The following is a 57,139-nucleotide window of genomic DNA, read 5'->3' as shown; positions in this document are numbered from 1 at the left end:
TCATAGTAGAAGTTTGAAGTGGACTACGGTCCGTGGTTTTTCCCTTTGGTTTTCCACGTTAAAAATTCTGGTGTTATTTACTATTTATCTTTACTGCTTTCATTTAATATTTTATCCTATTTAATTTTCACGGAAACAGTAGAGGGAAAAATTATCTGGACCTTCTCCACAAATATTCTTTTCTTTTTTCCCAACATAAAGAACCCTATCTTTCCTTGTTAGCTTCTATCTTCCTTTCAAATTCCAGCTTTTCATGGCTACTCTCTCTAAAGCCTACACAGAGACGCCTCTCCATCTTCAGCACATCATCCCCATAGACTTTGATTCTGTTAAAGAAGTGCCGCAATCGCATTCATGGCCTCAATCGGACGATGAGTCTACAAGGAGGATGTTCAATTTAGATGGCGATCACTTCTCAATTCCAGCCATCGATCTTGATAGCCCGGATGCGATCGAAATGGCCGGTCATGCATGCAAAATTATGGGCATATTCCAGGTCACTAACCACGGAATCCCTTCAAGTCTTCTGAGGGAGGTTGAGTCGCAAGCCTGGCGGTTTTTCACGCTCCCCGCGAGAGCCAAGGTAAAGGCCCTCAGGTCCCCCAGTGGAGCTACAGGCTATGGCGTCGCTCGGATCGCACCGTTCTTCAACAAGTTCATGTGGCATGAAGGGTTTACCATGATGGGATCGCCATTGGAGCATGCTAGGGAGGTTTGGCCTCATGGGTATCGCAAGTTTTGGTGAGTGGTAACTTCCATGCATGGTCAGTTCATGCACGTGGAGAAGGTGATGAGTGGGTAGATGGTTTATTTAGGCATGACTAGGAAGAACCAGGGTTTGGCTGGAGAAATCTTTCATTAAATTTTGGTGATAATTTAAAAAGTCTTTATAAACCAATAAGTAGATAATTACTCTTTGAGTGCGAGGAATATGGTGTTCTACTTCACTCCTGAACCTAGTTCAATACCATTCTAGCACCAAAGGCAAATTAAAAAGATTAGCTACCTATTTTTCCCTATATACTTACTTGCATGATTACTAAATTGAATAGTCTTCTTTCCTTCTTTCTAGAGATTCAGATACTCCTCCAGAAAGTAGTCGACTTTGTGATTCTAGTGAACCTGAAAATCAAAGAGCTAAAAGAGGGGAGGGAGCTGCATATGTATCAAAGATTAGAGAACTTGTTATTCAAGCTTACTACGGAGTGATGCTAAAAAATTCGTAGGTTTTTATCGCTTTTGCAGATCTAATAAGCCACTTCCAGCGAAAGCTTGTAATATGCTCAATACTACTTTCTTATTTTAGTGAAGGAGTGATTTCCACTATGAATAATGCTATAAATACAAAAATGTATTTACAAAACTTGGTTTTATGCAGATTTAATAGACTTGTCTTGGTATCGTTAGCATTATCGATCTTGCTTGTACTGGGCATCATTATGTTTTTGTCCTCTCTTGTTTTCTTGGGGTCACGTACAACAGTGAAGTAATGGAAGACTATCAGGACAAAATGAAGGCGCTCTCAGAGAGACTACTCGCCATGATCCTGAAGTACCTCGGCATATCTGAGCACGATGTCGACTGGCCGCGGCTCCGGAGCAACGCCTGCACTGCGCTGCAGCTGAACTCGTACCCGCGGTGTCCCGATCCGCGCCAGGCCATGGGGCTCGCACCGCACACCGATACCTTCCTCTTGACAATTCTTCACCAAAACCACAGCGCACATGGGCTCCAAGTCCACATGGAAGGCCGAGGCTGGGTTCCCGTGTTTCCCATGAACGGTGCACTTGTGGTGAACCTGGGCGACATGCTCCACATCATGTCCAATGCCATGTTCCCTAGTGTCGTTCACCGGGTGATCCCAAGTGAGAAGAGGCACCGGCTAACCGTCGGTTACTTTTACGGACCCCCGACGGATTTTCACGTCGGCCCTATACATGGACTCACACAGTCCTCAGGCCGAGAGGACGCTGCTCGGTTCCGGTCCGTCACGGTGAAGGATTACGTTCAGATGAAGGCCAAGAATCTTGACAAGGCACTCTCTATGATTAGGATTAGATGATAAAGAATTAACTATTGTCTTTGTTCTTTTTTGCCCCTTCCGTCGTCTTCTTTGTAAAGTATGATCTTTGTTATTAGTTCCTAGTCAGGCGCGTCTTCTTTGTAAAGTATGATCTTTGTTATTAGTTACTAGTCAGACGCGTGACGCATGATTATTCCATAAATAATGTAAACGCGCACGTGTCTCGATGGATAGCCGCTCGTGAAAAAGACAAAAGCTCTATGTTTATGCATATGGAAGTTAATTTGCAAAGCTTCAGCGGGTGGAAATTGAAGTCGTTGTAACCTAAATGAAGCATTTGAGGTGTGAATTATTGTCCTGAACCTGCTGGTTGGAATCCTAATTATATAAACGGTCCGCAAGAAAACTCTTTGTCAACTGCGTCCGCCTCATGTTTACAAATCAAAAGGAAAAGATCAGGACAAAGAAACAGTCAGACACGTTTTCACATCATGCTGGGGCTCGGATCTTTCTTAACCCATGTGACGATGAGACGAAGAGAGCCTCTTGTTCAGCGATTGGAATTTCTCCACCGCCACAGTAGTGGGCACATTTTTATTTTGTCAAGCATCAACGAATGATGACAAGATGCGATTGCCACGCTTTAAGAGATTTTCGGACGGATGTGTGCTCGTTCCAATCAGATTGAACCGCCTTTTAAGGTCTGGTACCGTCCCATTTTAATTAAAAAGGCAAATTCTTATGATATATCTATACACACACACACACACAAGTTGAAGCATTTTACTTCAGTAGCATTCAGTTTCAAGTGATTATCATCTTTGTTCTTGTTAAAAATCATGACTCAATTATTGATGCGTTCCATTTTTTTTTTCTAAATGAAACTTTAGGAACTGAACTAGTTGAATTGATTTCTAAGTAGAACTAGTGGTTCTCGCCTTGGAATCGGTGATTGAACCGGTCCTAGATGGTTCTAGGAAACCAAACTAGCTATTCCTATACTAGGCCTCAAACCAGTGGTTTCATGCCAGTTTGGTCTAGCTCCTGAGTTGAATTCGATTAAATTTTCACCCTTATCACAGCCATCTTTTCTTGATCTTATGCAAGAAAGACACCAAAGGTAACTAACATTAAGAATGGCAAATAACTAAAAGCCTTGGTTCATCAATTGAGCCTCCACAAATTGATTGGCTACACTTTATTTGAAAGCGGTAATGCCCTATTCAAATTGAAGCATTTCTCAGCCAAAGGAATTTTGGGTTCATACTCGCATTTTTTTATGAGTGAACCCCAATCAATGATTTGTGATTGAATGATTTGCCTATATTTTGTTAGAACTAGTCTAGGCTAATTAAGGTCCAAAATTCAAATGTCATGATAACAAATTATTTATTAACCTTCAAATTTAGTGGGCAAAGTGCTTTTTAATTATAAATAAATAAATAAATAAAAAGAGGGACGATATACGAGGGGCAAATAAAGAAGATAAATAAATTGTCACGACAAGTTGCATAGTCAAACTTGTCTTCGCCTTCCTTTGGCTACAAGTCCTTTCATAGGACTTTGTGGGGATCATGGGTCAACTTACGCGATCTATAACTTTTTTTTTGGTCAAATAAATTACGCATGCAATAAACAACCAAAATTTCAATTTGAAATCTACCTAACATTCTAATAAGTAGTTACTTAGGTAATCAAACAAAAGATTAAATATACACTTCAAGTTAATGTATATGATTTAACCTTTGATGGTTATAACAATTAATAACGTAAAAAGCTAATGAAAAAGATAAATCTCATATCCATGTTCGATTTACTTTCTATTACCAAAAAATTATAACAAAATAAATTAAATTAATTTGATTCAATATCATTCCAAAGGCTCTCTTCTAATGATTGAATTAGCGGATCAAAGTGAGTCTTTGGGATGTAATGATGATGATAATAGTTGTTTTTTTTTTTATGACTTTATCTTTCTTGACATGTCCTTGCAAGCTAAACACCATTAATTAGATTGAGGGTTCCGTGAGCACCTGGAAGGCTCGAATCATAAAGTAGAATACCTCCAACACAAGCCAAGTTTAGCATCAGTCCAAAAGAATCTTGATAAAAACGGAGTTTCTTGCTTTAATATGGAATCTATGGTATGGCAATCTTATCTCGTGGCCAAATTCCATGCAAATTCAAGAATTCATTGCAATAATCATGGTACAAAGTGAAGTGACAAGTTTCTGGTACGCTGAGTTAAGGGAAAAGCATGTGCGATGTGCGACTAGAATGATTGGTCTCTTATGTTCTGTCTGTTGATCGTATTTAAACCATGGAAGAGTTTGGAACATAGGCCAAAGCTTCTGAAACTGTGTTTTTAATGGAGTATGAGGGAGAAAATTAATTAATAATACCATTGCATTAATCTAATCCTTTTGGAGATGGACGCGGCATTCCTTTTGAGTGGAATAAGAAATGAAAGAAGATCCAAAGTCTTAACATTGTTCTCTTCACCTTGTGATTGCATGTCTTCTATTTTTATTTCTCTAACAAGCCTTTTGCTCTATCTCATGCGAGTAAATCTAAGATTTCCCCTAAATATGATTTCCCCTGAATTAAGAAATACCGAAATTGATAATACCTTGTGAAACCGTGGAATTGAGCTTATGATGTTAAGGGACAAGAATAACACTGAGCATACTAACATAAGTTCGTGAATCGGTATACTAAGTGATGTGATAAACTTTTGTTAATTAAAGACGACTGAGTCTTCTCATTTTCCCATTCTCAGTATTGTTCTTGCTTACTAACCCATCTTCCAAGACCAGAGAGGTTTTGCTCTTCTTTGTACTCTCCTCTTTCTTGTCCTTTTCTGGGGAGTTTGGAAGTGTCTGGCTTTGTGCCCCCCTTCTACATGTCTTTTATTCTATTATATTCTGCTTTATTTTATGGTGGTGGGGGAGAGGTGATGCTATGTTGTCCTTTTCTGAGGATTTCCAAAGTCTTTAAACTTATTGACAACTAAGGAGACCTTAAAAAATGACATGTCGTTAAAAGGACTCCAGTTGCCCATGTGTCTGCCCTGAGTCAGGGGAAAATGCTATAAATATTTCTTTTTGCCTAATTCCGTGGCCCACCCAAAATTTGTCCTTTGTAAAGGAGTTTCAAGAGCATCAAAAAGCAGCATCTTAAGAAGGCGCACTTATCATCCATGATTGGCATATTGCTCAGATATGGATGATTTCATTGTCTCTAATAACTACTCCATTATGTTGAGCACAGTTGATTATGAAGCTGTATGTCTTGATTGGTGCATGATGGACAAAACACTTTGCTCCTTAAATCAAGGACCATTTCAAAGGATGATGTGCAATACAGGAACGAAGCTTGGCATGGATTGCAGTTCTTCTGAGCTAACTTAAGTAAAGAATATGCAGCCAAAAAAAGAAAATTAAAAATGCAATGAAAAAGCTCTCTTTTAATTTGTCACGTAGGGTGGACAACATGGCACTTGCATGTCCCCTCACACAATTCAGTGTGTCTACAGAAGAAAACATATGCATATGATGGGACGTCAGGCTAAGTGTCGTTAGTGTTGCCCCTATTGTCCTGATGCCAAAAGGCAACAGATGTACCAGGCTTAATAATTTCTAGTACAAAGACAAGTGAACAACAATCTCTTTAACCCTTTTGCAATAAGATATTTCTTTCAGAATAGGACAAATCACCCCATCTTGACATGAGAAATTCATTCGCTAGCTAGCACCCTCTTCAATCATGTAATGTAATATCAGATCAATGCAAATCCACAAAGATTTTAAACCCATAAACTAAAAGATGTCACAAGTAAAGATATTCTTATCACTTAGCTCGGTTTGGAATAAAAGACATGACTATCAGAAAGACTTAGAAGATTCATGTTGACCAATGGTAGAAGAGATGACTAGGAAATTGACGATCCAAAGATAGTCATCTTAGACGGAGTATAGCATAAAGATTAGGGGAAGCAAAGAAAAATGTCCTAAAATAATCATGTTATAATTATCAAAGGTAAGAAAGGTTGTATCCAGATAATTTCACATCATTCAGAACCTGATAATTGGCTTTTGTGCTGGCTTTGAAAACCATACACGACAATTTAAGGCCTTGACCTAAAATCAAAAGTAACTAAACACTTATGTCGCTCCATATAATCTGCAATCATTTACCTGAACATGCTAACTGGGACCCTCAATCCATGATGCCCCCACATTGAGGAATCTCAGGATGACCAGATGCACGTAGCCTCAATCCTGCATTGCATAGACTACTAGTTTCGTACGCAGGCATGCGGTACACAGGTCACGTGAATCATCTTGACCAAAGGTGCACCCTCGTATTAGTTCCACGACTTCATAAACTTCCTATCACCTTGACTTCACATGGTGTAGCAGCATTTCTGGACTGAAGTTCACTCTTAAGTCTCTGGTTTCTCGCAATTTCCTCCTGGATATCAGGTGTCTTAATTTAGGCTTTGGGTGAATTAACTATCATAAGATCTTGAAGCAATGTACTAGACTAAGCTAATGTATAGCCAAGGATTATGAAACTTGAACAGAACACAACTAACATAAACAAGATACGCACAATGAATTGGTATTGATTGGTGACAATAATTTTAAAAAGAAAAACGTGTGTGAGAATAGTTTCTCTTTGCCGTAGGGTTATTTGTCATCACTCCCTCCCAAAAGATCTACTAATTTTTCAAACATATGCCATTTATTCCACGGTTTCTCTAAATAAGCAGTAAGAAAGAAGAGAGATCAGATTGTAATTAAATTACTCAGTGCCAATTACCCAGTCGATAGAAGATTATAAAACAAGTGGCGATATAACTTGATTGCACCCTGAACATTAGTTCCTCAAGAGACTCCTTAGAAAATGGATGATCTGCATCCCTCTTCCTATACAGATCAAATTATCCCTGAACGCCACTAGGCCAAGAACCATTTCCTCTTTTATTTGGAGCTACAATATTACTTGGATCCACTAAAAAGAGGTGAATTAACTACAAGGAAGGGACTAAGTGATTTTATAATGTCAACTTCACAGAGAGGTCCCAAGATAGGGCAAAACCATGGTAAAAAAGAATATGTCTGTAGAAAGATTGTTCATTTGTAGTGTCTGCCACTGTAGACAATGACCTCATAAAAACTAAAAGGCAGTAATAACCTTCCATAGCATCATCACAAGAACCCCTGACTATGGGATCCGACTCTATACACATGAAAACAGAACACATTTGGCTTCCTTATATTTAAGAACACATTTCAGTGTGGGCACGAAGATGAGGAAGAACAGTGTACTTCAGTTAGTTACTGTTCTGGCGCAAGTGGTTACCTGAAGAGCTCTTAACAGACTAGAACCGCGTCTCTGACTAGCTGCTGCTGCCGCATACTTCTCCCTGAGTGTATTGCAGACTCTCTGATCAGCCTGGATCCCCTCTTGCACTTTCTGTAGCTTCTGCATAACAACACAATCTGTCTGTGCTGCCTAATCCAAAAAAACTGCCAAAGGAAAAAAGAAATAAAACTGATTTATAGCTTTCTCCATTCTTTTGAGAAAGTTTGTCATGGGCCTCATTTTACAACACATAGTTTAAGCGTCTAAGACTGACATATCTCAGGCTCAGCCAACCCAAAAGTCTTCCAACACCCAAGATATCAAAAATTTTCTCAAAACTTCATCACGCCTGTAGAGCTCTCCCAATGAGCATCAGAAAATATATAAAAGTAGTAACTGGAGAAAGTGGTATTAGTAGATGTGTAAGTCAATTGATGAACAATCGCAATTAGGTGGGTGCTGTAAGAGAACCAAACACGAACATGAGGATAAAGATCAATTGATGAACAGAGTACCAAAACTAAAAAGAAACATATCAGCACCAATTATCTTTCTTCCCACAAAAGATTAAATGGAAAAAAGTTCTACCAAGAAACTGTCTATTTATGCAAGTTGACATCCCCAAATATATTCTTTTAAATAATAAGGCATCCAACCCTTTACAGGAAACAGAGAAGACGTAGACGTGTAGAGATGTTCAAAGAGAGGTGACAAGAATAAACCAGCAAGAAAATGCAACTGAAAGATGGCAACAGCAATCTCTTTTATTTTCTGAAAACACGACCATAGAACGTTCAGCACAAGACCGATTGTTCAATTGTCACTTAGCTGAAGATACAGCAATGATGTATAGTTCGTAAAAATTGCACATAGTATCGTATAATCCGTGTTGCAACTTCATGCAGTGAAATTAACTCTAAGCCAAGCCAGAGGAGGAGAAGGCACAAAGTTTGTGTATAATGTTACCTGCTTTATGCCCTTCAGAATTCCTCCCGTGGAGTCAATAAGTTTCAGGCGACCAGCAGTATCACTTATGGCATCTTGAAACTGAATGGAATTATAAACAAAATAGTTTCAGGGAAGATAAAACTGTGAAAAAGTTGATGACCAACCAAAAGCTTATGTTTGTGATATAAACCATTAGAAAGAGTACGTAAAACCATGTTTAAGAGGAACTTCACTGGAAGTTTCTAACACAGTATATGCAGTCATAACTTCCTTTAGAATTCTAATACTAATTAAGGGCTTCGCTAAAAGAGAAATCTATGGGGGCCCATGAGCCCTTTCAAAATGAATTTCACTGCAGCTAGATACTTCTCACTTGAGGCAACGTTCATGAGACTCAAAGAAAGAAGAGAAGATAGCTGGTAAAATAGAATGATTACAGGAGAGGACATGGGGAGCACTTCAGAAGATGAGGGGGAACTGACAAATATTAATCAAGATCTTCAAGTGATTATACCTGGGAATTTAGCGAATTCAATAATGATGTTTCCTTCAGCATTAGCTCTTTAAGCTCCAAAAGTGCATTATATGTTGCATAGTATTTACGGGTTTGTCTATGAATTTCCTGTAAATTAACAAACAAAAGGAATTGTAATTGCAGTGTCAGCACTAAGAATAGTTATACCAATATAATGTACAAGATACATAGAAGCAAAGCCTCAAAAAATGAATTCCTCACCTCAATATTTATATTCAACTCAGAAAAGCGGTGTTCATACCTGCAAAGAGCACTTTGTTACCAATCCTTAAAGAACATACTTTCATACTGAGGGAAGAAGTTTACCCTTAAACCATACCCAGATTGATCCACTCTGATAGTTAAAACTTAAACCACATTAACAATGCCCAGCACAGCAAATTTGTTTCAGGAGGGAATTAGGAAGCAAATCATCATGTGAACAGGATCAACTATCTAAAGTTAACAAGTAGTAGAAATACTTAAAAGGAGAAGAGAAGACCCAAAATCCTCCTGTAAGAACTTAAACATTAAAACCACGCCATTATCTAACAACTTAAACTTTTAAAACAGTTAGCAACGGTTCCATAAAATCTTTAATGGCAACAGAACAGCAAGTTCTGAGTTCAAATCTTCCAGGCCTTTATTTACTTCCCATACTATATATTTACATGCTTTAATGTTGTGTCAAAATCCAGCCTATGCACGAGTAGGGGTGTTGAAGTCTTTAAATATTTATACCACACCTTCATCCAACAATCTAATCATTTAGAACTATTGATAGTGGTCCCACAAAATCTTTTACAACCTATGATGTTTGGCATTGCTGGGGAGATAGTAAGGAGAGACAACATTAAGTTGGTAATTTTGAGCATAAAAGATGCAGTGCAATTTCAGCAGGTTGACAAGAACCAAGTCTCAAATTTAAAAAAAAAAAAAAATAACGAACTTGTACCTAGGGGACAAAAATGGCCCCAATTTGAATGTTTCAAAAAAAAAAAAATCACGTGCTCAAGGAACAAAAAGGGCCACTGTTGTATTTTCCACACAAGTGATCCTATGAGGCAGTTGACATAAGATGCCATTTTTAAACTAAAAAAATGATATTTATTTAAGATTAAAGGAAAAACAAAGGCAAATGGATGTAGAATGAGATAGGGGAAGGGGGTGGGCCAGCAGCGGTGGTCGATACAGCCCTTGAGGCTAGTGTCAACCGCAACATGTCACGCAAAAATGGCTTGGCTTAATTTTATACTGAATAACTAAATCTGGGAGGTTCAAAATGGCTATAAATTAGTGCAAAAAGGTTGCGAGAGCAGTCATTGATGGAGCAGAATGGTTGCCGAGGCTACAAGGGCAAGCAAAGAGGTGACTATTAGAGTGCTGGTGTTCCATTAAGAGTGGTCTTAGCTCGATGATCCAGGTGTTCCATTAACACACTTACAATTTGTTTGTAAATTTTATCATGCATAACTGTCAAATATTCAGCCTCTATCCACACCCAACCACAAACACCAATGGCACTTCTCTCTGCAGTCGCCTTTGACTACTCTGTCCTATGGCCAAATGACAATGGCATCAACTAATTATGTCAACAAAAGATGTCGTTGCAGCCAATGCCGCCCTCAAGGATGGCGTCGGCCACTACCCCTTCCCCTCACTCCTCTTCTATTTCAACTGGTTTTTTTCTTTTAATGTTAAGTGAAAATTATTTTTTAGCTGAAAAAACATTTATATTTAATTTTAAAAAAAATAGAAAGTGACGAGTCAGCATGACACGTAAGCATCATTAATCATGTTGCTGCCATGAATGATCGCTTGAACGGAAAAGACAACAATGGCCCGTTTATACCCTCAAGTACGGGTTCATGATATATGTTTTGGACATTAAAAAGGGGGGCCATTTTTGTCCCCCGATATAAGAACGTGATTTTTTATGTCTACATCCATAGTGCAGATGTAGACATAAAAAATCACGTTCTTATATTGGGGGACAAAAATGGCCCCCCTAAATGTTAAGAGTATGAAAAAGTGGTAATGTTAGAGTTATGATAATAAACCAATCATGTTTTCATCTAATAGTTTAAACTTTAAAAACAGTTGATAATCTCCCGAAATTTCAAAAATTTGAGCAACCTCTCCGCAAAATCTCTCACATCTTCTACTTTGTCAGCAGAATAGTTTTTTAGCTTGACAATAATTGGATATAAGGCAAGCCTGTTTGTCAATAAAAGTTTCAGAACCCTTTAACGTGAATAAACATGAAGTACTTCCTGTAACCCCCATCACTCCCTATAGTTTCATCCCTAGATGATGTCTAAATCACAATTTTAAGGTCCCTTACTGGTAGGATCAGTTAACTTGTTGGGATTAATGTTTTCTTTAGATAGTTGGTAATCCAATGCATGCCGACGATTCATTTTAAGTATTTCATCTCACCACTGCGAGTAGTTTGATCTACATATCTCATCAGTGCAGGATCCATAGCTTAATTCATATTTTCATGTTAGAACATTACTAACTGCACTCAAGGAGAAGAACAAGAAGAAAACTAGAGTTTGATCTTCAGTTAGACAGGAAAAGAACAACAAAGGAGAAAAGGCTAGATGTGTTGGAGCACCAGCACACACTATATCAATTTATAACCCATATTATGATTTTGACACAGACTACAAATGCTAAATAAAGAAAATACCTGTTACGGGCACCAGAGTAAGGACTAGGAAATGATAAAACTCGTCTATTGAATCAAGACAATGAAATCAGGAGCCAAAAGAAAATTGAAAAATCTGGGTGATAAAAGTAGACCAGCGCATCATAGATTCTAGAGAAATCTAAAAGACAAAAGTAAGGCAAGGGAGAGAGAGAACATACTGAATGAGTTCCGATTGGGAAGGCACATCTTCAAGTTGCCGCCTTACAGACAACAACATCCTCAGTCTAGCCGCTAGTTCCTACCATCAGGAATACATTATGCACCATAAATGAGAATTGCAGGACAAAATAAGCTCAAAAGGTATGACAGCTAAGCTATATCTTTGGACCAAATAAAATCAGGCATGCAACAGCAAGTCATTTGTACTGCATTCTGCAAAAGAAATCATAACAAAAACAATATCCTCTTGAAAAAATCCAGCACTAAAAGGTTGCCTGCCAAAATTGGGCCCAAGGCCGAAGGATATTAAATTGCTCTACTGCACACACAGAGAAATGCTACACCTTGGTCGATGGCAGCAGTTTACTGGATAGACATCAGAAAACATGAAAGATTTAAAATCCCAAGACAAATTTTACCCAATTGATACACCATTATTTTCTTTAATCATAATCATTGCGGTCTTGTAAGAAAATTTGCATGCACTGTTATAACAACATGAACATAAAATCAAAGAAGACATCTTGACCAAAATCTTATGACAGGACGAGATTTGATTAGAGCCATCCAATGTCAAATTCCAAAGGTAGACCAAATTAAGTTCACAACAAGCAGAGAGGATAAGCAGTGAACTGTACTAGCTAATTAGCAATTCATCTCAAACACTATTCGTCCCATCCATTGAACTAAAGAAAGGGCCCCCAAGAGAAAAGAACTTCCATTATGTTTCTGCTCACTATAATCCGTACAAGTTACAAAGGGATGGCAGAAGAAAGCATCAGCCAAAATTCTTTCGCAGAAAATATGAACATGAACACACAGTAATATAAAAACTCCTTGGCTAACAGAAAAAAAGAACATCAGAATCCCAGGTAGTCAAGAAGATCCATATATTGCTATCACTTGTGATTCGGACCCTGCAGTACATTCCAATTCATAGATGGACCACCATGATGGATTTCCATCAACTAGCCTCTATTGTGCTCAATCATTGACTAATCACCATGACTCAAACGTGTTGATCAGCAACCAAAATAAAAATACGTGCTGATCAGATATGTGCAAGAAATTATGGATTGGCGACATTCTGGCAGTGGACCAAAATATACGATCAGATGACATAAGTCCTCAAGGGTAGTAATAAGACCCAATACCTTCTTTGCAAGGTGCAACTTTTCCAGTGATATGCTAATACAATGATCTAAATCATCATGGAGACTCTTGCTATCACAGTTGTTGGTTATTTTCTCCTCCAAGTGAATAATCTTGGCTTCCAAATCTGATTTCTTTGCAATGTTATCAGATTGGCAATCCAATTCTTTCTTTTCCAATACCTGCAGCCATTCCCATTACGTAATGTAAAAATGGGAGCAAAAGACTATTGGTGGAAAAAAGGTAAAAAATACATGACGGATGATGAGAGAATAGGGAAGGACATCCACATGCTGGCCAAACCCCAGAAAATGAAAATTGACATTGATTCGAGGCTAAATTAGCAGTTGGTCCAGGAACAAATGCATTAGCATTAAAAAATGGTTTAGAGACATGTCCACATAGTAGAGGGAGAATATACACCTTCAGTGACTTCATGAGCAACATTAATCGGCGAACCACAGAATCGACTTTTGCTGCCCTGATTTTCTCGTGTAAGAGTTGCATCTCTTCTAAAATATGCATTCTCATCAGCTTCTGGCCAGGAGAAGAAGAAAACTAAAGTTACCACCAGATGAATCTGGCTACCATAGGAAACAGAGAAAAGAGCTTCTGCCTTTTGAAGAAAGTACTCCTAAATAAGTGTTAATCTCTTGCATGAATCCGAATTAATGAGCTCCAACCGTTATATCATCTCACTAACCTTTTCCTCTGGATCGCTGTATCTAGACTCAAAAGTAGTTCCTGCAGCACCTAATCCACCATCAAGCTGCCAAAGAGGATTCTCCTGATCTTTAGCAAAAAGTCCTGTGTGATAATTATGGGTGTCTCTAGAGCAAAGATGGCATGATCTTAGTAGCAAGAGTGATTTAATTTACAACAGAAAAGAAGCCACATTAGCATGTAAAGATGCAGAACTAGTTCAGAACCATGGCACAGCACCAATTAGCCAAACTCACCTCATCCCCCGTAACTCCAATGCGGATCCGAACATGATTGACAAGCCACCGTGCAACAGGATACACGCTTCCGACTTCAAGACTGTAAATGTCTGAAGCTTGCAGAGGGTGTGGGCAGTTTAACAATTTTAAAGCTTCTTCGACACCATGACTCGCTTCCCTGAATAACAATAACAGAAGCCATAAATGCAATTGGAAAAAGTTCAATTTGAATACCCATTTACCCTGTGACATAATTGTAAACGGAGGGCAACATAAACTACATCGAGGCGACTCCCTGAAAAGAAACTAATTTACTTGAGCAAGAAAGACAGGATTTTTGGCAAAATACCCCAAGCAGCCATTGGTCAAGACTCAAGCTTTCCTCAGAACTCATATCAAAGAAAGGAATGCATGCTCTCTAACAATCAAACAACCTCAGAACACAGGGCGCAAACTTCATTCTGAGCAGTGATATGACGTGAAACTCAAGAGGGTTCACCAACCCATGTAGTGTCACTGCCATCAATTATCATCCCACTAAACGAACCAACGGATCAAACAAAGAAACGTCCTTTCTTCCATCTCTCGCCATGAATGTCGACAGAGGGAGCTGTAAATCAAACTGGAAATGCAAGAAGCAATACGCCCACGAGAGAGAGAGAGAGAGAGAGAGAGAGAGATTGCCTGATGTTATCTTGAGTTAGAGTTTCAGGCGACGGTAGGCTGAGCTCGGGATCGACGGCGCGGATGCACCGGGACAGTCCGGCGACGAGCGCGGCGGCGTCCGGCGGGTGGCGACGCCGTGTCGGGCCGAGATCGATCGATTCGAGGAGACCGACGACGGCCGTCAGCTGACTCGGGGAATCGGACGGTGGCTCGGCCATCCCCAGGGTCGGACCCGCTTTTCTGCCGTCGGATCTTCTCTTTATTATTTAGAGCGGATTCCTGAAAAAACGGATAAATTGGGCGACAGTTTCCTACTGATTTTTCAATCTATATAACAATTCGGCGCAATTTTTTTTTTTTTTGAGTTAATGAAGCTTTTAGTCTTTAAAAAAAATGGATTCCTTTTTTTTTTCGGCATCTGTTTTCGGAGATTAATCGACCAAATTGAATCTCTACAAATTCCTTAAACAAATTTGGGCTAGAGATACCGCAAATAATCAAATCTTGTATTACATAATAATTCATGAAATTTAGTCTAATGTGTAATTATTTTTAGTTCATTTAAGATGGTCCTTGAATTATTTTTAAATATTTGATTGTAGATTTCATCAAACAAGGAGAAAGTCACCACAAGCCCTTGAACAATTGTGAAATATTCAATCCGATCCCTAATTAACAGCAAAATGCACAATCTAACTCTCCATTTATAGTCTTGTCGTCAACTTTCTATAACAAAGTCAAATCAATTCTTCTAAATATTTTCACATATATTCAAAATTATGCTATTACCGGATTTTATAATATCTTTTCAACAATAAGTATGGTAGTAAAAATAGAACCTCGTTTCAAATTGTATCAACTTATCTAAGTATTTTGATAACTATATCTAAGAATTATATCAAGTTATCTAAGTATTTTCATAACTAAATCTAAGAATTATATCAAGTTATCTATATACTCGTACATATGTGTTTGTAACATTTTAGATAGATAAAGTTCTCGGCTTTTGTCCATGTTCTCTCTGTTTAAAAGGAAAACCCTTTATTGCCCAACACAAACGCATGATCTCTGTCACAAATAATAGAGGAACACAGCAGATCAACTTGACATCATCGGACCAGAACTCTCCTATAATGTAGGAATTTGTAGTCAACCCACCGCATGCATAACCTGCTCGGTTGGCACAATTAGCAAAGATTCAAGAATCTCCAGGCGGCACAGTGGGTTCAGGAGACGGTCGATGGTATTATGCATTTCGCCGGGTGGGAGCAAGAATGGAACTTGCAAGACAAGGCCAGTAATGCAGCAAAGGATCGCTGCCGTAAATGATACAACAAAAGTCTGACCAAAAAAAAAATGATACAACAAAAGGCAATGTAATGGCAGGAAAGTCACAAAAATAAACAGTTTCGACCAAACTAGAGGCAGGCGGGCGTGCGCCCACAATGAGTGATGGAGAGAGAGAGAGATTCAAGCCCAGGTTGGCATGTTTATCTTCATGATGTTTCTATGCTCTGGCCCCATGAAGAGCATAGAACTGGGGGAGAATTTGATATCACCATGAGAACAACATTTCAGACGAACAATGCATGCTTGCAAATTGCCATTAGTTCCGCTGAAAACAAGTTACATCTACAGCAGCTTCTAGCTTTTTCACTCCATAGCAATACAATACATAGTACCACTATGTTGAGATAGCTAGTACAAGCACCTAAAGGGGGTGGATAGATGCACAAACAACTTTTTGCATAATATAGTATAAAACGTTACTTTTAACCTGAGTCTATTTAACAGTAGACTTTGAAGATGAAAATAGATTCTAACAATCAAGTAGAGTTATGAACAAAGTAAAAGAGTTCAGGGAAGAGAATAAGAACACAATATTTATAGTGGTTCGGCTTAATCCAAGCCTACATCCACTCTCTCGCACTGACAGCCCACCAGCTGGATTTCACTATGAATCAAAAGAGTCGTTACAATATCACGTCCTTGATTTCACAGTGTAGAGACTCTGCTACACTTCCTTAAGGTTTCACAAGAATCTAAACTCTCTTTTGAGTACAAAATTTACACTCAACAATTGAATCAGTAAAGAATAAGGAGCTTCAGACTTTGAAATTTATTTATCGCGCACTACTTTAAACAACTAGAGCATCCTCCTTATATACCCCTCCATGCCTTTATAACCGTTGGCACCTTCCAAAGGAGTTCTTTCAATCTACTCGTTGGACATAATCAATTAGGGAAATCTCGAGTTATTTAAGGAATGTGATGATAGCCCACCAATCCTGCTCGCCCATACAATTAGAATCTTGGTTTCCATAAGTAGAACCCTCCAAGTATACTTCGCCTAATCAACGGATCCAAGTTACTCGAATTAATTTCAAATCGAATAAAAGATCTTGAGATGTTATTTCCAGCCAAAAGATCTTCTTTAGCCGCTCGAATCAAATCCTTAAAGAAATACTCGATTCTGGATAAGTTTTCTTCGACGGTCTAGAAACTGTCAATAAGGGTAGACTTTAAATCTTGAGTCTGGCAGTCTGTTAATCTTTAGATTTTGATGAAAGATCTGTAAGTCTTCAGACTGAACTGATGGAAACGTTTTGTCAGCTTCAAAACAAATAAGGAAGTTTTCTCCAACAATTTCCCCCTTTTTGATGGTGACAAAACTTTCCTGCAGATTTGAATTCTTTTGACCTACAATACTCAAACAAACAAAGATATCTCATAAAAGATAAATGGATTAGAATAAAGATAGTATCGAATCTACATCCACAGGAAATGAGTTAGTCCTGTAAAAACAACTATCTTTGCCATGAGAATATCAACAATGCTTAAGATATTGCAAGCAATAAGCGATCAAAACACCTCAGATTAAACCATCAAAACATAGTCCAAGCCAGTCACAACCAAACAAAAGTAAAGTCAAATAAGAGTGAGTCAAATTTGCAGATCTCTCCCCCTTTTTGTCAGCATTAAAAAGAAGACGAAATAAAGATTTGAATAAAATCAAGATTGCTTTGGAACACGAACAAGCTGGAAATCTCCCATCGACTGGACAATCTCCTCCAGCTTTCTCAAGTCCTCCTTCAGTTGATCTACTTCCTGACCCTTGGCAGTTGCTTGAATTTGAAGAGAAATGGCCTGAACTTGATTGAGCAACGAAACTGAAGAGGCTTGATTGGCATTCCGCATATTCTGAACTTTGCATCCCAAAGCATAAATCTGGCCTTGCATCTCCAAAAGAACATCAAGCAATCTTCGAAAGTCTGCTGAGGTATCAGTTTAAGTGCTTGTTTCAGCATGGTAAGATTGTATAGTTTTAGCACATGATGGCATTTCAGTATGAGCACCCAAATATGGAGATGAAATCTCATGACCTTCTTCAAGGAATTGAGAGGCATATACTTCTTCTGGATCTGCAGGTGAACGACTAACATCATCACTAGTGAAGACAAGCGAAGAAGTACCTCTTTTTTCTGCAGCTCCCCCTATTTCATTGCCTTCCGGTGGAGAGAAGTATTCTTCATGCTCTGTCTCGGCCTCCGCGACATGTTGATCTTGTTCTCCTCTTTCCTCTTCTTCTGCTGATCTTACTTCCTCTGCTGCTTTTCTCAATGCTTCCCTCTGTTCACTTCTTTTATCCGTCTCTTCTTTGTCTTGATCCTCTCTCTCCTTTGACTCTGGAACAAAACGCTGAAGGTTTCTTAAGGCAAGAGCAGAAATGGTTACATCATCCTCATCTTTTTCATCTTCCAGGATGAGTGCTCTTCTTTTCTTGGATGGAGCTATCATCGGCTCCTTGCCTTTCCTTTTTGCCATCACAGAGTCTTGTCTAGTCTTGACCGGGGTTTTCTCCCTAAATTGCTCCAAAGCTTTGTTCAACTCATTCAGACGCATTTTGGAAACCATCTTCAGTCCCACCACCATTTGATAACACGTTCGAACACATAAGATTTTGGGAGGCTGAATATGAAAATGTCTGAATAACTGAGTGACAAGACTTGAATAAGGAAGTTGGCCTTTGTCCTCCACCATCGATCTATACATGTGAAACATGATAGTGTGTGGCAAAGAGAACTTTTTGCCAGCATTGATAGCATACATCAGCTTTGCTTCTGAATTTGAGACGTCAGTCTTTGAGGTCGATTTGGGTCTAAGGCAATTGATCACAATTTTGTGAAGCAAAACATTTGAGGCATTCATCCTCAAATACGAAATTCGTCATTCCGCCATTCCATCCCGAACAAGCTCTACAGTCGCACGACCAATAGACACACTAATTTATTGGAATACCCCTCTCTCTACTCCAATCACATTAGCCAATGTGTCTATATCAACTACATAGTCCTGGTCTCGAACACTGAAAGAAAATTTATTCGCATCCAAGAAACTTAGATTAGAATATAAATATGCAGTAAGTTCTGGATGAGCCATTGTTGCTTCAGAACAAAATCGTTCAAGTTGAAGTATGGTGAATTTCTCTCGCAACTTCACGTTCAAAGAATCAAGAAAATCAAAATTCACACTTCTTGGGTTCATCACCCCTCGGTTTAACAACTTAGAGTAAAGTCTCTTGTGTTCCTCAGAGTGAAACAAATCTGTCCTTTTGCTTCGAATATTCACCGCAACACCCATTCTAGGCTTAAAATGAGTGTACATCTTGTTATCATCATTTCCATCAAGTTGATTAGGCTCTCCAACACGTGGATCGCTTGGAATATTTGCAAAGGCTCTTTTTGCCGACCCTGCAGGAGCAACTCCCAATTGTTCCATCATTCACAAAAAGTGGGTTTCATTTCGATACCCTTTCTCTTTAAAAAATTCATCAATAAAGTTCAAGGGAGTACCTCCCTCCTTCAAGGCAAAGTAGAGTTTAAAGGTAAAGGTAGGCTTTTGAGTTCTTACAGGTTCTGCATCTTCAATAATTTCTTCTTTCGCTCAATGATGAACATCCTGAGGTCTAGCTTGAGGAGTATGACACGGTTGAGAATGTTGTGGACTCTGCTGCTGTCTTGGAGATTATTCTTCTTTCGTAAGGTCAAAGTGCGTAGGACCCTCACGCATATGCTATGGTCCCCTGCTCGCAAGCCTTGAAGACTTTTTTTGGAAAGACATTCTCACAGTCTTTGAGAGATTCCAAACTCGTTACGCGAGAAAAATGAAAACTTTGAGGATTAAACTAGAGAGTAAAAGAGAGAAGGTGATGTTCTATGCTTTCTAGGGTTTTGTGAGTAAAACAGAAGAAAACAAACAGTATATAAAGCAATTGAAACGAAGTATACGGAACGTTGTAAAAGGAAAAATAGAAAATGCATTTTTAAAAAATAACTGCATTTTTGAAAATAGATAACTGTAAAAAGATAACTCCTATTTCGAAAATGAATGATTACAAAATTAGGAAAGATAACATCAATCAATTGTAGATTAATAGGCATTCGTACCTTTTCGAGTTTTTATCCGAGAGATAAAAAGGAAATAACTTACAGTCGAAAATCTTGATCTTCTAAGTCTGAGAATCCTTAGACTTTTATCCCTAAGTCTGAGCTTTTTCAGATTTTAAGATATTAAGTTTGGAATGAATAGACTCAAATTGACTTTTTTCCAGAGGTTTTATAAATATGTCCACCAGCTGATTCTTTGAGTCAATGAATTGAATCAAGACTTCTCCATTTTGAACATGATCTCTAATAAAATGAAGTCGAATTTCTATATGCTTTAATCTTGAATGAAGAATTGGATTCTTTGTGAGATTAATCGCGTTGGTGTTGTCACATTTGATCTCAGTGTATGAATCTTCTATTTCAAAGTCTCTTAGCTATTATTTTATCGATAAGATTTGAGAACAACAACTTCCAAGAGCCACATACTCTGCTTCTGCTGTTGAGAGATCTACAGTACTTTGCTTCCTTGAAAATCAAGATATTGTCAAGCAATTGACAAGTGCTTGATGTGCTATTTCTATCAACTCTACATCCTGCTAGATCTGCGTCTGAATATCCAATGAGAGTAAAGTCTCATTCTTTAGGATACCATAGACCTAACTTTGAGGTTGTTGCTACATATTTGATGATGCGTTTTGCAGCACTTAGATGCGATTCTTTGGAATCTGATTGAAATTTGGCACAAATGCAAACACTAAACAAAATGTCGGGTCTAGAAGTAGTAAGATAGAGAAGTGAACCAATGATACTCTTGTATAGCTTATGATCAACTTTTTTTCCTCCTTCATCTTTGTCCAGCTTCAAGGAACTTGACATTGGTATATCAATCTTTTTGCAATTCTCCAAATCGAACTTTTTAACAAGTTCTTTAGCATATTTTTCTTGGTGAATGAAAGTCCATTCCTTCAATTGCTTTACTTGTAGTCTAAGAAAGAAAGATAGTTTACCCATCATGCTCATCTTGAATTCATCCTGCATGGACTTAGAGAATTTCTTGCATAGATTTCGTTAGGTGATCTAAAAATAATATCATTAACATAGATTTGAACAAGTAAAAAGTCTTTACTTTCTCTTTTAATAAACAAAGTAGTGTTTACTTTACCTTTAACAAACCCTTTTTGGATTAAGAACTTACTTAACCTGTTATACCAAGCTCGAGGTGCTTGCTTTAAACCATATATAGCTTTTTTCAGTTTGAATACAGAGTCTGGTTTCCTTGAGTCCTCAAAACCGGGATGTTGCTCCACATAGACTTCCTTTTGGATAAAACCATTCAGGAATGCACTTTTGACATCCGTTTGAAATAACCTGAAATTATTGAACAGTGATTTGCTACAGTGAAATTGTACGGACTCAACGGTCTCGTCCGTCACGAGCATTGTAGCTACACACTGAGTCATCCGAGTTGTCTTCTAGGAGATGTGCCTCGTACTTCTGTTCAAGGGCTTCAAGGTCTTCTGGTGAGAGGATTTGGTTCAATCTTTGCGATGAGGATGCTTGTTCATGAGCCAAATGTGATGCTTCTTCTTCAGCCCAGTTTGTATTTTCATCTTCTTCTCCAGCCTGGTAGGATCCTTCAAGAAATGCAGCTTGGGTAGGTTAGAAACGTCTCCATCCTGGCACTTCTGAGTGTTTCTAGGCTCTGAACTAAAGGGCTGAGTTGTTCAAGCTGCTGGATAACAGAGTCAGGTTCCTAGGTGCCTAAATCCTTTAGAAAAGATTCTAATGGATTTGATAGCATCATCGTTCGGCTTTTCTCTTATAATAATGGAACTTGATCTTGTAGGTGGTGCTTTTCGGGTGATGCCTTTTCTTTCCCCTTTTCCTTCTGCAGGGTTTTGATACGATTTCGTAAGTTTGCCATATCCGGTTCTCTTCTATAAGGATCTGGTGGAATAGTGGCAAAAATAGAGGTTTGAGGTGGTGGGGGTAAATACCCAGTTTTAACAGGAGGTGCTAATGGGTCAAATGGTCTCGAACCTTCCTTCTTCAAGAAAATTTGGATTTGGGTTTTGAGCTTTTCTATTTACGGGGTTGTGGATTTTCGAGATAATGGTACCCAAGATGTTGTCCTGATTCCAAGGCGTGAAGCCTTTTCTGGAATTCAGAAAGTATCTTCTTGGTACTTTCATCATACCTTCGGAGGTCTTGTTGCACACTTCCAATTTTGGAGTCAATTGCTTTAAAGGCATTGTTTTGTGCTAATATAGTCTCTGATTGCCAATTTAGAACAGCTTCGGCGGCAGAGGTTTTTTTCTGTTTCCCATGTTCATCTATATCAGTGGGAGTAGGAATTTTTGGAACATGGCGGTATCCGCCATGAGGATCAATAAACTCTTGCGGCGGGGAATGAGAGTTTAGAACTTTCCTTGACAAGAGGAGGAAAGTCGGTATCCCGAAACATAGCAATTGAAGAAGCATATGGTACTTCTTACGGAATTTCGAGGGGGTAAGAATGCTTCTTAGCCCATTTAAGGATTGGCTTATAGAATGGAGAGAGGACTTGTTTTTCGGGGAGGAGATGGTGGTGGTGTTTTTGGTAGATCCGGGAGTCTGGGATGTAGTTTTAGACTCTGGTGGTGGAGGTGGTGTATAAGAAACCATGAATTGGTATTTGTCACATTCACCAAGAGTATCAACGGAGGAATCTCCGTCTAAGTACCTTTGGAACATCTTATCCTTTGGCCTTTTCCGTCGAGGTAGGGTTCTTGCAAAAGGATCTACCTCATCGGGGGAATTTGTACAGTGAGAACATTGACAAAAAGGATCCCAAAAACAATGACCATAATTGTCTTTATAGTAATGAACAGGATGTCCATCACCATCAAAATGCCTAACATGCTTCTTTGGATCGCTCGAAATAGATTGAGGAACACATGGTTCAATCATGAAGAGGGTTTGGAAGATAGAAGGACTTTCTTCCTTTTCCTTGCCAAATTTAATGGAAACAGTTCCATCTTTTTTCCTTACGAACTCGAGTTCGTAGGCGGAAAGGCTTGTTGTCTTGATGTAGCTTTTCATAGTTGGTAATCCAGGTTTACGGAAGAAGTGTGGCCAACGTATCCTTTGGAATTTGTCTAGGAACATGGATACAAGATGCCTGGTCATTTTGCATGGATATGAACAAGGCATCTTCATTACCATTGTTGAAGTTGAGATCAAGCGCATGATTCTGCACTCGATAAACCATCTGGTAATGTAGTGTTGCCGCTACAGAGTCAACAGTTTGAGGTGCTCCAGTAAGTTGAACTTGAACTTTCATAAAAGAAAGTAACTGGGGGTTTGAAAGAGCGATGTTGAAGTTGGGATATAGAGTGACAAAGACTATTCCTGCATTCAAAGTAGTTTGAATAGTACCGATGCAAGCATGCTGGTATTGTAAAAACCTGGTGTTTAGCAATGCTACTCTTGCCACAACTGGCAAGCCTTTTCGACCGTGGAAAGTCAGAGCAAGACGAACAGCTCCATAATGGACATGAGTGTATCCTGTTGAGCCCATTGTCCGGGAAAGTGCGGAGGGATGCGGAGAGTGACAAAATATTCCTTTTCGAGTGCGGGAATAGGATTTGGTCGAATTTGGAGGATTGGACATACTCTTTTACTTGCTTTGGGGTTTGGTGAATAAGTTGGCGGATGGAGCGAATGGGTGAAAATGAAGAGGTTGGTTTCGCGAAAGCAGAATAAGGGTTCATGAGGGGAGTTGGGTTTGAAATCTTGGTTTCATCACTAAGAGAGACTTCATAAAGATAGTCTATCTTAGAAGCATTAGAGACACGAAACTCAGGAGGGGTTGATAATGAAGACGAATGTGCAAGGGACACTGGTGCGTAACCTTGCTATTGGTGCGTAAGTCTCATCATAGTCTATCCATTCTTCTTGCGTATATCCTTTGGCCACGAGTCTTGCTTTGTTCCTTATGACTTTTCCTTTCTCATTCATTTATTCCTGAAAACCCATTTAGCTCCAACAACAGATTTACCTTTTGGTTTATGAGTCAATTCCCAGACATTCTTGATACTGAATTGCCTGAGTTCTTCTTGTATAGCTTCAATCCAACTTTCATTAGTTAAAGCTTCTTCTATGCTTTTGGGTTCTATTTTAGAAATAAGAGCCACAGCGTTAGACTCTTCACGCTTTTTGGATCTTGTACGAATCCCTTCATCAATTTTATCAATAATGATGACTAGACTTGTGCTTCCAGTTGTTGGTTGGTTTGACAGACTATTGATCTTTTTCTTCATTTGATTCTACAACGATCGTTCGTTGTTGATCTTCTGAAGTCTGAGCTGTATCTGGGGATTTAGACTTTGTAGAGTCTGGAGCAGATTCAGATTCTTCAGGTTGAGTTTGGATCGATTGATTTTGTATAAAGTCTTGAAATTTGACATTCATCGATTCCTCTACAGATTGAGTCTTTTTGTTGCATACTCTGTAAGCTTTGCTGGTGGTTGAATATCCAAGGAAGATGCATTCGTCCGATTTTTCTTCGAACTTACCAATTCGATCATTTGCATTTTTCAATATAAAACATTTGCAACTAAACACATGAAAATAGGAAACAATTAGCTTCTTTCCTTTAAACAACTCATAGGGAATTTTCTCCAGAATAGGTCTTAAGAAGACTCTATTAATAATATAACATGTTATAGAAACCGCTTCAGCCTAAAAACAAGAAGAAATGTTACTTTCAATTAAAAGTGTTCTTGTCATTTTTTGCAACGATCTATTATTTCTTTCCACAACTACATTTTGTTCTTGATTGTATGGAGAGGAGAACACATGCTGAAAACCAGATTCATCACAAAATTTAGCAAAGTCTTGATTTTCAAACTCACCTCCATGGTCTGTTCGTATACTTGAAATAACATACCCTTTCTCATTCTATACTTTCTTAGCAAACTTTATGAAATAAGAAAATGTTTCAGACTTACTTGCTAGGAAATACACCCAAGTAAATTGTGAATAATCATCCACTATTACTAGGCAATATTTCTTTCCACCAATGCTCTTAGTCCTAGTTGGTCCGAAAAGATCTATATGTAGGAGCTGTAGTACACGATTAGTGGAAACTTGATTTATTGGTTTGAAAGAACTTCTAACCTATTTTTTCAACACACATGGTGTGCATAATTCAGATTTTTGGTATGTCAGGTTGGGTAGTCCACGAACAAGTTTCTTTGTAGAGATCTTGGCTATTTGCTTCATGTTGATGTGGCCAAGTTTTCTATGCCAGAGATTAGCTTCCTCTTGAATTGAAATTAGATATTGAGGGCGCGTTTTGTAACGTTTCTGTTTAAAAATTGTTCTAGGGAACAGAAATAGAAAAAACTATTTCTGTTCCAGGGAACAATTTTTACCAAAAAGACGCGTTTGGTAAACTTGTCACAAGAATAAAAAATGAATAGAAACATGTTTGGTAAATTTATATATATATATATATTTTGTTTCTTTTAATTTTTTAATATTTTTATTTTCTTTTTTTTCTTCTTTTGGCTAGTCGCCGGCCATGTCGAGGCCGACGGGGGTCGACAGCCTCACCCAGCCACGCCTTGGCTGGGCAACGCTCGGCCTCGCCGAATCTGGGCAAGGTTGCCAGCCCTTGACGGCTCGTCGCCGGCCGTGGCCGAGGCCGGCGGCCAAAGAAAAAAAGAAGAAGAAAAAAGAGAAGAAAAAGAGAGAGAGAAAATTTGTTCTTCGAAGAGAGAAACAAAAAATAATAATTTTTTTTTTGTTTCTCATTTTGCTTTAATTTTGTTCCGGGAACAAAAAAACAGATTTTGAACAAAAACGCAAACAAACGCGCTTTTGTTCTTTTTTTTGTTCCTAGGAACAAAAAAACAGAAAATCTGTTCATGAACAGATAAAAAGAACACAAACATGCAGGGCCTAAAATTTTTCTGGTTTGATATCCAAGAGATAGATATTCTCATGTCTTTGCTCCGTGAAAGTCTGAGAGGAGTCTTTACTGGTTCCAGAACATATTCATTCTTGAAAGTTGATTTTGAAACCTGTGTCGCACAGTTGGATCCTTCCAATTGTAGTTGAGTCCTTCTACTAAGAAAATGTTGTTGATTGTGAGACTTCCAATTTTTACTGTTCTGCAACCAACAATTCTTCATTTGCTATTTCCACCAAAAGAAACTTTTCCACCATTAACTTGCATAAGCTTTATGAAACAATTTGAGTCTCCTGTCATATGTCTTGAGCATCCACTATCCAAGTACCATTTGACATTTTTCTTGATAGTGACCTGCATTTAAAAAAGAAACTCAAACTTTCTTTGGTACCCATACTTTATTGGGTCCAATGGAGTTAGTGCAATATACAGTTTTTGCCCAAACCTGTCTTAACAGGTTTCCAAACCATATGACATTCTTTTTCAAAGTGTTATGAGCTATTACACTTAGAACATTTAAGAGCACTACGGCCAACAAGTTTTACAAAGATTTTTTAAAAATGATTTATGTAAAAATCTTTTGTAAGTTTTTGTTTGATTCTTTCCTTTACTTTTGGAAAATCAATTAGAGGGATAGTTTCAGCAGTCATTCCCAAACTTGATTTGTTAAAATAAGGTTTTTGAACTGAGAGAATCTTTTTTAATTTCTCAGATCCTATAGAAAATTTTTTTGAAATGCTTGAAATATTGTTTTTCAAAAGTGTATTTTCTTTTGAAAGAGAGTCTGCATTTTCTTTTAGAGTAATAAAATTTTATCTAAGTCTTCGAATTTTTCTTTCCAAACAATCTCCTGTTACTTCATACAGAATTTTCCCTTTTTAGTTCAGAAATATTTTTGAGAGAGGTTTTAAGACTAAGACATAGTTCATCAATATATTTAGAGATTTTTGTAGGAATTTTTAAATTACTTACAGTTTGTCAATATATTTAGAGATTTTAGTAGGAATTTTTAAATTACTTACCTCGATTTCACTGTCTGAGTTTAAGTCTATCTCAGAATCTGAATCTGATTCTGATTGTGCCATTAGACAAATATTAACATAATCATCATCACTCTCTTCACATTCGGTATCACTCCAAGTTTTTGCTTTGAGAGTCTTCCTGTACTTCTCAGTTTTTCCTTTCTTTTTCTTCAGCAAGGGACAGTTGGGTCTGATGTGTCCATTTTTCTTACATTCAAAACAAATCACATCTTTATTGGATTCATCATCCTCAGCTGAATTATTTTTAAACTTTTGAGAGCTTTGTTTCTTCCAATTGAATTTTCTTCCCTTTTTGTTCAGTTTTCTGAACCTTCTTATCATGAGAGCAAACTTTTCATCATCCATATCGTCTTCAGAATCTCTAACATCAGAATCATCATTAGATTTTAAAGCAATGGATTTTTTACCTTTGGGATCTTCATCTTCATTGATTTTCTCCACTTCATAAGATTAAAGAGTGTCAACCAATTTGTCAACAAAGAGTGGCATGATTCTTTGTATCTTTCTTATTGAGGTTTTTATGTGATTCCAATCTTTTGAAAGTCCACGCAGTAGTTTGTTAACCTTCATGGGTCCAGAAATTGGTTGACATTGATACTCAAGACCATTCACGATTTCTATAAAACAACTAAACATGTTAGTTATAGTTTCTCCTGGTTTCATCTTAAAGGCTTCATATTGACCAAGCATGATATTGATCTTGGTTTCTTTCACTCGATTGGTTCTTTCATAGGTAATGTGCAGCCTATCCAGACTTCTTTAGCTGTTTCACAAGAAGATATTCTATTATATTCAGTAGAAGATAATACACAATATAAGGAATAAATTGCTTTTGCATCAAGAGCTTGTCTCTTGGTTATCTCTTATTGAGTCATCACACTAGCCTCAACAGCTTCTTTTCCTATTTCTGAGGCTGTTGTAGCTTTAGGAATGATTCATTTGTCTACCACATCCCATTCCAAAGGATCTTTTGATCTAATGAATGCCTTCATTTTGTTTTTCCATATGTTGTATTCATTTCCATCAAAATAAGGCGGTTTGGTGTTGATTTGCCCTTCAACCAACCCTGGAGCAAACATACTAGCCATGGATCGTTAACTCTGAAGTAAAAACGCTTCAATTCAAATGAGTACACATGCTCTGATACCAATTGAGTTAGTTAGTACGAGCACCTAGAGGGGGGTGAATAGGTGCACAAACAACCTTTTGCAGAATATAGTAGAAAACGTTACTTTTAACCTGAGTATGTTTAACAGTAGACTTTGAAGATGAAAATAGACTCTAACAATCAAGTAGAGTTACGAACAAAGTAAAAAAGTTCAGAGAAAAGAATAAGAACACAATATTTATAGTGGTTCGGCTTAATCCAAGCCTACGTCCACTCTCCCGCACTGACAGCCCACCAGCTAGATTTCACTATGAATCAAAAGAGTCGTTACAGTATCATGTCCTTGATTCCACAATGTAGAGACTCTGTTACATTTCCTCAAGGTTTCATAAGAATCTAAACTCTCTTTTGAGTACAAAATTTATGCTCAACTATTGAACCAGCAAAGAACAAAGAGCTTTAGACTTTGAAATTTATCTATCGCGCACTACTTTAAATAATTAGAGCATCCTTCTTATATACCCCTTCATGCATTCATAACCGTTGGCATCTTCCAAAGGAGTTCTTCCAATCTACTCATTGGATAAAATCAATTAAGGAAATCTCGAGTTATTTAAGGAATGTGATGATAGCTCATCAATTTTGCTCGCCCATACAATCATAATCTAGGTTTTCATAAGTAGAACCTTCCAAGTATACTTCGCCAATCAACGGATCCAAGTTACTCGAATTAATTTCAAATCGAATAAAAGATCTTGAGATGCTATTTCCAACCGAGAGATCTTCTTTAGATGCTTGAATCAAATCCTTAAAGAAATACTCAATTCTGGATAAGTCTTATTCGATGGTCTAGAAACTATCAATGAGAGCAGACTTTAAATCTTGAGTTTGGCGGTCTGGCAGTCTTTAGACTTTGATGAAAGAGTCTGTAAGTCTTTAGACTGAATTGATGGAAACGTTTTGTCAGCTTCAAAACAAATAAGTAAGTTTTCTCCAACATATGTATCTATGAATACGAGGCGTGCCAACGGTGCATTCACCACATCCTACAAAACATGTTTACTATAGCGATTTAGTAGTACGCCTTAATTGGTACGTATGCATACACATAGTTATTACAAGAAAAGAGTTCTTGCCCCTCAACATGTCAAATACATTTTTTGCATGGTAAATTTCGCTTTACTTCGAAGGCTATAACTCTCGTATGAAAGTCTCCATTTTATAATCACCCTAGTAAATGGAATCACCGGAGGGAGGTACTATCTCTGAGTATCAGATCCAATATTATCCGTGTGCAATTATACATCGATACAAGAAAAGTACTACCCAAATAAAGGCTACAACAGGGGAATACTTTTAGTACACCTCATAACCTTTTTCCTTTCCTTCACCCATTCTAGGGTTGATGGATCTACTTGTTTCCTAGGGATCTAACCAAAACACATTTCATTCCATGTCAATCTCTTCACAGCTAAGAAATGAGAGGGTTCCTTGAAATCTATTTCTTTTGGCCCTTTAAGTTGATGAGAATGAGAATGAAACCGACAATGAGAATTTCAATCTAACCAGAAAAGTAAATGACATTGAAGTTCGAGTAAGAGAGACATGGCATAAGTACCAAAGGAAAAAAGACGGCAATTATTGATGTAGCGTCCTACCTGAGAACATTTCCTTCTCCAAGGAAAGGCCAAACATTACATGTCACTAAAGCATTCGTAGAAAGATTCAACTTGACAAAAGAAGTCATCACCCGATGTACAACATCAATAAATGTCACAAAGTTAAATCCCATCGCTCGTGATAAGCTCTAAATTAGTATCAATGAGACGACACCAACCGGGTGTACTGACGCAACTGATACGAGGACAAGATGCATGCACTTTGATAGGAACGGCGAATTCAGTCTTACAATCTGAATGCATAGGACAAATACCTAGAGATGCCAAATTATCACTTCCACAGCTTCAGTGTCTTGTCGTGACTAGCTGAAGCAACCAAGCCTGTCACATTTGATACCGCCAATGCTGAAATTAGTCCCTCATGAGCTGGTAAAGCCATTGTCTTGTTCTAGCCATATTCCAAACCTCCGGGTGCAGAGAATTTTCGATTAGCTTAGACCAAAGCACAGTTAACCCAAGATCTTATGGGGCAATAGAAGTCTAAAGAGTCTATTCATGTGACTTGTACTTTTAGTCAAGGCACATAGCTTTTGCTGTTCCATGGCTCCTGTAGAGCCTGCTTCAGAAGCTATGGTTCTGAAATTGCCAATTAACCAGCCTTCACTACTTCAAAGGATAGTGACAAAGCCGCCTGATTTGTATTATACAATCAATTAATATTTTAGAAACTCATAAGCCAGATTAGCATCCCGAGAATTTTGCTAGAAATTTCTTATATAATCCTAAGAATTCACAAGATCTGGGAACATCTAAACATGGACTTATATTGTACTTCCCCTACGTATGGAGCTAAAATTCACATTAAAATGCTAAAATAAATAATTCAAACTGGCGACTTACCTCGTAGCAGCCAATCACCAAAAGTGAAGGATAAGTTGGGTGGAACACGCAGGAGTAGAACTTGTTTCCATTGCAGCTCAATTCATGTTCACAGTCCCATTCACTACCAGACCCAACTGCCCAAACTCTCAGAGTCCTCACTGACAAATGCAAGTAACTCAGCCGGTAGAATCCAAGCACACATAATAAATTGACCTGGTATGCCCCTGTTATCAAAATTCAGATTCATGCAGGAAACATCAAACACGTTACGAAAAGCAGGAACCAAAAAGAATAAAGGTACTAATTGTTACTATGCCAAAGGCTAGAAAGGCCAACTTGAATTAAAAGGCCATGCAATTGAATGAGTAACAATTTCAATAAGGATAAAATGCTCTGAAAGATGACATACACCTTGGAACTAATCGCCTCATTAAAATAGCATCCATAAATGTTGACACACATGAATGTCATATACTTAGACACGGTAGATAAAAAGATGACAAGCTTAGATGACAAACTTTTTTCCAAAAGTCATTTGTCAACTGGATTGAGCCTCAAACCTAGACCTGGGAAAATGCTACTTTATTAAGGCAAGTTGACTCAGATATATCCAGCAAGCCAATAGGTTCACCAATACACCCTAGCATAAAAAAAAAACAAAATATCTCCCATCGCAACAGTAAGATTTTCGCAAAGAGATGAAATAATAGCTTTTCTTCTAATGCTAAGAGAAACAAAACATATTGTCATTTCAAATTTCAACACAATAACAGAGAATGAGCTACAGCCATCAGTAGCAAGCATACAATTCAATGGCATAGAATCTGGAAAGGTAGTTGCAGATCCAAGAGGAACGATAACATTCAATCATTCCTACTATAGGCAAGACACTCGTTCACTCAGCAATAATATCCCATTTTTCCAACCTGTTGGGAATAACGGATCCCCGAAAATCGGATTCGACACCGAATCGAACCCCTAAATCAATGCGGAAGACGAAGCCCAGGAAAACACGTATCACCGATCGTAAAGCACACCACGGATTCGAGCGTACCTTGTTAGCCACAGATTAAGCACCAACGCCAATGAAGGAAGAGAAATCAGACTCTGTTCGATCCGAGGAGGCCTTGAAGGGAAGAAGAATTGTTGGAGCCTTACTGTTCTTCTTTTTGTCTTTTGAAGAGAGAGAGAGAGGACGCGGGAGAAAAAGCGTACGTACGTTTATTTCCAACCAATGTCTTCTCTCTCTCTCCTCCCTTTTATACCTTCCCCTTCCACGGGCCCTATTCCCGTGGGCCGGGCCTTTGGGCCCAGCATGGCGGACGGGCCTTAAGCCCATCTCATAAATCCATCATCTCCCACTCGCACATGGTGGTCCAAAACCAACATGGGCGGATAGGCCCTACTCAGCCCCATCAGAAAAAAATCCATCATAGACTCTCACTTAACATGATGGGCCGAACAGAATCCTCTGTTCCTCTCTTCAACATTCATATCGGTGAATAATCCGTGCGACCATCATACTTTGAGAGCTCGTTGCTATACATCTGTTAGGAATATATAGCAGCTCATAATGGGCATCACATCCTAAGTAGATTTAGTATGCAGTTCCCTAGATCGATCGATCACATTTATATCTCTCTTGATCTCCTTTAAACAATGATATATTTATTGTATTCACAATTATGATTATCCCAAAGATAGTCATAATTGGTTAACCGGTGAATACAAAATTACAATGTGATTATCCAAAATCGATCTTCCTCTTTCCTTCAAACTCTCAATTTCAGTTCAGCTTGCTTTTCTAGAAATGCCTCATTAGATCAAATCAAACTCATGACCATTAGCAACATCCTAAGATAGCAAACACTAAATAAAAATCTTGAGAATAAGTAAGAGTCATGAGGGGACTAAAAAATTGAGGAACTCTTTTCCTCAAGAGTCTCACACGACATAAAAAGTTGAGATCAAACTTTTGCCACTCTTATTGGTCGTCTCATGCATACGTAGTATGAAATACGTATTACGGTATCAACTCCTTTCCCATGGAGCGTATGTCTACACCTTTCAATACCGTACAGATGATAGTTCAGACATACCTAATATCTAACTTGAGTTCACGTATCTACTCATTCACTAAATTCATCAGAACTCACATCTGGCATCATAGACAGATAAAGTAAAATATGTGGGGTATTTTACTCTCGGACATAGTAAGTATTATGTCATCATCTTAACACCAGTTAAGCGACATACGTGTTTTAAGCTTGAGCTCTCGATTATCACCTAGATAATAAGCTTAAAAATAGTCTTATCTCTATTTATCACATAGTAAATAGAGGCGATTACCCGTGTGAGTGGGCTAATCTCATATCTGTCCGACATACTTTCCTAACTTAAAGTAATGCACTGAGTATTAAGATGCATAAAGATCAAACAAAGATTCATAGGCATTAATGATGAAAAACATAAATTCATCATATGTGAACACTTAGGGAAAATTATAATATTCAGTACATTAGCCTTTACGCAGTCCTAGAGATTTCATATGGCCACAAAACACATCTCTAGGTATTGGCTTTGTCATATGATCTGCTACCATTCTATGCGTAGTATGTACTATAAGTTCACATCTTTTCGTGCAATCATATCCATGACAAAATTATACTTGGTATCTATATGTTTGGTCTTGCCATGATATTTTGGATCTTTGGTGTACGCTTTTGCTGCTTGGCTATCATAATTAACCAACAATTAATCTGCAGCACTTCCAATAACACCTAAATGATTCAAAAATCTCTTAAGCCAAACATCTTCTTATCTTCTTTGATAATGCCACGAACTCAATTCCCATCGTGGACAAGGCTATACACTTTTGTTTCTTACTGCTCCAACACATGGTGCCATTATTCGGTAAGAGAACAAACCTAGAGGTAGATTTCCTTTTATTTAAATCTCCTCCCCAATCAACATCAGAATAGCCTTAGAGTCGCAGATCCTTTCCATAATAACTCAGCGTATAATCAGCAGTCCCCTTTTGATACCTTAGTATCCCTTTAACGGCTTTCCAATGTACTTGACCTGGATTGGATTGGTATCTGCTCACCATTCCAACTACATAACATATGTCAGGTCTTGTGCACATCATAGCATACATCAAGCTCCTAACATCACTACCATAAGGAACATGTTTCATTTGTTCCTTCTCTTGTGGAGTCATTGGACACAGTCTATGGCTCAATCCTTCACCTTTTGCAATAGGAGTGTTTATGGGTTTACAATCCCATATCATTCATCTCAAAGTTGGAAGACAATCAACTTTTGACAGTATGAATAAACTCCATATTACTTCCGGCAATTAGTATATCATCAACATATAATGATATGATCACAAATTGATCATTGGATATTTTTATATATACACAATGATCATCATCTATCATTGTAAAGTCATATGCCATTATGGCATTATGAAAACATATATATCATTGTCTTGACGACTGCTTAAGGCCATATATCAACCCCCAAAGTCGACATACATTTTCTTCTTGGCCTTTCACTATGAAACCAGCAGGTTGTTCCATATATGCTCCTTCCTCTAATTCTCCATTGAGGAAAGCAATCTTTACATCCATTTGATGTAACTCAAGATCCATACTAGTCACTATTGCCAGAATAATGCGAATCAAGGTAAATCTCACTACAGGAGAAAATGTATCTTCATAATCAATTTCTTCCTGTTGATTATACCCCTTCGCCACAAGGCGAGCCTTATGCCTTTCTATCGAGCCATCAGCCTTTCGCATTATTTTGAGAACCCACTTGTTCCCAATAGCTCTGCGTCCCTTTTGGAAGATCAACCGGTTCCCGGACTTGGTTTGACTTCATTGACTCAATCTCCTCTTTCATTGCATAAATCCATTTTTCCTTATTAGGGCATTTAAGAGCCTCATTAATATTTCTTGGCTCATCCTCATCTTGCGGAGCAATCATAAAAGTTTCCCCTTCAATGTCAAGACGTCGACGGGGAATATTTTGGCAACTTTTTCGCCGTTTGGGAGATTGTACACTTAGCACATCATTCCCAATTATGCTCCCACTCGGATTAGATAATGATGACATCGTCTCATCATATGGTTGTAATTGGGAATGAGTTGAATTCAATTCATCATTTCTCATATTACTTCCACTTGGACGAACTCCATTAATATCATTATCTTAATCCAAGGTTTCAAATAGGGAGTGATCTTCTCCTATTTCCCTTCTTAGGAAAATTCATCCACTAAGAATGTGACATCCCGTGATTCATATTCAGTTATACTCCCACTTTCCTGCTCACCTACGAACACATACCCTTTCGAGTGTTCGAAGTATCTCATTAAAATACTCTTCTTTCCTTTGGGACCTAATTTCCCAAATTTGTGAGAGGACTCATGTGTATAGGCAGCACAACCCCATGACTTAAGAAAACTTAAGTCCGGTTTTCTACCTATCCATAACTCATATGGAGTGGAACTAACTGATTTGGAAGGCACCCGGTTAAGTATTTAGGCAGCAGTTAACAACGCATCACTTCAAAAAGTGATATGTAAGTTAGCATACGCCATCATGGGCCTAACCATTTCCAGTAGGGTTCTGTTTCTTCTCTTTGCAACACCATTTTGTTGAGGAGTATATGGAATAGACAACTGTATTTCTATTCCTTTTCACCACATAATTTTCTGAACTCATCAGATAAATATTCTCAACCTCGATCGGATCTAAATACTTTTATTTTCTTGTCTAATTGATTCTCTACCAGTTTCATAAACTTTTTGAAACAACTTATGCTTCAGATTTATGAGAAATCAAATAGACATATTCGAATCAAGTAGAATCATCTATAAAAGTGATGAAACAAACAGCCCCTTGCCTTCCTCTCACATTCATTGAACCACAAACATCAGAATAGATTAAATGCAGAGGAAATTCAGCTCTTTTACCTTTTACAAATGGTTTCCTTGTCGTTTTTCCTTCTAGGCAATGCTTACATATGAGCAAATAGACTTTTTCAATATTGCCCAATAAGCCCTCTTTGGCTAGTCTTTTCATATGTTGTTGGCCCATATGACCAAGTCTAGCATGCCATCGTATTCACATCATTATCATATAAAGTAGAAGACATGAAATAAGGGAATAACATATTGACATCACAACAGTCAACATTTAGTACAATAAAACCATCCAGAAAGTGACCAAAATCATAGTAGTTTGTATCCAAATACAAATCTACACATCTATTATGGAAGTTCATACTAAAACCAAGCTTAACCAACACCAAAAACAGACATTAAATTTCGACGAATCTCACGGAGCATATGGAACATCATGTAGGAATAAGGTGCGTCCACCACGCATGTTCAATTGGCAGGTGTCAATCCCTTTAACTTCAGCTCTGGAGTTGTTTCCCACATAGATCCACTTAGTTCCATTTGATACTCGTCGGAATTCCACGAAGGATCCTCTATCCTTCGCTACATGGTCTGTCGTTCCCGAATCTACAGTCCACAAAGGATTGGATTAAGCCAATGATGCAGAACTCGACACATAAGCAAAGTTCTCAAATGTGCAAGAGGTGTTTAGCTACTTTGGCTCACGACAGTCGCGAGCATAGTGACCCTTCTTGTCACGGTTGTAACATCTCACCCTTGACATTTTCTTCACTTGAGGACGTTTTCCTCTCTTGTGTTGGTTAACTCTTGATCTCTTGCAATAAGGACTTGATCCTTTGCATTCCCACATATTGAACGAATCAATACGCTTGCGCTTAGAGCTCAAAGCCCTTTCTGAGCTAGAACCAGCATTGCAAATGTCTATTTTCGGCTCAAATGCCGTTAGGCGGTCTTCTGCTAGCTCAAGGTGGCGCACGACACCCTCAAGATCTTCCATAATATGGTCAAGAGCTTCTAGTGCTTCTTGCTTTTCCAGCACATATTGAATCTTCATATTCAATATTTCATAATTGTTGCCGTTCATATCAGCAATAACGTTCTTAGTTGCTGAAAACATCGATCTGAACACATCAGACATACATGCACGAATTATTAATGCCTATCATTTATGCATCCCTATTTGCATAGACCCATCATATTAATGGATAATTTCAAGTAAGGCTTCAGAATCAAAATGTCACTATGTTTCCAATCATCCTCCAAAAATCCTAACTCAAAATTATTATTAATATAATTGTCTTATGCAAAATCAATTCTATGAAGCTACAAAAGCTTTTAAAACTACACATAGCTAATTACCCACAGCAACCAGCAATAACAGAAAGCAAATAAAATCTTAACATCCAATAAATTAACAATGCTTTCACATGATACAACTAATATATCGGTTGCTACATCAACAACAATCAGGTAGTAAACATTACATAATTAATCAAAGAAATAAATAGGGAATGTCCCTTCTAATCTATCAGCCATAATATTTGAGAAATTTGAAGGCACATTTGCCAACCATGGAAAAACTTTTGAAGAGCTTTCATGTTGCCTCCAAGGCGCATTCACTCGGCGCCATGTGGCGCTCAATCTAAGGGTTGAAGTTTTGGCCAACTCAATCCTATAGTGCTCTCTTACAAAAGCTTTCACCAGCCTCCTATAACCCGGGACCACGTTGACCTCCCATAGCCGATCTAACACTGCTTGCCATTTAGGTGGAAGAGTGTTCATCAAAGCCGACACTTTCTCAAAATCCGGCATAAGATAACCATTCCAGATGATTTCCTGTATCATCTGATTGACCCTAACCACATGTGATACTAAATCACCATCATGCCACCGATAATTAGCTAATTCTGACATCAGCCTTTTAAGTCTTGCATTTCCCTCGTCCGTTCTCGCGATTGTAGGTATCCTTGCATAACACATCATAGTTCCTGCAACAAATGCAGAACTAAAAATGGATCACTTATAATCCATAATAAATATAAGGGAAAATGCATAATTTTCCAAAATTCATGCAACAAATGCAGAATTAAAAATGGATTACTTATAACCCACATAGGCATGACTAAAAAAGAAACAAATTCCTTTTTTTTTTTTTTTTTTTCCGGGTCAGCGTCGTCGGTCAACGGGTCGGTCAACGGGCGCGCGGGTCGGAGGACGGTCGGACCGGCCATGCCGGTCGGACGAATCGACCGCACATGCCGCACGCGTGCGCTGGCTGACGTCACACAGACGTCAGCCGGCACGTGCCTCGCACGTGAGCGTGATGACGTCACGCAGACGTCAGCCGCACGTGCGCGGCATGCGCCAGGCTGATCGGGTCGGGTCGGGTCGCCAGCTGGTGACCGGCCGGCCAACCATCGTCGTCGCGCCGACATCATCAATGACGTCATCCCGACGGTTATCGACCGTTGGGTGACGTCAGCGGGTGACGTCAGCACGCGTCGGTTCGCCGACCGGCGCGTGCCGTTTCGCCGGTCGCCGGCGCGCACGTGCCGGTTCGTCACCGGCGCGTGTGGCGCACGCGTTGGCCATTGCCGGCGCCCGGGCGTGTCGCGCCCACGCGCAGCGGCCGGCCGCGCGTGTGGGCGCGTGGGGCGTCTCCGGCGGCGTGCGATATGTCGCCGGACTTGTCTCGACGTCGCCTTTCTCCCCTTGTGTTCAGAAAACGATTTCGACTTACGAAAACTCAGAAAAATGACCGAACAACGCTCGGGTGTCGGGATTTCTCGCCCCGATCCGTACGGCCGAAAATTTTTCGCGAAAAATCAATCAAAAAACATCAAATTGATCGGGAAAACGTGAACAAGGGCTCTGATACCAATGTTGGGAATAACGGATCCCCGAAAACCGGATTCGACACCGAATCGAACCCCTAAATCAATGCGGAAGACAAAGCCCGGGAAAACATGTATCACCGATCGTAAAGCACACCACGGATTCGAGCGTACCTTGTTAGCCACAGATTAAGCACCAACGCCAATGGAGGAAGAGAAATCAGACTCTGTTCGATCCGAGGAGGCCTTGAAGGGAAGAAGAATTGCCGGAGCCTTACTGTTCTTCTTTTTGTCTTTTGAAGAGAGAGAGAGGACGCGGGAGAAAAAGCGTACGTACGTTTATTTCCAACCAGTGTCTTCTCTCTCTCTCTCCTCCCTTTTATACCTTCCCCTTCCACGGGCCCTATTCCCGTGGGCCGGGCCTTTTGGGCCCAGCATGGGCGGACGGGCCTTAAGCCCATCTCATAAATCCATCACAACCAATAACAATCCCCATTTGACTAGACCGAATAAAAAGGAAGAAGTTACTAAAAATTCAACCTGCAAAGTTTGCCTGCACGGTTGTGTCTCTACATCCAATATAGATACGACATTATCTGCAGCTGCAGCAAGATACCTTCCGAGACGTGGTTGGAATCTCAAATGGGCTGCGCCACCCTGATTCACGAGCAACAATAGTTGTACGTTTTTACAGAACTGAGATGCACTTGATGCACCATCTCATTAAAACCCACAAGGAACAACACGATTAGCATGATAATTCATATGATTTTTACCCTGAATACCCTCAAACAGCTTCCGTTATTAATGCTCCAGTATCTTATCTCACCATTGCCATCGCAAGGGCAGATAAGATCATCTTTATTTGGGTGGAAATCCAGAGAAATAACACTAAAAGAATGCCCCATAAAAGTCCGAAGAGAATAACGAGGCTGAAATGAACAAATGATCCATTGATGATACCATATGCACACTGACATTAAACATAAAGCCAACAAAAGTGAAGCTAAATGCATACTACCACAAGGGAACAAAACGGAGACAGTCAAATAAATCTTAGCAAGGTCACATGCGAATTTGCCCTCTACATTGACCAACAACTACCAACACAGGAAACTCTTAAAACATGATCATCATCAGGGTAAAATGAAGGAACCTCGACATTGAGCTTCCGAAAGAATGCATAAAAGCCAAGAAGGATAAATACAATCCTAATAGTTACAGACATCATTTCATATAAAAGCCACACAACAAATGACATAGAAGCCTGCACTTGAAAAACAGCAATTCATTGAGCTCCTAAGAGAATGCTTTCAAAATGATCTATGAAGGAAGTAGCCAAATCTTCACTTGATCATTATCACAAGAGAGTACCCATGGCAGAATTTATCAATACCAGCAGGCTCTGGAATTCCGGCTTCAAGGGTAATAAAAGAAGACAATCATCTCATGTAAGCAAGTGTGGACATTCAGAGAACTTGACATTTTGAAGCAACTCTCTAGGTTGTAAACAAAAGTCGGATTGCATAACCATTCACATGGACATTTAAGCGATAAATTCATAATATCGACTCAACATAATATATGTTCCCAAATTTTCAATGTTTAGATTTTAAAACAATGGCAACTCCTATTAGAGCTACGAGCCTAAAATCGACCACAAACTCATTTCTCATTGATGTAGCAAGTGGCAACAAGCCAAAGACAGGAATATTTAAGTATCTGAATAATAACAGGTGACCAGCTTTAATTAAAAGTCTTGCTCCAATCCTCTGAAAGACCAAAATCTTCTGTGGTCAGGTTAAGGGACAGATTACCTACTTCTTCACCCTTCACCGTCATGCGGTGACTAGAAATTCAGAGTCCTGTCAATTAACCCATGCCAGTACATCAGCTTGCTTAGAGCTACAAGTGTAGATCATGTTCTACGTAACTTTCCAGGGTATGTGTAAAAATAGCTTTCATTAGATTGTTCTTTCCAGAAAAAAACAAACTTCTTATATCAAAGTGGCCAAAAAAAGTTTTGAAATTTATCAGTACTTATAGTCACACACTTCAAACACAAAAGTAATTGAAAAATCTAGAAAACACCAGTGTCAATGAGATATTATGTTTTCCAATATAGTCAGCATCCCAGAATCTGACGGTTTTGTCAAAAGAAGATGTTGCCAGGCGAGGCATGGCTGGACTAAATCAAACAACTGTGATCAAAGAATAATGTTCTTCCAGAGTTGCTTTTGGCTTTAAAGTATCTGCATACCAGAGTACAGCCTGCATAATCCAGAAATTTAACCATCCCAAATCAGACTATGGCAGACAACAACATATCATCATGTCTACATATGCCCGCACTTACTTTCTTATCATGTCCACTAGTAGCAAGCAGTTTCCCATCTGATGAAAAGTGGCAACAGACAACCTTCCCGGTGGTTGCTCGAATAGCGCTCACTTCAGTAAACGAGAATTCCGTAGCACCCAATTTGAACACTATGAGTGAAACTGAGAAAGACACTTCATCATTCAGCCTACTAGGGAAATGATTCTGAATCAAACCTCAATTAGAAGGACCTGAGAATGGTAGTCTAAATTAATAACGAAGAAGACCATCTAAAGGCAAAGTTCTTCCATTAATTAACTAAAAATATTCATCAGGCTTTTACGGTTGATAAAATTTACCTCGAGGAAAGTTACACCTGATTCCAAAGGCAGGCTAGTTATCATCATTTGTTAACTGGTGACATTGGGTTCATTTCCTTCTTAATAGATAGGAGTGACAGAGAGAAATGACAAAATTATCTTGTCTGTTCAGTAGTCAAAGGCTTGTCGTGAAAGTCTTGTCCTTCGTTGTAACTCAGTTTATTGAGTTTTGGTCCTTTTTCTGTTATACCACTTACGTTTCTCCGTTGTCGCTCAAAGGTTAGTCCTTCTGAAACTCTTTTAAGTAGTTTTTTCTGTATGTTTCCCTTCTGTTTCGACCAGTCAAACTCTGAGCTCATGGTGGACGAAATCTTACATATCCTCAGAAAGGAAAAAAAAAAGGCTCAGGACGCACCAGAGTGCATGAATTGGCAATAGTCGTTCAGACTGAAGGACAAAAGAAAATCCGAATAACATCTATAGGAATCAATAGATTATTGAAGTCTACGAGATATATGAGACTAACAGATTTCTTTCCCTGCTATACACACAATAGATCTAAATTTGGAGCAGAAAACAACAATGTGAACAAATATATATGTTGCAAATTATATGACAGTGTTTCCCTAGAAAATCTAAAGCATATAGAATAGAACACGCCACATAAGTAGCATAGAGGAAAAGACTCCTCAAGAGACTATTAAGGTTTTATGTCTCACAATCTAGTAAAACCACAATCAAAAGAGAGCTTGTAATATTGAGCTGGAAAGTCCCTGTGAGATATAGAAGACGTGCAAAGAACCTAGACTTGGAATGAATGAGTCGCAGCAAATTAAAGCTGGTATAATGTTGATATGAAATATATACAGCGCATAATGGCATCTACTCTCAAAGTTACCATATGACCGATTGATTTTAAGCCTTATCTACTATTTGAAAGAGATTTACATGTAAGTCATGTTGATGCAAATCTAGAAGACTCCTCTTTTTTTTTTCTTTTTCTTTCTTGTAAAATGTTTTGCAACGAACCTCATTTCTTCATTTAATTCTTAGAATTTTATTGATGAGTGTCATAGGACACTTATTAAGAAACCAGAGAAGCTTTGTAGGTTTTATCAGATGCAATGACTTTTTTGCTTTATATGTAGTCATTCCAAAGAAGCTTTGTAAGTTTGATCAAATGCAATGCCTTTTGTGCCTCATATGTAATCATTGGTTAAACATATCTTCATTAAGGATCCTCAAAATGTACTTCCGGAGGACTCATTACTCACTTGTATGACCTTTATTTATTGCTAGCTCTAGAGCTAACGCTTTGCTTGTGAAAATGAATGTAATAAAATTTGTCAGAATAATATGTTGAGAATATATGGCTGTAGAGTTGGTCCATTGAGAAAAGTGAACGCAAATCTTTGTCAATGTAGGAAGAATCTAATTTACAAAGCTAACAAATATTTAGATATAAGTTCGAGGTGACTATTGTACACATGTCATCCGCGGGCTCAATGTCAGAAATTTGAAAGTCCCCTTGAAAGACTCTCTCTCCCCTCTCTATGCTCTGCTCTTTCGCTTCCTCCCGACTTACGGCCGAGCTCTGCTCTCTCTTGTCCGACAAACCACGCCGTCGCCTCCGCCTTTGCCTCGTCTATTGCTTCCGCCATCACCAAATCGCCGCTTATCTCTCCTTCTCCATCTTTCTCTCTCTAAAACCTTCTTCGACGATGCTCTTCTCTCTTTCAAAGCGTCAACTCTTTCTTGCAAAGCGAAGTCAATCTAGTTTGTCAAAACCATGGGAGATCATATCATCAATATCACTTAATAATGTTGCAAGCTGGTTGAAGTTATGGAGACAAAAACTAAAGAAAGATTAATTTGCTATTATTCGGTTGATATAGTTTTAAAACCGTGGGCATCATCATGGACTATTATGGAACTAAGGTAGGATTAGGCATGCTGCTGGAAAATAGATTTGTATAAGAAAAGGAACCTAAGGAAGCATTATCGGAACCTGTCAAAACTCTATAAGAGAAATACCAATTATATAAGTCAAGGATTTTTATTGAAAGCTGCCGCTATATATATATATATTCTGCATATCCAGCAAATTGAATTAGGCTAGAAAAGTTGTACTTCATTGTTAGAATGAGGAAACATCTTATCATTGAACAAATAATTCTCATAGGTTACCCCAAACAAGAATCAACCTTCTTCCTGAGTTCTTAGAGAATTATCTGGTGGTATTCTTGAATACTCTGCTACCGCATCCCTCAAACAGATACTATACCCTGAATTTTCTCATTTTGCCCATTTGTCTGGGATGGCAATTTGTATAGACTCTACCGCTTTTATTTTTGACAGCTCTTCTACATATTCTGGTGTGGCATCCTACTGAATTATTTGGACAGCTCCTCTTTGATGCACATTTGTGTCCTTCAAAGACAGCTTTCTACCTTGCTTGCTGGTCTGCCAATCAGCAACCACAGTCAACAGACTTTGAAGGTATAGCTAGCTGAAAGTGTATATGCTGGACATAAAATGAGCCATCGAATCAACTCAAAACAGACAGCCTTTGAAGAACGGACAAAGCATCCTCAGGTCCATCTTGTAAAATGCTCCACTTCTCTAAATTGCTGGGAATATAAACAGATAACCAACCAAGACCTCATGACAAATACGGACTCCCTATATGAAGAACATAGTCACTTAAGAAGAATGCCTTGCACTAACCTGAGCTTTGGTAGTATCAACACGGTTCAAGTATGAAGTCTCACAAAAGATGTTAGCGAATCCCACACTAGCCAGGCCCATATTAGACTAATTAAGAAACCTTCCATCTCACCTTAGACCAACCTTGTTTTACGGTAACTGTAAAAATAGTAAATTACAATATCAATTAATTTAGTCCACATTAGGAAAACTCTTACATTCTCCCACTTGGACTATATTAATTGAAATCGTACTGTATGTGCACACATTTGGTCTAGAGATAATTCTTAATAGTCAATCATATCCCATAAAGTCTTAAACACCGAATCATGGCGGTAATTGCATATATACATAGAGCCTTCCATGGTCACGAGTGCTCTCAACTTTATTGATATTAATTCAATATGGTAGTGTGGTAAATGGATAACATCTCTCATATAGAGATCCTATTTGTCAGTCACCATTCTTTTACCTTAGGCGACACAAAAACGTGTGCCACTAGAGAATACTTTATGATTCCATGAACCCACATATGTCTTGTCATTATGGTTAACATTTATTTATGTATGACAAGACATGTGGACAATGCTAATAACTAGATGCCCCTAACCTTCACTCAAGGTTTATATAGTACTTTGAGACTTTATCAATATGTATTCAACATAATAACAACATATTCAAAAATATCTTATTGAATGCAAAAGTTGATATATATCAAACCGTTACTAAATGTAACGAACACATATGAAACATTTATCATAGTAAAGCCAAAATAGCTCCCACTAAATAATAGCATCTTATAATGTTCTTAGGCCCATGCTAATGACATGTCACTCAAATACACATGGGCATAGGCCTTTAATTAGTGGATTTACAACCATATCATCTGTGAAAATATGTTATATTATTACGTCACATTTCTGTACTATTTCTTTATGGTAAGAATCTTGATTGCCATTTATTTAGACCCCTTGAGATATTTGTAGTAAATAAATAATACTACAAATTTATTGTCTCAATACAATCGTATGGGTCTATCCATAAAGTTAAAACGATTAACTTCGTCATGAGGTTCTGGGGCCTAATAGCCCAAGTAACAGCCTAAAAGAATGTTACTAACACTACTTACATAGTAGAAGATAACATAGAACTTTATTTATTGCACTTCCTACTAACATAAATATGTATTTCGTTATTGATTTCATGTCATCCTAACAACTAGCAAAGTTTACAACTGAATACCCTACTAGTTGCAAGAATTGAACATGTCTGTAAACTAGCATCTAATCTCTTGTCTTATTTAAGTACCTTAAAACCTTATTAGCAACAACCCAGTGCCTGGATTTGACTGATATCTTCCTAGAAGTCCCGTTACAAAGACGATATTTAGTCTAGTGCAAATTCAAGTATACATTATACTTTTAAGTGCACTGACACAATGTACACCATTTAATTAGATTTTCTTAATATCTAAATAAGGATAATGTAATGGATTCAGTCCATCACCCTTAACAACAAAAACAATTCATGGTTTGCAATGATGTATATTGAATATTTCCAAAATACAATAAGCAAATGTCCTCTGAAATAGATCTAATAAAATCCAATATTTATATGGCGAGAACAATCCTTACGGACTAAGTACAAAAGACAAAAGATGCCTCAAGGTCACTACTTATAAACAAAATATCATGTACATAGTATATGAGAAAAATAATTTTCCTCTCACTAACCTTGCAGTATATATATACTAAATTACTTTATTCCCAATTGAACAAAATAATAACACTATGAAACTTTAATAATATTGTCTGGAAACTTTTCTAAAATTATGAATAAGACTTTTCAGTTCACACACAAGTTTACTTGAATCTGCTACAAAATACTCCAGTTGCACTTATAGATTTTGTATCTATTTATTTGGCGTAACTCCATATCAAAATAAATTATTAATGTCACGTTCACTCTGAAAGAATCTTTAAAAATACTAGAAAGAAATAATTATTTCTTCATTATAAATTATCCATCCCTCTTTCAGCGTGAAAAATTTAGCTACAAGTTTAGTTTTAAACTCCACCATTTTTATTTGAAATCTTTTTAGTTTTGTACGCCAATTTGCAACTAATGAACTTGTGATCTTTAGACAATTCAGTAAGTTTCCAAACACTATGAAATTTCATAGATTATATATCGCATTTTAAGGCATTTAATCACATACTTGATTGAGAATAAGAGACGGCATTTATAAATATGCCATTACATCAACCATATAGTGGATATTGTAATCATGCTCTCACAAATAGACTATATAGTTTAATGGAATAACTGATTGTCTTTCCCTAACAAATCTCCCGAGTAAAGTTACCACCACTTCATTCTATACTTGAGAGGTTTGAATAAATTTCATCATAAACTATATCAAGAATGGTACCTTAAACCTCAACAAGTTTAGTTTATGGTATAAGAGATTCAATAATTATATGTACCACAATTATCTGTATAGGCAAAGACAAAGACACAGTGATTTTCCATCATATTATTATCCTTATGTTAAACTGTAGAAACTTTATAGCATGTGATTCCATAATACTTGTACCTTCTTTAGGTCATAAAATTGATACCCTTTTGAACAATCTGAGTAAGATACAAAATAATTCCAAGTGGATCTAAATTCCAACACACTTAATATTGAATTAGATAACCTCACTTCTGCATGACACCTCTAAATTTAATATGATTCAAGTAATTTATGAAACAACTTTTATATGTGAAAATGTTACTTTCAAAATATCAGCCTACAGAAGACCGGATGAATTAGTCTCACTAATTATGCTCACCACCATATTCAATATGGTGCATTTATGCATTTCGGTCAAATCTTTTTGTCAGGATTTTCAGGCATAGTAATTAAATTATCACCCCAGAATCTACCAAGTATTTGACAAATGACCCTTTAAGTTATTTTGCATTGTCATACTTGTCAAAATACTCACGGCCACTGTTAAGCGACAACCTTTTAAGACTAATTGTAATTGTTTTATTCTTTATCTCAGTCATTTTCCTTAAATAGAAAACTTTCGGAAACAACCTTTTAACTATATACGAGATGTATATGTCATTAGGACTTAAATACAATTTTTGCAAATGTGTCATAATTTCAATATCATATAAGACATAATTTCAAGAAACTAAGGCTTCTATCATCTTATAGCAGTGTAGTCCGCAGACAAATCTCTTTTCAAGTATTCCATAATGAAACGCTTCATGGAAAGTAAGCAAATTCAATTGCTCTTTTCTCAAACAACAAATTATATGTTCACAACTTAAAATTTGAAACAGTAAAAACCTCAATAATAGTTGAGTTATTAATTACAGAAAATGTGACTGAAAAAACAAGTAATGTATATAATTAGTATCATGTGAGCACCGTGTAACTTGACGTACAAGTACACATCCAGAGAGTTACATGCACAATCATATAATCACCTTTGAGCATAATACATGGCATGCAGTTTTACACTCTCCACATGATAGCGATTATGAGAATATATTCCAATTCTTCGTGAATTCATCACCTTTAGGCATATGAATCACTAGAATCAGTCACTCCTCCATCATACTATCATGTATCTCTCCATGAACTAATACACAATCACCTCCTTTGGGAGTATGACTACGCATTAGACCAGGAGACATCTCAATCATCATACGAGACCGAAATTTCTCAAACCCAATCAAGCATGCCATTTTGGCGATCACTACTCAATTGAATCCTTGAAACTCTCTCATACTATGGATATAAACTTTACTCCTCACATACACCATATATATATGTGATTTTAACTTTAGTGATAGGGACAGCATATCACCAAAATCACATATTATGCTAATTACATTGCTTTGTTCATATATATATATATATATATATATATATATATAAATGCTGATCTAGAATATTTTTCACAAATTAACATCAATAGTAATATAAGGTATACCAAATCGACAAGCTTGACAGCTGATCCATTATCACTCATGAGTTCATAAGGCAAAAAATAACTCCAAGGCCAACAACTCATTTATTAGCCAATTTTTAAGTAACAAATTATCATTGTAATCAACCAGTGGCCTATTAATTGAGTCAAACCAGAGAACCAAATATCTAAAATTTAACAGTAGATACTATTACTCTGCGTAAATGTTGTCATACTCTTTAACCATAAAAAATATTTAACTTGATAGACATTAACAAGTGACCGGATGAGTTCATGTACAATATGCAGTAACTTAATTGACATGCATTACCCACATTCAGCAGATGTGTTAATCAGTACAATCAGTTTGGTCACGAGTTTTTAAGACGTCCATCATTCAAAGATTACCAGTGTGTAAAGGAGTATGCTTAAACAAAAAAAATAAATTATAATCAATATATAGCTTGATTACTATTCTATAATGGTTGTATCTCATTAAGCTAGCTTCAGTTCATAATAAAATTTAATTTTTATTAATGAATCACACAATTATAATGTTTATATGATAACATACTAGTAACCTAACACATGTATTTCCAAAAACATAGAAAATACAAGAAAAATACGCAAAAATACACTAAAAATACACGTATTTAGGGCTTTGTATGTATTTTCACATCTATAAAATCATCAAACATATAAAATAAATACACCACAAGATAGAACATGGTAATATGAATCCAACACCACAAACCATGCGCCGAACGGACGCTCCACGCACCCGCACGCGTTGCCTGAGTGTGTGGTGCGTGGATCTCACACATGATGCGTGTTCGATGCCCAGGAGGCACGTGGGGGCGCATGCGGCCTCCTCCGGCGACGCGCCGCCTACGATTCTCTTCGTCTCGTCGAGACTAGTCCGAATATATAATTTAATTTAATTTTTATTGAACGGAAAATCTCGAAAATCTCAAATTATGGCAAAATCCTTTGCGTTTGTGTTCTAGAGTTATGGAGGCTCTGATACCACATGTTGGACGCAAATTGCACCATCCCAAGATCTCCATAACTAGAACAAGAACATGTATAATTGAGTAGAAATATTAATGCACATGTTTTGGGATCCATCGAACATAAAGCGAAAGCAGAAAAATGATTACCCACATATCAAAGGGATCCACGCATCAAGTCATTCTCCTTTATTGCCCTCCGTATCACTGGCTCAATGAGGTATGAGGTGGCCCCCTCATGTTTAGCGTTAGGTAAACGTTCCTTAAGTGAGGATACATGTGAGAATTAGGGTTAGAGGAGAGACTTGAGCACTATTTATAGAGTTTCCAGCTAGGCCCCCTCATTACGGGCCATGCTCAACTCGGCCCACACTAGCTAGTCCCATATTAGACTAATTAAGAAACCTTCTATCTCACCTTAAACCAATCATGTTTTATGGTAACCGTAAAAATAGTAAATTGCTTTTGTTCTCGTCTAGTATTGATTTCTTGGCATTTGCACGAACAGTACGCTTTTGTTCCTGTTTAAAAGAGAGCCTTAGGGATGGGAGTATCCCTATCGACATGTCTAATGCTTTAGCTCTTTCTCAGATAATTTAAGTAGTGGATTCTTCAGTTATGTCCGGGCTACATTTTCTTTGCTCATATTTGCATTCCTCCTAGAGGGAAATACCCGTCATCAAATTAAATGGCTCCTCTCTGCACTCATCATCTTGAAGATTAAGTTTATCGTTAGATGACTGGAACTAAAAGATGAATCGGAGCAAGCAGTTATAGTTTGAGACTGTTGAAGACACAAGCAAGGCAAACCATAGGCATCCTGTCATCCTAGAATTTCAATGAAGAGAAGAGTCTCTCGTGCCACCAAAACTAGTTCCCCATCCCTTTAAAAGGCAATACCATCCCAAAAGTTATGGACCACATTATCTTAATAGCTCCTCAAGATCACAGGTCTAAATGAGTGCTGAAAATCCTATGAAGTGGATTTGAGATTTACAATAGAGGAGATGGTTAAATGCACAACAGGAGTCTCATCTCTCTCTTCAGCCTCCCCACATTAACGTTTTCATTTGCAAGTATAAAGGATCTATCTCGCAAGACATCGAAGAAGTAAGAATACCTCATCTATGTTTTCTCAACTTTTCACCACACGGTATGGCGGTTCTAATTTTCCAATCAACAATTTTCTAGGTAAACTGATGGATCATTAGTTGCCAAAGGCCTCTAACTAGAACAATTTATTAGAAGAAAAGTCACCGATATCTCTCTCGAAATTTCCATCAAATTTGTTGTTGCATGGTTTTACTTTTTGTATGTCATCATAGACCAAAACCAGCTTTACAGCTGGCCTTGTGATTATGAACGTGCTTAATACAAAATATGAAAAAAAAAAAAAATCAATGAGAAGAAGGCAAACCTAGACTTGTTAGGAATTAAAAGCCACAAACATAATTTATCCTAGTAAATAATGTAAACATGATCACCACTTATTATAATTTATCTTAAAAATTAAAGGGAACTCTTACAAATTTTTAGTAAACACTGGTGGTTGAAGAATTCATCTAATTTATTTGTTCTTGTGTCCAATGTAGGCAATGAGATTGTAAGATAAATCTCTTATTATCAGTTGCAACATTCTACGAGGTGAACAACTAAGTAGCCCAACACCATAGCCCATGAGGTGCAAATGGGTGAGGTTCAACCTTAAAAATGGGTTTTGGGTGTAACGCAGATGCTAAAAGACAAAATCCTGTGGGGAAATGCAAATTACTTTTGATAAAAACTCATTTGCATTGCAACTTTGAGCGAAGTAGTGTTTGATTAAAAAAAAAAATGCAAAGCACTCTAGCTACAATTTTTCTTCTTAAAGAAATCTAACCCTTTACCAACTCTAAGGAAGGTTTAGGCCATCGGCAAATTAGATCTAGCACCAACAAAGGCTGACGATCGAGGTCAGCGAGGTCCCATGACCCAAGTGAGGGCTGCCCTAGGTCCCGCAAGCTCAGGCATTAGGCAGCCATCACTTGGGTCATGCGCCCTCAACGAGGGCCACTTGGAGTCATGCAAACTCAGGCGGCCATAGGTTGGGTCGCATGACCTCGAGGAGGGCTGCCTAGGGTAGTGCGACCTCGGATGACGAGGCTTGAGGTCATGTGACCAAGGTGTCCATTGCCTAGGGTCTCACAACCCCCGGGCAACAAGCCTTGAGTTTGTGCGACCTAGACAACCATTGCCTAGGGTCTTGCGACCCAATCATCCCTTGCCCGGGTCGCACAATCCTAGGTAGCCATCACTTGGGTCACGCGACCTCACTGGCCCCTCAGCGTGACCTCACTGGCCCCTCACCGGTTAGATTTGACCTCATTGGCCCTTGCCAACTGTCCTCGCAAAGAAGATGAGTAGTAGCAATGAGGGGCAAAACCAGAAAACTAAAGAATTGGTGAGGTTAGATTTGGAAAAAAAGATGTTTAAATCTAGTTTCAGCATTTCACCAATGCTATTTCAAAAGGCTAATCCCTACTTGCCTTGGAATTTTAGCATTCCCAATGTCAACATTTGGCTGAAAGTTATTTTGAAAGGCTTGCTAAACACCGCGGCATTTTCCTAAAAGGTTTTGGAGGTTGAAAGCCTCTTGAAAAAGCTATATCAAACACATTGAAGTACGAAGAAATGATAGTAGACATCAAAATTCCAATTTTCAAATATGAAACACTTCATACTTTTGAGAGAAAATATATTCTAAAAGAGTTTTCTTTTCAAATATGTCGAGTGTATTATATAACTAAAAATATGGCTGAAATTATTGGACCTATATCGAGAAATCAAGAGGAGCTAATTTTTCTTGAACCATCCCAGAAAAGGTCTTTATTCATCAAATATAGTTCACAAGAATAAATAATATAACCAAACACTAATATACAGTCTGGCCCAAAAACAAAAGAAAAACAAGGAGGAGGAGGAAACATACCAATATCTTCCTCACTTCTTACTCCATTATCACTTTCTTTCATCTATTTTTCAACGTACCCATTTACATCCTCAGATAAAACCTTATGGACAAAAAGACTATATTGCTATTTTCCACCATCTTTGGACGCCCTCCCGCCACTTCCGGCCACCGCATCAACCCCAGAGCTCTTGTTGATTATCTAGGTCTTTCGTCTTGCAGCTCCCTTTCTCCGCGTTCTCCAAAGGAGGCGGCGAGCCTCCAGATCCAGGCTTGACCGTTGATCTATGGCGTCAGGGATTTGAGCCGTCAAGCACGGTGGAGCAATGATGTTGCAAATAACAAGGAAAGAAACAGATGAAGGCTGGCTCGGAATTGACATCAGCGAATGCCTGTGGTAGTGAGCAATGAGGAGGCCGAGACGTCAGCTGACTCGACGTTTTGGGCAAATGGTCAAGACATTAAGAGTGGCTAAGTTAGTAGGGAGGTTTGTGTTTCCGGTCAGGAAAAGTTTAGAACCGAGACAAAAGGGCATTTTAGGAAGAGAAGCCACGATCTTGTAATTTTTTGACTGATCTAACCTGCAAATTTGTATTGAAGATGATAGCTCGGAATTTTTTGACTGAAAAAAAAAATAGAAGAAGAAGAAAGCTCAGAATTTAAATAGGTAATATCAAAATAGAGGAGGAAAAAAAAAAAACAGATGGATCATGAGAGATAGCCAGTATTGGAATTGCTATATTACGCGTGTACTTATGACCGGGAATCCAATACTCAAGTGGACAAGAGAAGTCCCAAGAGCAAGATTTGCATCTCAGGGAAAACAGTTTTATGTAGACGGGCAAGTTTGATATCAGAGTTGAGGCTTCTGAACAGGGTATCCGATATAATAGCCAATTGGAGTTTCCTTTGATGCCCCATCAACCATTCAGGATTCATCGGAACGATCATCTACATGCTTCTCTATTCATGCATCTATCTCCATTGAAAACTAAAAGTTCGCACCAGTAACAAAACTACACGTGCACAATCAAGGTCACTATCGACATGAAAAATAATGGGAATACAAGTGCAACGGAGTGTCTACTGCCTGTCACGACCCATCTCCTTTTACGATGTCTGGTTCTCCATCACTTCTTCCACTGGGGCAATCTTTGTACCGCAACCTGCAATTGAAACGCACGAGCAGAGATGTTTGTTAGACCTGTATGTCCCCAAGAAACAAAGAAATTCTCATATTGCGCTTGTTGCATTTAAAACTTCATAATAAAGGAAAATCATTTTGACCAAAAATAGTTAGTTTTCATTTGCTTGGTGGTTTAGGAAAAGTGACTTCTTTCTTACTAAAAGACGAAGGCGTTTTCTCCCAATCTAAGCTTCTTGTTTTTAGTCTATAGATAATGTATTCTATACATCGATTAGTTTTTCATCATCCAAACACCAGAAAATTGGAAAACAATTTCTTGGAAACAGTTTTCCTTCAAATAAAGGGACCCTAATTCGTGACAGGCACAGCTTACTTTCTTCCAGATTTCAATTAAATTGCAAAAATGCTTTCTAGCAACTAAAGGACAGTAAAGATCCATGGAACTTTACCTTTCCAGAGTTTTCTTTATTCCCCACAATAGTTTGACAAGCAAGCCTCCAGGATTCAGGTTTCTGGCAGTTAAAGCTATTGTTAGAACAACTTGATTATCAAGGTTATAACCCGCGTCCGTTAGACCAATAACAGAACAGAGAAAGAGAGCTTACTTTCTTCAAATATTGCAGTTTCAGTATTGGTTCTCTCATTTAGAAGATCCTTCCCATCAATAATCTGCCCAACAGGACAAGTTTCGATCATCTGATAATAGACACAATCCTCAAATTGTAGGCTCCCTAGGGAGCTGATGTCAGTCTCTAAGCTCTACACGTGACTGCAAGCCTCAGCAATAGGAAGAGAATCATGCACATGAAGAAAGCACTCTTAACATCTTCCCCTGAAAGTTCTTGCTCTAAGAATGCACATCTATATTACTCAGACCTCGCGAACCCTCAGTCCTTCATAGTTTTATCTCGTTAAGTTGCTCTGGACATGGGATTATTTGAAGCATACGATTAAGAATTCTCAGCTCAAAAACTACAATGGATATTTTCTTCCATGTCAAGAATCCAGAAACACCTGTGTGCTTCCTCACACGAGCTTCACTATCGCTCCAATGACAATAAATTGTGGCATCCTAATTCCATGTCTAAAATACGAGAGCTGCACAGCAAACTGGCGAGCCATACGTACATACCTCCACAATGCAAGTGCCACAGCTTCCACCACCTCCACAATTCATCGCTTTCGGACGATGAGTCTCCAAGGAGGATGTTCAATTTAGATGGCGATCACTTCTCAATTCCAGCCATCGATCTCGATAGCCCGGATGCGATCGAAATGGCGGGTCATGCATGCAAAATTATGGGCATATTCCAGGTCACCAACCACGGAATCCCTTCAAGTCTTCTGAGGGAGGTTGAGTCGCAAGCCTGGCGGTTTTTCACGCTCCCCGCAAGAGCCAAGGTAAAGGCCCTCAGGTCCCCCAGTGGAGCTACAGGCTATGGCATCGCTCGGATCGCACCGTTCTTCAACAAGTTCATGTGGCATGAAGGGTTTACCATGATGGGATCACCATTGGAGCATGCTAGGGAGGTTTGGCCTCATGGGTATCGCAAGTTTTGGTGAGTGGTAACTTCCATGCATGGTCAGTTCATGCACGTGGAGAAGGTGATGAGTGGGTAGATGGTTTATTTAGGCATGACTAGGAAGAACCAGGGTTTGGCTGGAGAAATCTTTCATTAAATTTTGGTGATAATTTAAAAGTCTTTATAAATCAATAAGTAGATAATTACTCTTTCAGTGCGAGGAATATGGTGTTCTACTTCACTCCTGAACCTAGTTCAATACCATTCTAGCACCAAAGGCAAATTAAAAAGATTAGCTACCTATTTTTCCCTATGTACTTACTTGCATGATGACTAAATTGAATAGTCTTCTTTCCTTCTTTCTAGAGATTCAGATACTCCTCCAGAAAGTAGTCGACTTTGTGATTCTAGTGAACCTGAAAATCAAAGAGCTAAAAGAGGGGAGGGAGCTGCATATTTATCAAAGATTACAGAACTTGTTATTCAAGCTTACTACGGAGTGATGCGGAAAAATTCTTAGGTTTTTATCGCTTTTGCAGATCTAATAAGCCACTTCCAGCGAAAGCTTGTAATATGCTCAACACTAATTTCTTATTTTAGTGAAGGAGTGATTTCCACTATGAATAATGCTATAAATACAAAAATGTATTTACAAAACTTGGTTTTATGCAGATCTAATAGACTTGTCTTGGTATCGTTAGCATTATTGATCTTACTTGTACTGGGCATCATTATGTTTTTGTCCTCTCGTGTTTTCTTGGGGTCACGTACAACAGTGAAGTAATGGAAGACTATCAGGACAAAATGAAGGCGCTCTCAGAGAGACTACTCGCCATGATCCTGAAGTACCTCGGCATATCCGAGCACGATGTCGACTGGCCGCGACTCCGGAGCAACGCCTGCACTGCGCTGCAGCTGAACTCGTACCCGCGGTGTCCCGATCCGCGCCAGGCCATGGGGCTCGCGCCGCACACCGATACCTTCCTCTTGACAATTCTTCATCAAAACCACAGCGCACATGGGCTCCAAGTCCACATGGAAGGCCGAGGCTGGGTTCCCGTGTTTCCCATGAACGGTGCACTTGTGGTGAACGTGGGTGACATGCTCCACATCATGTCCAATGCCATGTTCCCTAGTGTCGTTCACCGGGTGATCCCAAGTGAGAATACGCACCGGCTAACCGTCGGTTACTTTTACGGACCCCCGACGGATTTTCACGTCGGCCCTATTCATGGACTCACACAGGCCTCAGGCCGAGAGGGCGCTGCTCGGTTCCGGTCCATCACGGTGAAGGATTACGTTCAGATGAAGGCCGAGAATCTTGAGAAGGCACTCTCTATGATTAGGATTAAGTGATAAAGAATCAACTATTGTCTTTGTTCTTTTTTGCCCCTCCCGTCATCTTCTCTGTAAAGTATGATCTTTGTTATTAGTTCCTAGTCAAGCGCATGACGCGTGATTATTTCATAAATAATGTAAACGTGCACGCGTCTCGATGGATTGCCGCTCGTGAAAAAGACAAAAGCTCCACGTTTGTGCATATGGAAGTTAATTTGCAAAGCTTCAGTGGGTGGAAATCGAAGTTGCCGTAACCTAAATGAAGCATTTGAGGTGTGAATTATTGTCCTGAACCTGCCGGTTGGAATCCTAATTATATAAACGATTCGCAAGAAAACTCTTTGTCAACTGCGTCCGCCTCATGTTTACAAATCAAAAGGAAAAGATCAGGACAAAGAAACAGTCGGACACGTTTTGATATCATGCTGGGGCTCGGATCTTTCTTAACCCATGTGACAATGAGACAAAGAGAGCCTCTTGTTCAGCGATTGGAATTTCTCCACCGCCACAGTAGTCAGCACATTTTTATTTTGTCAAGCATCGGCGAATGATGACAAGATGGGATTGCCACACTTTAAGAGATTTTCGGACGGATGTGTGCTCGTCCCAATCGGATTGAACCGCCTTTTAAGGTCGGGTACAATCATATTTTAATTAAAAAGGCAAACATATATATATATACACACACAAGTTGTATCATTTTACTTCAGTAGAATTCTTTGGTCAAGTGGTTATCATCTTTGCTCATGTTAAAAACCACGACTCAATTATTGATGCGTTCCAATCTTTTTTTTCTAAACGAAACTTCAAAACTGGTTTAGAATTCATCCAATTCAGAAACTGAACTAGTTGAATTGATTCCCAAGTAGAACTAGTGGTTCTCACCTTGGAATCGGTGATTGAGCCGGTCCTAGACTAGTTCTACGAAACCAAACCAGCTATTCCTATACTAGGCTCGAACCAATGGTTTCATGCCAGTTTGGCGTAGCTCCTGAGTTGAATTGGATCTGATTTTCACCCTTATCACAGCCATCTTTTCTTGATCTTATGCAAGAAAGACACCAAAGGTAACTAACATTAAGAATGGCAAATAACTAAAAGCCTTGGTGCATCAATAGAGCCTCCACAAATTGACTAGCTACATTTTGTTTGAAAGCGGTAATGCCATATTCAAATTGAAGCATTTATCAGTCGGAGGAATTTTGGGTCCATAATCGCTTTTTTTATTGGTGAACCCCAATAAATGATCGTGACTAAATGGTTTGCCTATATTTTGTTGGAACTAGTCTAGGCTAATTAAGGTCCAAAATTCAAATGTCATGATAATAAATTATTTATTAACCTTCAAATTTTGTGGGCAAACTGCTTTTTAATTTTTAATTTTTTTAAAAGAGGGACGATATACGAGGGGCCAAGAAAGAAGATAATTGTCACGACAAGTCAAAAGCCGTAAATTTGAAACCAGACAAGACTGCGTAGTCAAACTTGTCTTCACCTTCCTCTGGCTACAAGTCCTTTCATAGGACTTTGTGGGGATCATGGGTCAACTTACGCAAGCTATAACAATTTTTTTTTTTTTTGGTCAAATAAATTACGCATGCAATAAACAAC

The 57,139-nt window shown here is 38.4% G+C and overlaps 3 protein-coding genes and 1 pseudogene across 8 annotated transcripts; 2 read left to right on the top strand and 2 right to left on the bottom strand.

The window, feature by feature from the left end:
- The first annotated feature begins 253 nt into the window (after positions 1–253).
- Positions 254–2,254, top strand: LOC104437721 (gibberellin 3-beta-dioxygenase 1). Its single transcript, XM_010050729.3, has 2 exons — positions 254–741; positions 1,483–2,254. The coding sequence occupies exons 1-2, from the start codon at positions 254–256 to the stop codon at positions 2,060–2,062; spliced, it is 1,068 nt and encodes a 355-aa protein (XP_010049031.2). The 3' UTR covers positions 2,063–2,254.
- A 3,762-nt stretch (positions 2,255–6,016) lies between these two features.
- On the bottom strand, positions 6,017–14,788 carry LOC104430564 (coiled-coil domain-containing protein 93). 6 transcript variants are annotated; one of them, XM_010043309.3, is made up of 11 exons: positions 14,508–14,788; positions 13,842–14,001; positions 13,586–13,669; positions 13,306–13,419; positions 12,885–13,064; positions 11,730–11,809; positions 9,078–9,117; positions 8,856–8,963; positions 8,360–8,440; positions 7,391–7,557; positions 6,017–6,496 (listed from the first exon to the last, which is right to left on the bottom strand). In XM_010043309.3, exons 1-10 carry the CDS (start codon positions 14,705–14,707, stop codon positions 7,402–7,404), a joined length of 1,203 nt encoding a protein of 400 aa, XP_010041611.2. In that variant the 5' UTR covers positions 14,708–14,788; the 3' UTR covers positions 6,017–6,496; positions 7,391–7,401. The 6 variants fall into 6 exon arrangements, with proteins under 6 accessions (XP_010041611.2, XP_010041607.2, XP_010041609.2 ...); XM_010043305.3 differs by having other exon boundaries at positions 7,391–7,513; XM_010043307.3 differs by having other exon boundaries at positions 7,391–7,513; positions 13,586–13,651.
- Positions 14,789–29,933: 15,145 nt separating this feature from the next.
- On the bottom strand, positions 29,934–42,547 carry LOC104430556 (annotated as a pseudogene).
- An 11,313-nt stretch (positions 42,548–53,860) lies between these two features.
- LOC104437717 (gibberellin 3-beta-dioxygenase 1) lies at positions 53,861–55,759 on the top strand. Its single transcript, XM_010050725.3, has 2 exons — positions 53,861–54,226; positions 54,967–55,759. Exons 1-2 carry the CDS (start codon positions 53,874–53,876, stop codon positions 55,544–55,546), a joined length of 933 nt encoding a protein of 310 aa, XP_010049027.2. The 5' UTR covers positions 53,861–53,873; the 3' UTR covers positions 55,547–55,759.
- Positions 55,760–57,139: the final 1,380 nt, after the last annotated feature.

The sequence above is a fragment of the Eucalyptus grandis genome, chromosome 3 (genome assembly GCF_016545825.1).
Source record: "Eucalyptus grandis isolate ANBG69807.140 chromosome 3, ASM1654582v1, whole genome shotgun sequence".
Classification (NCBI taxonomy): Eukaryota; Viridiplantae; Streptophyta; class Magnoliopsida; order Myrtales; family Myrtaceae; genus Eucalyptus; species Eucalyptus grandis.
Note: the sequence above shows the minus strand (reverse complement) of the source record. Positions and strands in the feature narration are given on the sequence as shown.

What these genes read in the sequence shown, in the direction of transcription:
- LOC104430564 (XM_010043305.3), bottom strand. Translation starts at nt 14,707, where the DNA reads ATGGCCGAGCCACCGTCCGATTCCCCGAGTCAGCTGACGGCCGTCGTC. An exon ending in CTAACTCAAGATAACATCAG is followed by an intron (nt 14,002 to 14,507) that starts GCAATCTCTCTC and finishes ATTGTTATTCAG; the next exon opens with GGAAGCGAGTCATGGTGTCG. An exon ending in AGTTGCACCTTGCAAAGAAG is followed by an intron (nt 11,810 to 12,884) that starts GTATTGGGTCTT and finishes TCCTGATGGTAG; the next exon opens with GAACTAGCGGCTAGACTGAG.
- LOC104437721 (XM_010050729.3), top strand. Translation starts at nt 254, where the DNA reads ATGGCTACTCTCTCTAAAGCCTACACAGAGACGCCTCTCCATCTTCAG. An exon ending in CATGGGTATCGCAAGTTTTG is followed by an intron (nt 742 to 1,482) that starts GTGAGTGGTAAC and finishes CACGTACAACAG; the next exon opens with TGAAGTAATGGAAGACTATC.
- LOC104437717 (XM_010050725.3), top strand. Translation starts at nt 53,874, where the DNA reads ATGTTCAATTTAGATGGCGATCACTTCTCAATTCCAGCCATCGATCTC. An exon ending in CATGGGTATCGCAAGTTTTG is followed by an intron (nt 54,227 to 54,966) that starts GTGAGTGGTAAC and finishes CACGTACAACAG; the next exon opens with TGAAGTAATGGAAGACTATC.